Source organism: Cryptomeria japonica, chromosome 8, assembly GCF_030272615.1.
Source record: "Cryptomeria japonica chromosome 8, Sugi_1.0, whole genome shotgun sequence".
NCBI lineage: Eukaryota > Viridiplantae > Streptophyta > Pinopsida > Cupressales > Cupressaceae > Cryptomeria > Cryptomeria japonica.
Window position 1 is genome coordinate 278832112 of NC_081412.1, and position 72089 is coordinate 278904200.

General features: G+C 38.0%; 1 protein-coding gene across 1 annotated transcript; it reads right to left on the reverse strand.

The window, feature by feature from the left end:
- Positions 1-27188: 27188 nt before the first annotated feature.
- LOC131070581 (CASP-like protein 2A3) lies at positions 27189-50391 on the reverse strand. The gene is made up of 3 exons (XM_058006162.2): positions 49580-50391; positions 27895-28012; positions 27189-27726 (listed from the first exon to the last, which is right to left on the reverse strand). Exons 1-3 carry the CDS (start codon positions 49744-49746, stop codon positions 27478-27480), a joined length of 534 nt encoding a protein of 177 aa, XP_057862145.2. The 5' UTR covers positions 49747-50391; the 3' UTR covers positions 27189-27477.
- Between the last annotated feature and the right edge of the window lie 21698 nt (positions 50392-72089).

Here is a 72089-nt window from a genome sequence, read left to right on the forward strand (position 1 = left end):
AAGTTTTCAAATCAATCATATGCCAGTTTGGACTAGAGCTCAACACGAGCAATTGAGAAGACAACAAAAAAAATGGAAGAAGACAATTCAATATTCCAACCATTTGGATACACCGATGTTGATAAAGAAGCAGTCAATAACACCATTAGAGACCTTGAACAAGATTCCAGATTTGACAAACTAATAGAAAAACTCTTGGAAAAACAAAAATAGAAGTATATCCTAATGTTGGCAAATTCAGGAGCAAAATTGCCACAAGGCTTTAACATGGAAAGTTTGAAAAAAGATACGGAAACAAGTCATAATCAAAACACTGATGACCCTAATGATGATGATGTAAACTGAGTGAACCGTGAAGAAACAAGAGGAGATAGAACAAGAAGAGACCATGATGATGCAAGGAACCAAGAAGAAACAAGAAGAGAGCATGGTGACAAAAGAACTTATGAGGATGTAAGGAGAACCTGTGTTGATAGTCCTCTATTGACTCTCACTCAACAAATGCAAACCTTGCAACAAAAAATACAAGATATTTTGAATATAACAAGTTCCAAGAAATATTTATTGGAGGATATTTGTCCATATCCTTTTGACAATAATTTAAACATGATACCAATCCCACAACATCGTGAAACCCCTAAATACGATAAATATGATGGGAAATTTGATCCTGAAGATCACATTAGGGAATTTTTCACTATGCGTATGGAGTTTGCACACATTGAAACTTACCTGATGCGTCTATTTCCTAGAAGCTTAAGTAGAGAATCAATGGAATGGTTCTCAAAATTACCATTTGGTATTAAATCTTTTAAAGAACTTGTGAACAGATTTATCTCACAATACTCCTACAACATACGAAATTAGATAACAATGCTAGACCTATGCAATATCAAACAAAATAATGGTGAACCTTTTATGGTCTTTTTACAGTGATGAAGATGATTGTTTAATGATATCCAAGATATGTACCAGATCAAGAGAAAATGGACATATTCATTGATAAACTTACTAGTGAAATGAGTTATCGTCTCAAATTGCAATGTCCTACTTTTGCGAAAATGATTGAAAATGGACTAAAGATAGAGGATGCAATGGTAAAGAAAGGAGATTTAAAACTCTACAACAATCACAACAATAACAACAATGGTAACAATAACAATGACAAACCTAAATTCTGGTCTAAGAATAGGAATGTTATCAATGGAGGAAATGATGATAACAATGCTACCAAACAACAACCAATCTTTAACTTATCAAGTCAAGTGTCAAACAACAACAATCAAGAGAATAGTAAACCCAAGTATTTCTTCTCCAATCCCCACAGGAAATTCACAAAAATTGGGGAACCATTGGAATCATCTTTGAAGACTCTTCTTGCGAATAAATTGATTACCTTACCAGAAGCAAGAAATTATGAGCCTCAAATCAAATTGATTTGGTAGAATGACAATCATTTTTGCAACTATCATCGACACAAAGGACACCAAACTAATGATTGTCAAAGATTAAAGCACCTCATTCAAGACTTAATTGATAATGGAACTATCACAGTGGATGGTCATAAAATGAATGACTCGCATCTAGCATTCAAAACTCCACTCCCAAACTATAAAAAAGGTGAACACTCTAAACCAAAGAATGACAAGGGAAAAGCTAATGTAAACTACACTTGCACATATGATGATGTGGTAAATGTCATCATTGTCAATAACAAAACACCTTCAGAACCGATCAACGCTATTACTAGAAGCAAAGAAAAGGTTACATTTTCAGGTACAACAAATGAGTCAACATCCACTTTGAGACAGTACAACTTAGTAGAACAATTACAAAAGATACCCGCCCAAATATCAATTTTAGAGCTCCAAAAAGTTTCACCTATGCATAAGGAAATATTGGAAAGAGCTCTATCAGAAAAAACAGTCTCAAAATACCTGGATGTAGATCAATTCCAAAACATGGTGGGACACCTCATAGCCCTCATTGCTTATTCCATTCTAAAAATGATGACGCATCCTTACAACACCCTCACAATGCTCCCCTACATATCAAATTCACCATTCATACAACTCGTTTCAAACGCATATTCATAGATGGTGGAGTCGGCTTGAACATTTGTGCATTAAGTTTGATAAAGGCTTTGGGATATTCAGAAAATGCAATGGATCCAAAGAAGAAAATAACCATCAAGGCTTATGATGAAGAAGAGTGTTATTCTAAAGGGACTGTGGTGTTGCCAATCAAAATAGGACCAGTAGAAAGAGATACATTGTGTCAGGTTCTAGATTTGAACATATCTTATAACATTCTTTTGGAAAGACCGTGGATTCATGACATGCAAGCAGTTCCTTCTACATACCATCAGTTTGTTAATTTTACTCATATTGGACGAGAAATCACTATATCAGTTGACTCCAACCAATATTGCAATAATCTAAAACCAGCAGAAGATGCAAAGGTTCCATATAATAGAGAAGCAGTCTATCCCACCAAGGAAACTCAAGAAATTTTATGGCAGAATTTTGAGAAAAACTCAAATTGAATGATGAAGGAATGGGGAAGTCCACTTTCACCTAAATCATATGGAAAACCTACAAATTCTCAACCACGGATCCCACAGAAATTAGTTGAAATGTTTGATGGAGCATTTGTTAGAGCTATAACACTTTCAGAGGAAACTAAACACAAGGATATTCTTAGTTGGTTGTATAAAGATGAAAATGAAACTATAGCAACAGGTTTTAGAAGTTAGTATTCCCATGGAGCAATATGGTAAAGGTTACAAAATCTGGAAACAAATGGAATATGAAGGAAAAGGACCAATTGGCAAGCATTGGGAAGGTATTTCAAAACCCATTTGTCCTCACACACAATCTAAGGAAGATAAATCGGGACTTGGGTATTCTAAATCAAAGAAAAAGCAGTATAATTATCAACACCCAAAGTGGAGAAAGAAAGCAATTCCTAAAGAAGAATCATGGCAAGAAAGGCTATGTCAAGAAGAAGAAATAATATCCAACAAATAGAAACAAGAAACATATGAGAGACAACAAAAAGAGATTGATATCAAAAGAGAAGAAGAATCTTACAAACAAGTCCAAAGAGTACAAGCAAGAATGGAACTTGATGACAATATTATAGAAATGATAAAAGAACATATGACAAAAATAAAAGAACTATTCTCACCATATGACATTCCTGACAGATATAGTGGTATGATTCTAGACAATGATTCAGAGACGGGTTCAAATGAATATGAAAGGGGTCCAAATTCATTATCTGATGCATCAAGTGAAGAGAATTATGACGAACAAACTACTGTTACAAGTGAAGACACTTTTCATGAAACAGAGAATAGATCAAGAAAGAAGACAAGCAGAAATCAGGATTCAGAGAAAAGAAGCATATGAAAGATAACATAAAAACAAGAATGAGAAGAAGCAAGAAGTGACAACATAGGAAACGCAAATAGTCACTAATCAGTCATCAGAAGATAAACAAAATATCATATCTATATCAAACATTGAGAAAGAAACACCAAGATATGGAAGAACTCTAGAAGAATTGATATAAATTCAAGCAGGAATGACTTTTAGTCCAGAAGAAGTTGAGTTTGAGAGAAGGCGGAAGCTAGCAAATAAAACAACAACAGAATCCTCTACGCCATGTGCACAACTATGTCAACTCCAAGCCACAAATGAATTTGATAAAATTGACCTAGAGGGAACCTGAAGTACCAAAGATGTATGTGTTGATACAATTCATTCGTTTGAGTGACAAACGTCATCTGATGAGTCACTTGAGAATGAATCGCAAAATACCCATCCTGACTTCGTTAGAGCTAATTGGAGAGAACTTGGGAGAGATTATCCTCAAGAGAGTTCTATGTATGACATCAACTATTCAACACCAAATTATGAATATTACGTCATGAACATTGAAATACCCAACAATGACGAAGACTATGACCTACCCATGCTCCATCCAGAACTGATTGATTGGGACAACTTAGAAAACCCTAAATTGGATGTCTTTTCCAATGATCGTGATTTAGTCATATATCTTAATGTCATTGAACCAAGCAAACCTAAGATATCTTTCATTAGTGAATCAAGTATTGCTTCTTGTAGTCAAGAGGGTGCCAAACTGTCTAGTCGCAAAATTGAAATAAAACAAGGAAAAAGACCTAGTGCTGAAAACCATTTCATGGCAACACTAGATCAGTCAAGAGGAAAAATAAATGACATATATGATGGTCAAAACCTCCTTGAGGCACCAAAAGATGGAAGTTTTGACACTCTCCCTGCATATTTTCAGGAGAGATCTGCCATATTCATAGAGCCAATAAAAGCAATAAACATTGGCACACCAAAGGATCCCAAGGTCCTTCATCCTTTTGCATCATTATTAGATGAGGAAAAGAAAGACTACATAGAGTTCTTCAAACAAAGGTAGATAAATTTTGTTTGGTACTATGAAGACATGTCAGGACTTGATCCAAATCTTATCATGCACCATCTCAATGTAGATCCAAAAGTGAAACCAATTAAGAAAAAGCTAAGGAAGATGCATCCACATATCACTCGTTGTCAAAATAGAGCTACAGAAACTATTAGATGTGGGTTTCATAAGACCTGTCGCTTATCCAGAGTGGGTCTCTAGCATTGTGCCAGTGTCAAAACCGGATAAAAGCATAAGATTTTGCACCAACTTCGGAGATTTGAACAAGGCATGTCTCAAAGATGACTTCCCACTTCCTAACATTGATATAATTGTGGATTTATCAGTAGGTCATGAGATGTTCTCCTTAATGTACAGATTCTCGAGGTACAATCAAATAAAAATCGCCCCTCAAGATCAAGAGAAGACACCATTCACTTGTGCATGGGGTACCTACAGTTGGAATGCCATGTCATTTAGGCTTAAAAATGCAGGAGAAACTTATCAAAGAGCCATGACAATAATTTTCCATGACATGATGCACACAATAATGGAATACTATGTAGATAAAATACTTGCAAAATATCATACAAGGAAAGAACACTTGAATATCTTGGGCAATATCTTTGATAGGCTTGAACAATATCAGTTAATATTAAACCCAAAGAAATGTGCATTCGAATTTACCTCTAGAAAAATTCTTGGGTACATTATATCAGTTAGTGGAATCGAAGTAGACCCTAAAAAAGTTAAAGCTATCATGGAGATGGATTCACCTATGAACATAAGCCAGTTGCATTCTCTACAAGGGAGTGATGAACTTATAAGGCACTAAGAGGGGGGTTGAATCAGTGCAAGAAAAACCAATATGAGTCTGATCACCAACTTAAACACTTTAAAACTTATCAAACATAAGAGGAATATCACCACATAAGCTAATGCCCAATAAAAAAATTTCCACATAACACAAGAGATTATACGTGGAAACCCAAAAGGAAAAAACCATAGTGGGGGTTAATACCCACAAGATTCACTATCTGCAGAATAGAAATCTTGACCGGTTAAGGTCTTATAAATATGCCCTGTTAGGAGCAGACCCGGTTAGGAGTCACTTGGTTAAAGGATTTAAATGATAAGTCTTGTTAGGAGCTATGACCTATTAGGATCAACCTCACAAGAGGATTTAACACTCTGATATAGAGCTACCCTATTAGGGGATTTAAAAGTTAAGGCTTGTTAGGACCTACCTGGTTAAGGGATTTTACTGTTGTAAATTGTTAGGGAAATAACAACTCAAATGATCTTCATATAACACCTCTATGTCTGATAAGATCCACTTCAGATCCTCAAAAAATCAAAAACACATCAATACAGAGCTTCACAAAACACTACACAATCAACTTCTCCTTATTCCCTTCGATCTCACACACATACTTATTTATACATATGACAACTTAATACCTCATCACACTTTTTATAAACATTTACATTTAGTCGGCTACAACCTTGGAACAATTTCCTAGGTTCAATTAATCTAGACAAACTTACATCGCACGCTTTACTTATATTGGCCACCGACGTAACAAATTAAAACATGTGTCATTTTACCGATTTAAGAGACTATATCACTGTTGGTTAAGTCTTCATCAAAATGTTTTCTCTGTACATCAAATCTCGCTTGTCCAATTGAATCTGCTAATGCAGTTGTAAACATAGCTTCAAATACTTGTCTCCATCACTGATGTAAAACCACATCATCCAACTTTTCATGAATCACCTATACTGGTTGTTGGAATGCAATTCTTTCTTAATTTACCGGTTGAGATCCTAATTACTGGTTCATTGTTAAATTGTCATCTGTACCGGTTATACCTTACCAGTTGGCTTCGAAGACTTAGATGACCACAAAAACATTGTTTCCATCAATGACAAGAAAAGACTTAGTCATCAAACATGAATCTCAATCTCTTCATCATATTCACCAATTAATCATTTACCGGTTACAAATCACCAATAGTCTTTACCAGTTCAGTCAAATGCCAACAAGGAGATTGCAGTCAATCAAAAGATTCATTTCTCGACTAGCAGATAGATGTCATCCTTTCACTCACCTATTACACAAGAATGTTCCATTCAAAAGGGATCATAAATGTGAGGAAGCTTTCATGTAAATCAAGAAATATCTGGAAAATCCTCCAGTACTGGTATCACCAATCAAAGGGTGACCATTGTTACTTTACATCTCAACAACAAATGTATCACTTGGAGCTCTCTTAGCACAACATGATGAAGAAGGAAAAGAAAGAGCAGTATATTATTGTTGGTCTCAACCGGTGTTGAGAGGGGAGGGGTGAATTAACACTATATCGATTTTACCAGATTTAACCTTAATCAAAGTTTCTACTCAAACTTAACACTTATCAGAATAAGTAGCATTAATAAGAAACATGCACACATAAAATCAATCACACATGAACACCAAGGTTTATCACATGGAAACCCAAATGGGAGAAAATCACAGCGTGAGTAGAAACTCACAAAATCTACACTCTTCTAGAGTACGCTTGGTGAGGAGCCATCCCTGTTAGGAGATTGTAAAGACACTGTCAGGTGCCACCTGTTTAAGGGATTTTCTTCAAGGCCTATTAAAACCTTTACCATGTTAGAGGTAGCCTTGTTAAAGGACATACAATCATCAAATAAGATGTCACCCGATTAAGGGATTTTACAAAGGGACCTGTTAAAGTCCACCCGGTTAAGGGATTTTACTGTTGTAGTTATAAGAAAACAATAGAGATAATGATCTACTATAATAGCTACTCTTAACTTAATCAGATCCAATTGAAGCTCTTTGTTTTGACCACCGGTTACACTTGCTCTACACTCTGCATTCTTTCTCTACTCTTCATACTATCCGATCTCTGCACACTCTCTTCACCACTCTTCTATTCACTTAGCATTTATGCACTCTTCTCACCTTGTTGGATTGCCTCTCTTCTAGATTGCACTTAGCAATTTGACGATCAAACTTTTTGGTTTTCACCAAAACCCTTTATACCATATTTTGCCAACACGTAACTGTTGTTTCCTAAATGAGTTCAAACCTAAAACTCGGTAAATTTGAAATTCAAATCTTCCCGCACTTTCTCTGGGCACTCTCCATCATTCTTGCCAGCAACTCATAAAATTAGCAACTTCTGGGTCATGTTCTGCCTTTTTAATGCGAACCAGAAAATTCGCACAAATCTTGCCTTAACTAGTTGTTAACTGTTGTAGAATTCACTAGCAGTTTGTTTGATGATATCTCACCCTAGCTCACTCACCTTTGGTCATCACATCCAACTTACCGGTCATTGCTTTGAGATTCTCAGAGGATAGCATACTTCAACCTGTATCACCAGTTCACCTATGTAACTCTTCATCTTTTGCCACCGGTCACTGATCATCAAGCATACTGATCACCTGTCTATCTAGAGTGTTTTGGTCATACATAAGACTACTAAACTGCAATCTAAGTCACCTCTTATGACCACATCATCATTTCATAGTTTAAGAAACTAATCTCAACACCTATCGGATGCTTGACTGACAGGTCAACCACTCTATTTATCCTTCAACCGATTAATCTTCGACCAACACACTGCTTAAGTGTGTCAATAATTCATATTAGGGAAGCACTTAATCCTTCATACTATTTGCAATCATGAGTAAACCATTGAGGTTTACCACACCTCCTTGCCTATGAGCTTTGGCTTATTCACCGATAAGTGTTTGTTATCAATGGCAATACTAACTGATGAACTGGTTGTGCCAGTACCATCAGTTATTCCAACAATATCCCCCTTTGGCATTGATGGCAACACTTCAAACTTCTCTTTTAGCAACCAGTTACTTCTACTTATGTTGTACTGATCAGCTGCTTTGTTTGATCTTGAGTAATGATCTTACTCCCCCTTTCACTAGCTTCCATTCATGTCACATCTGACTTCATCTTCCTTAATGTTACATCTGACTTCACTCCCCCTTTGACAACAATGCCAAAGGTGTAGTCTAGACATCCTATTTCACATACTGCAATGCTTTCTCCCCCTAACAGGAGTAGTCCATAATCATCAATCCAAATACATAGAATTTTTCAGGAAAATTGAACCGGATTGATGTTGTTACGATCTTCACTCACCTTAGAACATGCAAGGGAATTACCCCTAGCTTACCTTTGAGATACTCAAAATTATCCTTAGGTAGTGGCTTGGTGAATATGTCTGCAACCTATTCCTTGGTTGGCACATATTCCAGTCTAAGTTCTTTGTCATGCACCTGTTCCCTAAGATAATGGTATTTTATTGCAATATACTTGGTTTTAGAGTGCATTATCGGGTTTTTTGATATTTTGATGGCACTAGTATTGTCACAGTGTATCACCATAGGTTCAGTCACCTTTTCTTAGATACCTTCCAAGATATGCTTAATCCATGCTGCCTGTGTACAATTGATTACAGCAACCACATACTCTGCCTCAGTTGTGGATTGAGACATACAATTTTGTTTCTTTCTTGTCCATGACACAATCCTATCTCCAAGAAAGAATGCACCTCCACTAGTGCTCTTTCTATCATCAATTTTCCTAGCCCAATTTGCATCAGTGAAGACACTTAAGTTGAAATTTCCCTTATGTGGATACTAGAGACCATACTCATCAGTCCCTTTAAGGTATTTGAATATCCTCTTAACCGCCACCATATGAGTCACTTTTGGATTTGCAACAAATCTAGCAACCAAGCTAACTGCTTGTGTTATATCTGGTCTATTGTGCACTGCATACTGATGAATAATGATGAGTAACTAAGGTCTTGACCGGTACTAAGAGGGGGGGTGAATCAGTACACACAAAAACTTCATAAAACTTTATCATATTAAAAACACGGCTAACTGGTTGTCTTCACCACTAAGCATAACCATGGCTATACCAGTTAAGCATAGATACTTCAGACAACATTCCACAGATCTCAAATCTTGATGACTACTTTACCGATATAATCATGCATGATTTGTATCTACAATACCACAACCATTTAACACTGCTTGCATAACTAACTTAATCAAAAACACACAATCATCACATGAAAAAATCACAGCCCATAACACAAAGATTTTTCACATGGAAACCCAAATGGGAAAAACCACAGTGGGGATGAATACCTACAATCTTGTTTTGAACTCTTTTGAAGTCCGCTTTGTTAGGAGCCTAGTCCGGTTAAAAACTTTACAATAAGTTTCTGTTAGGAATCGATCCTGTTAGGGATCACCCAGTTAAGGGATGGCTATCAACTCTGTTAAAGGTTGAAACCCTGTTAAAGGTTACCTCGCTAGAGGATTTAAAGAACTCAATCAAATTGAGTCACCTGGTTAGAGGATTTGCAACAAGCCTGTAAAAGCTACCCGGTCAAGGGATTTTCCTTTTGTTGAAATGGTTAGAAGTCAACAAGTAAAGCTCTAATCTGATAATAGCACTACTTGCTAACGCAAATCCTTTTCAGCTCCTCTCCTCTACAATCACACTCTGCAGATTCCACACTCTGGTTTGGCAAGTATCTCAACATGCAGACACAAACACAACATTTGCCAACAACAAACAATAACAAACATCATCGACCTTATAGACAACAATTAGGTCAGTAGCATAAACCCTAAACCCTAAACATTTTAGGTTTACAAATACAAGTGGTCCAATCCTGACCGTTAAATCCATTACATAGAATGAAACAATCTAAAATAGATCTCAAGATATTCAGCATCGTCCAATCTTCACCGCATCTAGAAAATAGTAATCCATCACGCGCTCTTCATACACCGCTTAGAACATCGCGCATTCCCGAGGTAGGCATTCAATGCATTTGATCTTCACGCGCAAGATCCTCAAGGACATTCTTCATGTGTCCACAACTAACGTGGCATCCCAATCCTTATCCTTATCATTCACAAAACACCATCGGTTGCACCGCATAAGCCAAACCGGAAACCCTAGAACTGAATAGATATTACCAATCAGTAGTTACACTTAGTGAACCCTGACTGCAAACCCCGACACTGGTTCACTCCATCCCGGTTGACCATGACTGCTTCCAATATTCATACTAGTGCATATCGGTTCACCTTCTTAATCATATATTGACATCAATGACAACATACATTGTCAACGCTTCATCATATGCCAACAATCTCCCCCTTTGGCATTGATGGCAATACTCAGTGTATCATTGCTTAGTATCTACACCATGTTTAATAACATATACCGGTTCAAAGATCACAACCACCACCATCTAGATTGGTCAGTGTGCACTTTGCCATATGTCTTCATCATCAGATATCTTCTCTCCAAACAATATATCTTCTCCCCCATACATCATCAGATAGCTTCTCCCCCTTTGATAGCAATGCCAAAGTGGAGGCACAAGATTCCAAGCTCCACTATGCTTCTCCCCCTATGGAGTAGCATCCTTCAACACATCAATCCTATAAGATTTTTCACTATAGTATCTGACTGATGTGGAGCACACAACTTTAGTTTACTTCATGAAGGGGCAGAACCCCTAATTCACCTCTCAAATAGGTAAATGTAGTCTTCGGTAAGGGCTTAGTGAATATGTCTGCTAGCTGCTCCTTACTGGAAACATGTTCTAATATAACCTCTTTATTCTGAACCTTTTCTCTCAATAAATGATACTTTGGCTCAATGTGCTTTGTCCTAGCATGCAATACCAGATTTTTGGAAATATTGATTGCACTAGTATTATCACAGAAAATACTCACTAGTTCAGATATAGGCACTTTGAAGCCATTCAATACATGCTTCATCCAGATTGCCTGAGTGCAATTCATAAATGCTTCCACATACTCTTCTTCAGTCGTAGACAAGGAAATGCAACTCTGCTTCTTTCTCGTCCATGAGACTAGGCTTCCACCAGGGAAGAACGCTCCACCAGTTGTGCTCTTCTGGTCATCCACATTACCTACCCAATCTGCATCAGTAAACACTTTGAGACCAAAGTCGCCATTGTATGGATGCCACAATCCATAATCAACTATCCCTTTTAGGTATCTAAGAATCCTCTTTACCGCTACCAAGTGGGATTCTCTTGGACTCTTCTGAAAACGGTCTACTATGCCCACTGCATGAGCAATATCTGGTCTATTGTGCACCATATAGTGCAACTTACTGATCATTAACCAGTACTCCTTCTCATCCACCAAAGTTGTATCATCCTCCTTTGTCAGTTTGCAGTCGGTCACCATTGGTGTTCCCTCTGGTTTGCTCTTCTCCATGCCAAAGGTATTTAATACCTTTTTGATATACTTGGACTGGGTAATAAAGATACCCTCCTTCATCTGCTGAATCTGTAGACCAATGAAGAACTTTATATCTCCAATCAAAGACATCTCAAACTCTAACTTCATTTCATATGTGAATGCATGGCTCATTTCATCATCTCCTCCGAAGATTATGTCATCTACAAATACTTCACAGATCAAAAGTTGATCACCTTCAGATTTTAGGTAGATGTTGTTGTCCTCACTTGTTCTCTGAAATCCTATCTTCACAAGATGAGAGTGTAACCGTTCATACCATGCCCTTGGTGCTTGTTTCAATCCATACAAGGCCTTGTGTAATCTACACACCATGCTACTATCTTCTGACAAAGCAAACCCATATGGTTGCTCAATATACACTTCTTCTTCTAGGATTCGATTCAAGAATGCAGACTTCACATCCATCTGGTATACCTCAAATCCCTTGAATGTTGCAAATGCAAGTAGCATCCGGACACCTTCCAATCTAGCCACTGGGGCAAAGGTTTCTCCATAGTCTTCTCCCTCTTCCTGAGCATATCCCTCGCATACAAGTCTTGCCTTGTTCCTTACCATTGTTCCTTCTTCATTAAACTTATTCCTGAAGACCCATTTGGTACCTATCACATTCTTGTGTTCCGGTTTGGGTAGCAAGGAACATGTTGCATTCTTTTCTATTTGGTCCAACTCCTCTTCCATTGCCTTTATCCAGTCTTCATCGGTAAGTGCCTCTCTAGTGGTCTTAGGCTCAAATTCTGGAATCATGCAAGAGTTTTCTTTCACCTTTCTCCTTGTGAGTATCCCTACATCTTTATCTCCTATGATCTACTTTGGATCATGATGTAGTTTCACATACCTAGGAATGACTCTAGTTGGTTATGCTTGCTTTTCCTCTTCTTCTTCCACTCCATCTTCTTCTTCACCTGCTGCAGCTTCTAACGATATAGTAATACTGAGGTCTTTCTGGTGTTTTCAACTTGTTTCCTTCTTAACTGGTTCCCAGAAGGCTACACCCGGTTCATCTTCCGCTTGCTTGCTGCAGGTTTCCTCAGGCTCCTCGGGGGATTCATCAACCCTAACATTGATACTCTCAACAATTTTCTGAGTCCTGTTGTTGTAGCATTTGAGAGCTTTGCTTTTAGTGGAATATCCCGAAAATATTCCTTCATCACATTTAGCATCAAACTTGCTCAGATGCTCACCTCTCCTTAAATAGAACTTACTGCCAAACACTTTAAAATAACTCACATTAGGAGTTCTTCCATTCCAGTACTCATAAGGGGTTTTGTCTTTACCTTTCTTAATGAGTACCCGGTTCATGGTATAGACTGCAGTGCTTACCGCTTCTCTCCAAAATGTGTGAGCTACCTTTCCTTGGATCAGCATAGTTCTGGCCGCTTCAACTACAGTCATGTTATTCCTTTCTGCTATGCCATTCTGTTGTGGTTTCCTTGGAGAAGACAACTAACTCTTGATGATGTTCTCTTCATGGTACTTGTTGAATTCATCAGAACTGAATTCACCTCCCTGATCGGTTCTTAGGCATTTTATTCTTCTGTCGCTCTCCTTCTCCACCAATGCTTTGAAGGCTTTGAACTTTCCAAACACCTCAGACTTGTCTTTCAAGAATGTGACCCCATCATTCTTGAGTAGTCATCAGTAAGAATCATGAAATACGATCTCCCTGAATACTTCTAGTTTTCATCGGACCACACAAATCGGTGTGCACTAGATCAAGTAAGTTCTCTGCTGAAAAAAACTTACCTTTGAATGTTGAGGAAGACATCTTCCCAAGTTGACATTGTCTACATAAAGCATTCTCTGGTTTGTTCAACAAAGGCAATCCTCTTACTGCCTTGTTCTTGCTACCCTTTACAGTATTATCAAAATTGATATGACAAAGTCTCCTATGCCATATCCAACTTTCATCAAACTTCGCCATCAGGCACTGACTAATCTTGGCATTAAGCTAAAACAGGTTTCCTTTGGTCTGCTTACCGGTGGCAATAAGTTCACCACTTTTTCCAACTATTCTGCAGACTCCACCTTTGAACTCCAGAATGAGTCCTTTGTCATTCAGTTGAGCAACACTCAAAAGGTTGTGCTTAAGGCCTTCCATCTAGTAGACATCATCTGCACTGTTCTTTCCATTCAGTGAGATGGATCATTTTCCTTTCACCATGCAAGGTGTATTGTTGCCAAATCGAACAACACCTCCATCATATTCTTCCAGAGATAGAAACTTTCTTCGGTCACCGATCATGTGGTGAGAACACCCACTATCAATGATCCACGCATTAGAGTTGTCAATGCGAGAGACAAGGGCTTTCTGATCAGACACCTCTTCCTTTACAGCTACAAACAGTAAGTCCTGATTCTCTTCATCCTTGGATTCTTCATCAGTAACACCTTCATCTACTGCAACAAAACAATTTCTCCTACCTCCTCCTTTATACTTTCTAAACCTTTCTGGTTTATCCTTATTGTCATTGTTAGGACAGTTAACAACTATATGTCCTATCTTATTGTAGGAAAAACATTTTAGAGGAAGCTTACCTCTGTATTTTCCGGTGCCTTTTAGAAGTCTTTTGGCAAGAATAGCTTCAAACTCCATTAGAATCTCCTCATCATCCATATCGTTGCTTGGCCTAGATTCATAACTGGTGCTAACCTCTTTTCCTTTTATGGTTGGTGCGGAGGAAACAGACGCTCTAAAGGATGACTTTGTCTTCTAAACACTACCATCATAGCTATTCAATTCATATGCAGTCAACTTTGCAATGATAGAATCTAGAGATACCTTTGTCTTGTCGATAGATCTTAACTCCTAAATAGCAGCAAAACTGATTGCATAGACATAACAATGATCTCAGAACTTTACTGACAACAGTGGCATCATCAATTGTTCCACCAGTGCTCTTGATATCTCCAACCACAGTCTTGATCCTTATACCATAATGTTGAATGGTCTCACCTTCAACCATCCTCATGTCTTCAAATTTTCCTCTAAGGCTTTCTTCCTTAGCATGCTTGACATGTTCATCACCGCCATAAATGGTTTCCAGTGTGTCCCATACATCCTTAGGATTGTCCTTATCTTGTACATCAATGAACTCAATATCGGACAGGCTACTAATAAGGGCTTCCATGACTTGTCCATTTTCTTGAATCTCTCTTTTCTGATCATCGGTTAGAGTGCCAGTGGGGATTACATAAGCATTCTCAACATAGCTCCAGTGTTGAGCACCCAAACTCTTGATATAAATCTTCATTTTGTCCTTCCATATTTTGAAGTTATCCCTATTGAACTTAGGACCTTCCCTCTCCATCATTAAAGCAGGATCTTTTGCCTCAAGCGGTTAAGCTTATATCATTGAGGACCTAGAGTTGCTCTGATACCAATTGATGAATAATGATGAGTAACTAAGGTCTTGACCGGTACTGAGAGGGGGGTGAATCAGTACACACAAAAACTTCATAAAAATTTATCATATTAAAAACACGTCTGACTAGTTGTCTTCATCACTAAGCATAACCATGGCTATCCCAGTTAAGCACAGATACTTCAGACAGCATTCCATAGATCTCAAATCTTTATGACTACTTTACCAATGTAATCATGCATGAGTTGTATCTACAATACCACAACCATTTAACACTGCTTGCATAACTAAATCAGAAACACACAATCATCACATGAAAAACTCACAACCCATAACACTGAGATTTTTCACGTGGAAACCCAAATGGGAAAAACCACGGTGGGGATGAATACCCATAAGCTTGTTTTGAACTCTTTTGAAGTCCGCTCTGTTAGGAGCCTAGTCCGGTTAAAGACTTTACAATAAGGTTTTGTTAGGAACCGATCCTGTTAGGGATCACCTAGTTAAGGGATGGCTATAAACCCTATTAAAGGTTGAAACCCAGTTAAAGGTTACCTCACTAGAGGATTTAAAGAACTCAATGAACTTGAGTCATCTGGTTAGAGGATTTGCAAAAAGCCTATTAAAGCTACCCGGTCAAGGGATTTTCCTTCTGTTGAAATGGTTAGAAGACAACAGGTAAAGCTCTGATCTGATAATAGCACTACTTGCTAAGGCAAATCCTTTTCAACTCCTCTCTTCTACAATCACACTCTGCAAATTCCACACTCTGGTTTGGCAAGTATCTCAACATGCGGACACAAACACAACATTTGCCAGCAACAAACAATAACAAACATCATCGACCTTATAGACAACAATTAGGTCGGTAGCATAAACCCTAAACCCTAAACATTTTAGGTTTACAAATACAAGCGGTCCAATCCTGACCGTTAAATCCATTACATAGAATTAAACGATCTAAAACAGATCTCAAGACATTCTGCATCATCCAATCTTCACCGCATCTGGAAAACGCTAACCCATCACGCGCTCTTCATACACCGCTCAGAACATGGCGCATTCCCGAGGTAGGCATTCAATGCATTCGATATTGACGTGAAAGATCCTCAAGGAAATTCTTCATGTGCCCACAGCTGACGTGGCATCCCAATCCTTATCCTTATCGTTCACAAAACACCATCGGTTGCACCGCATAAGCCAAACCGAAAACCCTAGAACTAAACAGAGATTACCAATCGGTAGTCACACTTAGTGAACCCTGACTGTGAACCCCAACACCGGTTCACTCCATCTCGATTGACCATGACCACTTCCAATCTTCATACTGGTAGATACCGGTTCACCTTCTTGAGTATATATTGACATCAATGACAACATACATTGTCAACGCTTCATCATATGCCAACACATATTGTAACTTACTGATCATGGATCGGTATAGTGTCTCATTCACTTCATTAGCCTCATCATCTTTGGAAAGCTTGCAACTTGTAACCACTGGAGTTCCAATAGGTTTGGAATCTTCCATTCCAGAGGTCTTCAATATTTCCCTTATATATTTGGTCTAGCTAATGAATATACCATTCTTTAGCTGAGATACTTGCAGACAATGAAGAATTTTATTTCACCGATCGTGGACATTTCAAATTATTTCTTCATTTCTTCTACAAAACCTTTGCTCATTTCATCATCTCCTCCAAATATGATGTCATCTACAAAAATCTCTGCAATCAGATGTTTTCCTTCTTCTCTAGTCTTCAAATACAAGTTATTATTGTCACTAGTTCTCATGAACCCTATACTTATTAGGTATGAATGCAGTCTCTCATACCAAGCTCTTGGTGCTTGTTTTAGCCCATACAGAGCCTTCTTCAACTTATATACCATATCTCTTCCATCTTTTGAAGCAAACCCTTTTTGTTTCTCAATGTACACTTCTTCCTCTAGAACACCATTCAAGAATGTCGATTTGACATCCATTTGGTAGACATTGAATTTCCTGATGCAAACATTCTGACAATTAGCACAATTTTTTGGGAATTATACTTTGATGGCTCCTATACACAGCATGGATCAAGTGTTGGAATCTTGTTCATCACACCTCAAGGTCATACAATTCCAAAATCATATAGACTGTGATTCCCATGCACAAACAACACTGTAGAGTATGAGGCATTGGTCATTGGGATCAAAATGACCATTGAATGGAGCATCAAGGATTTACATGTTTATGGAGATTCACAGCTCATAATCAACCAGATAAATGATAATTATCAAACCAAGGATGGCAATTTGATGCCCTATAAATAGTTAGTTGAAGATTTTAAAGAGCGCTTTGAAGAAATATCATTCACTCAGATCCCAAGAAATGAGAACAAAGCGGTAGATGCAATGGCTACAATAGAATCTCTTTTGCAGAACCAAGAGAATCAACAACGTTACGAATTCCTGGTGGAAGATATCTTGCATCCTACTATTGAATCCCAGAATACCCACATGATTTTCCATATATTTGGAACCAATCAATCCTTATATAGCCAAACTTATCGATACTTAAAGGAGAATATCCTTCCCACAGACCTATCCGGCAATCAGAAAAGAGATTTTATCCATCAATCATCCCGCTATACTATCATTGTTGATACTTTATATAGACGAGATCTAGATAGCACTTTACTGAGGTGTCTCGAATAAGAAGAATCTAAGAAAGTTATCAACGAAGTCCACACAGGTATTTGTGGCACACACTCAAATGGCTTAACGCTGGCTAAGAAACTTATTCGACTGGGTTACTATTGGCCTACTATGGAGAGAGATTCATTTACATATGTCAAGAAATGAAAACAATGTTAGATCTATGGGAATCTCATCCATGCACCAGCACAAGAACTGCATCTTATGGCAGGATCATGGCCATTTTCCCAATGGGGTCTTGACCTAGTTGGTAAGATAAATCATTCATCTTCTAATGGACATAAGTTCATTTTGACTGCTAATGAGTATTTCACTAAATGGATTGAAGCAGTGCCTTTGACAAAGGTGATAGGAAAGCAAATATCATCATTCATCTTGAACTACATAATCGGTCGTTATGGAGTCCCTACGACCATCATCACTGATAATGGGAGGCCATTTAAGAATAAAAACATGAAAGAACTATGTGAGTGATTTCATATCCAACATAGGCTCTCAACACCATATTATCTACAAGGAAATGGTCAAGATGAGGCATCAAATAAAATAATCCTAAAGATCTTGAAGAAAACAATCAATGAAGCTAGTAAAGATTGGCATATTCAGCTAAATCTTTCTCTATGGGCATACTGAAGCAACATTCACACACCAACGAGGGAAACTCCATATTGCCTAGTCTATGGGTCAGAAGAAATATTATAAGCAGAAGTAGAGATACCTTCTCTACGGGTGTCTTTGAAAGGTCTTATCCCGGAAGAAGAACAACAAGTCTCTAGGCTTCAAGAACTTGAACTGATTCGGGAACATCGCCAAAATGCTTCAGATCATTTAAAAGCATACCAACAAAGGATGGCGAGAAGTTACAATTACTGAGTTAAGCCAAGAATTTTTCAAATTGGAGATCTAGTCCTAAGAGAAAATCCACGCAATCAACAAGATCGAGAAAAGAAAGGTAAATTTGAGCCAAACTGGTTGGGTCCCTTTGTCGTGGTAACAGCATATGGTTCAAGAGCATACAGATTATCTACACCAAAAGGTGATTGGTTTGATGAGCCTATCAATACTATGCATCTGAAGAAATTCTATGCTTAAAAAGTACTAGTAGAAAATAACAAAAAAGTGAAAAAGCATAAAAAGCGTAAAAATCAGAAAAGCAGGATAAATCCCTAAAAAAAATAAAAAATACAAAAATAGTGTAAAACAGAGAAAAACAATTTTAAAAAATCAAATATATGTGAAAAATAATGCACTAAATTTAGATAGTGAAAACCTAGTAAACAGGCACTATATGAAAGTGGGTTCTTCCATCTATGAGATTGCTTCGCATGTCTATCCATCCTAGCTTATCCATTTCATCTATCGCATCCATTTCTCTGAACCATTAATAGGAATTATGCATCTTATCAATAGTTATCAATCTTTGACATATTTGGTGTAGTCATTGTCTTGGATTTTATTAGAATCAATCATATTTGCATCATATCCCACCATGGTTTGAATTATCCTTTGTATATCCATCATAAAGTTTATTTCCGCTGGGGGCAAAATCCTAAAATCTTTTATCTAATGGCCTCTTTAATAGCTTTGAAAAATCCAAAAACATTCAAAAACTTAGAAAAAACAAAAACACCTAAGGTTTTGAAATAGACAACAAGGCAACGAATATCAAAACATTTGTAACAACTAGATCATGAAACTCATAATACAAAGATTCAACCAGCAAGTAATGAAGGATTATCAATGATCATTCATCAAGATCATTATATCGGTTAATGACTATGAGAACATATGTGCGACATACATGATTCAATGTTATATCTCGATTTTTGCTAATCATGTACCCTATGCAACTCGATGGTGTCCATGACTAGAGGAGCTATGATGGGGCATGATTATTTTATTTGTTTGCTCTCTTCGGTTTATCTCTTAGTAAGGTATGCACTCGTCCAAGGATTTGATCGGCAAAAGATCATGGAGGACGTTCCGAGTTATACATGAAAAGGGATAATCCTTGTCTCTTCTACAAGAAATAGTCACGTCAACTTGATTCATCATATCAAGTTGCTTGTATTAACTTGCTATATCAAAATCCATGTAAGTACTCAGATCAGCTTGAATCATTATGTCAAGTTGCTTGTATTTTCTTACAACGTTTTAAAATCTCGATGATGAAAGCAAACACTGTTACAAGAAAGCATGTGAGGAATGGCAGTATCATTTAAGTTAGATCATTTTTAGCTCATTATCATTTGAATTATAAGGATTCGTTGTCAGTTACATTATAAGCATTTCATCACATTTCATTTCAGATCAACAGTCGAAATAAAGATTGAGTATATTTGGACAAACAAAAACAATTTAAACTGATCATATTAGGTTGCATTATGTTGGATTCAAATATTTAGGTTCATTTCATCTTTTAAATCATTAGGTTTGCATATCATTCATCATTCATCATTCATCATTCATCATTCATTGCATTAGGAATGCATTAGTTTGAATAGAGTGGCATTTGCATTGATCATATCATTATTAGTTGCATTAGGGTCAGTCATCATTAGTTTCTTTAGAATCATTTATCCATTAGGTTCATTTAATTGCATTTGTGCATTTAGATTCATTAACCATGTTATGCATTGTCATTGTTAGGCATTTACATTTGTCATTTATAAATATCATATTGCATCCAAAATCAAAATCAAATATATCTCAACATTTCATCATCATATGCATGTACATCATGGAATAAAAATAAACATCCATTGCATAAGTCATCATTATAAGCATTTCCATGTAGATCATTGCATTTCATTATGTAAGTTAAGCATCATAGAATCATTTTTATTTGCATATAGATCATGTAAATCATAGAAACATCATCATCATATCATCAAGGCATATAGATCATCATAAAACATAAAGAAAAGAAAAGATCATCAAAGCATCATCCATGTAATCAATGCATATAGATCACCATCATAGTAGCATGCATAATAAATCACGAATCAGAATATCATATAGAGTCCATGTCGACATATCATCATAAACATAAAAAGTCCAAGTATACAATGATATCTCGAACAAATAATCAATAATACAATGTCCCATCAAAATAACTCAAGTCTCAAATCAAGGATGTCCTATGCCACTCCCGCCTAAATCTGTTTGTCTCTATGGAGGTGGACGAGAAGACCCACTAGATGGTCTTGCTCCTCAATCCCTGTCTCTCTAAGGAGGTCCCATAACCCCACCACTGCCGGTATCCATCATAATTGTGGTCGTGTAGCTACTTGCTCTCTGACTCTCTGAGACTAGATCCTCATATAACCATCCCCAATGTGTAGTCTCCTTCCCAGCTCGGAGTAATGCCCTACCAGTGTCGGCTAAAAGTCTACTAGAACCAACCTATTGTATATGATTGAGAGTGTCATGTACATCTCGAGAGTGAGATCCTATACCTATTCTCTGAGATTATCAATATGTGCTCTAAGGTTGTCCATGGTCTCTTGTTGAGGTATATCCTATAGAGGTACATCCTTCATACCCTCCTCATCAACCTCTCTCATGTCTCTCTGCCTGCTAGAGTCTGAACCTGAGTAGATCCACCGACGAATGAGTTGCAGAATCCTCCACCTCATCCCAACCTCCCTATGCTGCTATCACCCCAGGATTTGGATGGATCTGCCCAAAATCAATCCCCCTCCCCCGACCTCTGTCCAATCCACCACCTCTGCCCAATCCAGGACAAGGTAATCCTCTTGCTGCTCCAATCTCTACTTTGCCTACATCCCTCCCAATTCGGCTTGCATCTCTCCCTGCCATAGGAAGTGCCCTCGCTACCCTGCCAACCTGACCAATCTATCCAAAAGGTCCTCCTTGGACTCTAACCATGCCTCCTCTCCGTCCTCGTCTCCCTCCTCAGCCATCACCACCCTCATCCCCCTCATCTCATCCAGCCTCACGAACGGCTCTGAGCTATCATCTCTGTCTACGCCTCCTCACAACAGGATCATCTGAATCTAACTCCTCATCTCTTGAGCTGGGAGGAGGGTTCACATGATTAGTGATGCGAAGGAATGGATGTGTCAAAAGGTATTGTGCATAATTTGTTGTGATCCCCGCATCTACAATATGTGGTCTCAAATCATAAGCAACAATAGGAACAACCAAAAACTCTGGGTATGCTATATCAAATGACAAAGGACCCCAACGACGTGCATACATGGCCACACTAGAAGGCATATGTTGAATAATACCAAACTGTCTCAAAATGCGACCAAATAACTTCCTCTCAATGATAAATGGAGTACGGCCAATCAGATATCTGCTTTGTAAAATCAATGGTAATATATGAGTGTCCTCCAACCAAGGCTAACAATGAATATAAGGTCTCCAAATAATAGTATCCATGGAATCAAGTACCCATCTCCAATACTCGAGCTTACCCAGCTTAGGTTGAGTAATGATACCTCTGTACAAATAGACAAACGGTTGACCATCACCTCTAACTTTGTCATGCACTAGCCGAGTAACAGCAATGTGCTCCCAACACCAGACCTGGAGAAGTGTGCAACCAATAGAGAGACTAGCTTTGCCATCATACACAACTTGATGTAAACAATGATAAAGTTGTGCCAACATGCAAACACCCCATGCATAACGAGTATGGTGTTGCATCATGCTCTGCAGAATGCCTCCCCATCTAAACAACAAAACCTCGCGATCTCCTATCAGGACAGATGAATCCACTAATCAAACCTGTGAGTATCACTAAGAGAGTCTCATAGTGCATAATCATATCCTCCCATCGAATCTCTCTACCATCAATGCTCTGATCTCCAAACACTACCCTGCATGCCTCAGTACCACCTAGATCCTGGTAATCATACTAGACAAGCTCGCCAGTAACAAGGATGTGAAGGATCCTATATACATCCTCGAGCGTCACACTAATCTCACTAGTGGGTATGTCAAATATGTTGTGCTCGCTATGCCATCTCTCAGCTAATGCAGTCAACAGACCCCTATTATGTGTAATATCTAGCATGTATAAGACTCAACTCTGGAACTAAATGGTGCATGGCCGATAATTTCTCCCGACATTGGAGAACATCGAGTTTTTCTTGTTTAATCAAACAAGTTGTGTATCAATCATCTATCTTATCAAATCAACATTTCAAGCAAATCATGTTATCAATCAAATGATTAAAATATCAAGCTCTTTATCAAAGACTAGATCGGTCTCTTTGAGCTCCTATCAACTCATCAATCAACAAACCAATAGCTATCGATCAAAACATCTATCAAAGCAATCAATCAACAATCTATCTATCAAATCAAATCAAATCACTTAAACCATTGATCATCATCAATAATTATCTATCAATCTATCAAATTGACACATCAAAACATCCAATCAAATCATCATAATGAAACATTTTATCAATCAAAAAGTTCAATTTTCAACATAAGCGTTGTCAAATCAATCAAATGTGCTACCCAACAGGTCACAGGTGCTAAACCATATAAATGCGCTAACCCACAATACATTAGCGTGAACATAGCTGGCAAAAGCGAAAATTCAAGTGAATGTGCTAACATAGCAAACAAATGCACGAACTTAACTAGCAAAAGTGCTAACTCGACAAAAGCGCTAACAAACATAACAAAGACGTGAACAAACAGGACACATGCATTGAACTAACGAAAGTGGTAACCTAATCAACGAATGCGCTAAACTACCAAACAAAAGCGAGAAACTAAACCACCAAAATCAGAAAAATTTCAAAATGCCTACAAACATGCGACAAATATGGAAAAGTTGTACGCAAAGCAAAAACTAAGCTCGGGATAGGTCACTCATCGGTGGGTCGTACTCAGCAGGCACTCCAAATTCTTTTTTCTCCAAAAGCTAACAAATTGCAAATGAGGATACAATGGGCCAAGGTTATTTTTATTATTACCTTTTTTTTATATATTTTGAAAGGGTAATTAATTTTTCAAAGTGCGGCAATTTTATTTATTTTTCAAAAATGAATTTAATTGTAGGGGCCTATTTTTAATCAACTCTTTTCAATCAATTATCATGAGATTAATAGCTCAATCAAAATTTTCAAAATTTTACGATCAATCTCCCTGGACACACAATCGGGATTTTCATCGTTAGGGGCATCGTCGAGATTTGATTTAATTTTTGAAACAATGTTGTCTCAACATCATTTCAAAGAGGGGCAAAATGTATACACATAAAATTGGCTATGAGCAATTAAATATAATTATTTATTTAATAATTATTCTTCTATTAAATAGTTAATTTGAAAAGGTTAATTTATTTAATTCATTTGATATTCTTCTATTAATAAATTAAATTAAAAATTTTAATTCATTCATTCATTTATATCCCTTTTTGCTAAACCAACTAATTAAATATCTAATATTTAGTTCTCCTATCTACTATCCTATAGTCTCATCAATTAAATAATTTCTTAATTATTTAATCTCCCTTTTACAACTCATTTCATCTCCACATCATCTCCTTTTTCAACTCATCCATCATGTGGCTAAAGATATTAATATTTTTAAATATTACTACATCATCTTCAACTTCCAAATCATTTTTCAAACAATGTGTACGAACACACATTTCTCAACTTCCATATATTTTTTCCAACCTTCCTACATCTTTGGAGGCAATTGAATTCACTTGTCCTCTTATCCCTAAATCTTCTCCAACTATCATAGATTCTCTCAATCTTCATCCTTAGTCAAGTTGAGCCTTCTGATACTTGGCTACTCCTTTCGCCTTTTCTTTCATCTTGTAGGTGTAGGAATAACATCTTCCACCGTTATCTCTCACATCTCAACCTCTTGCTCATAGCCATCCAAATTGCAAGATTTAATTATGACTATTGATCTCTATCACCTAAGCTTATGCACTCAAAAATCTATAAATAGAGGACTCCTAAGCCATTTTTAAAGCTAATAGCTAATCTTATAGTAGCTAAGAGTCTTAATCTTTGCATCTATTAGTTCATTTGTCTAAACATTTTTAGAGTTTTTGAGCAATTTAGCGTAAATCATTTTCATAGTATAGTTTGCATATCACATCATCTATCAATCCATTCCACACTTGCCATCTTCGAAGCTACCAATGGTTCTCTGAGAACAAATCATGTGCAACCAAGAACAATGGGGTTAGGACACAATGAAACATAATCTATGAAGGTATAATCATTTTATTTACTTTTATTTCATGTTGTTTCATTGGTTGAAGCTTGAGTTCCTATAGCTTTCATATATTTGCATGATGGACTAATGAGTTGCAGGTAAATTTTAAGGTGAAACTTAAGACGATACAAAAAAAATCTAGGAAACAAAACGTTTGTGATGTAATGAGAAGCAGTAAGGATAACATTTATGAAATTTGAGAAGCAAGCAGGAAAGCAATTGTGAAATAATGATAAGCAAGAAGGTGAAGGTAAGACCTCACCAAAGGGAGGTCAAGATTCACACTAAATTTACCAAAATATATATCTACTTAGAGAAGCGAGACTAGTAATTCTGCCTTTAAATATGGAAAAGGTAAAAGGCCTTAGGCCTTTCTAAAGGCTACAATCAAATACAAATAAGCAAGGCAATGAGTAAATGTTCAAATAAGCAAGAGACGTGATTAAGGCAATACGAGAAAGTTGAATAAAATATGCAATGTTCCCAATAAACAATAAGTAATTGAATCAAACATGTTAAATAAATAATCAAACTTGCAAATATAAAAGGGTGGCAAATGAAAAATTACCTATCAATACCGATTTGTTGGCATGTTACCTTCCCCTTGGCTTAAGCACACTTATAGAGATCAATATTTTAGGTGGAATCAAGAATGATAATAGTGTAACTCTAATAGACCTTTGAAAGCATGAATCCTCCATCTCCAAACATTCTCATTGCACCATTCCTTTGATGAAGCTCTTTTACTCTATGATCCTTTAAAACTTCTCTAGGAAAAATTGTTGATTTGCAAGCATATAGCAGAGGATAATTAACTAGTGATGTCAAACAAACCATAACCTAGACAAACATGCGGGCGTCAAATCTTAGGTCACGACTCCATGACAGCAATGGCTCGCAAGAAAATAACAACAATGAATTGTACCAACCATTGGCAATGGCTTAATGCAATTGGGGTTTAGTCAAGTGGATAAAATGTGAAAATTTTATAGGTATCATTTACGAAAGAATAGGAATCAAATAAATTAAGCCCATCCATCTAGTCCAAAACTTATTAAATTACTGTGCCAACAAATTCCTTCACAATATTTGAAAAAAAAAATTGTAAAAAGATCAAGGTGAGCACATTTAACTTATTAAATAAAAAATGTAATTCTATAAATTTATAAAAAAAAAACCAAAAGGTTATTCAATAGACATCCACCAGCAAACATCTGAAAAGAACTACCAAGAAACAAGAATGCTTCAAACATGCAAAATCCTAAACGCACTATATGTTAATGCAATTACAATGAAAACAAAAAATAAGCCATTTGTATGTATTGAAACCACAAAATTCCAGCTGAATTTAAAGGAAAGCTTAATGTACTTTCCAATTGCACTTATTACTGTGTTGGTAGGTTGCCATTAATTTCTGCGTCAAAGAGATTCGCTTGTATAGGCAATAAGAACATGATTCGAAATCAAACAACATGCTCTATAACATTGATGTCAATAGTGTACGCATCACACTCAAAAACATTGAAACCTATCTTGTCCATATCAGGATCTATATTGATTTTATTTCCCTCACATTTAGGCGATCTTATACTACACCTATGCATTGGAGAAATGTTTTGCAATTCTTAAGACACTGGCATGTGTTTCACCAACTACTCTCTGATTTAATCGCTGTCAGCTACTCGTGTAAATACATTTTAAACAATAGTGGGTATCTTGAACAAATCCTTGACTTTTCCCATATAGATCAAATTTAAAGAAAAATCCAGCAGTCTTACTTCAAGAAAGGCCACCCTCATCCAACAAAATACAGCTCATACAATTACTTTCATCGACACTCAGGACTCGTTAGAGGATCCTCATCTCCGCTATCAAATAAGCATGGTACAAAGTGATGCTGCTTCATAACTCAGCAATTGTGCCCTTGTTGGTGGTAACTTTTAGGCAACATATACTTCCTTTGTATGCCGTAACAATATTGTATAAATATCTACTGTGAACACATTCTTATGAGTATAAACTACATTATAAGCAAATGTGAAGCATGCATGTCAAACCAACTTGCTATGGTAATTTGTAACAGGGGGGCAGTGAACCCAATATGATTTTCTTACATTCATAACTCCAAACCAAGTTTCCATGATAATTTGTAACAGGGGGGCAGTGACCCTCATCAAAAGTGGCATGATGCTTACCTCACAAACTTAAATTGAACTACGAATCAGAGAAAACATATAAAAGTTCTCAAAGTGAATCAGTTCAGCATGGAATATTGTTATTTATTGCCTGTTTAGACAATTATGAAAATTTACAAGGTCGAATACCTTTTGCATTCTCTATCTTTACCTGGTTTGGTATTCATTTTACTTCGGGTGTTGACTTACTGGTCTTCCTTGTAAAGACGTGGAGGATCATAATTACTAAAGACCCTGTGGGCTGAAATAAGTGATAGTATAACAAAACATACACAACCCACAAAGCTTAAAATTAGGGAGGCCCCTAATTTGTTGCAAAATCTTCCATAATAAGGACACATTTGGTACCATGTGATCTTCTCATCACCCTTATGTGCCAAGTACAACACTTCTGTGGCTACAGCTCCTGCTACTAATATCAAGTATGCAAATGCCTGAAATGTTTTGAACAGAATGAGACGTACCATATTCATAAACCAACTTCTAGACCCAATAAAAACTGCTCGAGTAGAAACCAAACCATGAGATTTAAAATATAGTCGGAGTTATAAGTGGTTAAAAATACAAATGTAGTAAAAACTGAAAGTTGAATATATACCAACCTGATCAAAAGAAAAAACAAGCCATGCTCTAGATAAGCTGCGAGATTGAGGAACTGCAGAATTAAATGCTGATAACACGGAATAACCAGCACCTATTCCATTTGCATAAGCCAAATACCTTGCATAATGCACACAATATGCCAAATTTTATAACAAGCATGTTATCAGCACCTATTCCATTTGCATAAGCCAAATACCTTGCATAATGCACACAATATGCCAAAATTATAACAAGCATGTTATCATTAGTGTTAATTAAATTCAATCTAATTAGGCAAAATACCTATGATCAAACCCAACTAAAAAATGTGTTTAGTAATGATGCAAGCTCGTAATTTTCAATATTCATTATATTTGTCAAGCTCATAATATTCAGCGGTATACTTCACACAAATCTAGAGATAGTTCAAAGACAATACACCTACAAAAAGAGAATAAACAAATGAAAAACAATCTGTGTACGGAAGCCAAGCTTAGCAGAAAATTTCAACCTGCAACAAAACTTAAAAAGGTTACAGAGGAGTTAAAAATTTAATATGGTAACGGTATCCACTAACTTGAGGATGACCAGAGACTGAGCACACATATCACAAGAATTTTGCAAAACTTGACGTGGACTACCCAATTCTATAGGAGAACCTAACCCATTTATAGTCATAAAACTAAAAGCACTAAAATTATAAAATATCATTTCTGGGGTACTGAGACAAAACTAGATGCATTCAGATCACAGTTGGAATGAAATAACGAATGCACAACTCTGAATCCTGACCACAAACTCAAAATATTGTTTCCATCTGTGTGTCCTCGTTTGCATGACATTGAAGGATCTCAACTAAGCTTGTTATCCTTCTTGCAACAGATTCAGCAGAAACGCAGCTTTGGTCAGGCTTTCACTTGAAACCTCCCTTCCAAATTCCCTATGCACAATATAGCCAAAGACTGTTCCAGTTTAATGGGACAATTAGATCCTGTTGTTATTAGAAATGTCTTGGCTTGTTGAGCTAAATTATTTCTTCCTCAATGTCAATATTGGAATGTTCTTTAAATCAGTTAACGATTCTTGGACTTGTTAAGCTGAACTACAGCTTCCAAAATCATGATGTTTGGAAAGCTCTTTAAATCAATTTAAAAATAGAAGCTATATTAAAGAGGGTTACAATGTAAATTTCAGGATCCTAATGGTATAATCGTTCAAGTACTTATTATTTACCTAGCTGCATTGAAATGGTCAGAGCAAAGTGATCTGTAAACTGAGGAATATTCCACAAGCAGTTCTTCAACTATTTATTGAAGCTACATGCGCACTATCAATGATTCAATCCTTTCACACAGCATAATCTCTGGGAGAATGTTTGAATTGTCCATAATACTAATTGATTGGGATGTCCACTGGAACATGTAAAAACATAAGGAAAACAGAAAAACACCAAAGAGACAAGCATTTACAATTAACAAAACACCAAAATTATCCTGGAGAAACCCTTAATGGGTGAAAACTCCAGTATAGCGAACTTGAAACTCCTCAATTACTAATTCCAGTCGAATACATGTAGATGAATGTCACTGGAGACTACAGATGAGCTCATGGCATACAAAATCTGAGCTCAATATCTATACTCTGCCTGCAACTTCATGGAAAGCCTGTTCTCCAGCTTGGTGTTCTAAGTTCTGAACCAAAATGAAGAAAATCACAAAAATACCAGCCCTTGGACAATATTCTCCCTTTGTTTTATGTTCACGCACTTCAAATGGGTAAATTCCACATGAACAGTCACATGGAAGAGAGAGGTACCATCTGTAGCCAATTACCCTGCCAACCTCTTTGAGACAAAATTACAAAATCGCCACTTCCTGCAGACCAGTTGTTCTGTAATCACCAGGCAAACACCAGGGCAGTTACAAAATTGCCTCCAGCATGAACTGACCAATGCAGAAATTGCCTGAACAATTACAAAACCACCCCTTAACACAACCAGCAGTTTTGACACCCAACTGTTAAATACTCTGATTCTTCATCTTTTCCTCTATTTTTTGACTTCCTTGAGATGCTCTAGATCAATCTTATGTTATCTTTATCATTGAAGACGGATTGCTGCCTTGCAAACTGTCATGGCAGGGTATTGCAAGTGTTCAACATCTTTTAAATGAAAATTATTTGTTGCAGTGAGCAACTGCCTTATTTGAGTTAAGTATCACATATCCCCACTAATATGGATTTTGGTCCCCAAACGCCCAAAAACTCGTGAAAAAATTTATTCCCCACATCCTCAATTGGATACCACATCACCCTACTTGGACAAAATGGGTCCACACCAGGCACAGACCAGAAGACTCAGATGCTTAGGTGTGTCTATGACATACAAAAGGTGTAGCCAAGTGGTCCAAGCCTTGCCTTGGGCCAAAAACTACATTGAAAAAATTATTTTTATGATGCAATCAAACTCTATAAGAATTATTTTCATAAAAGTTTTACAAGTTTCTGAATCTTCATTTGGAATCTACAACCCTCAACATCAACAGAGATCTTCATAAATGTTGATCAGATTGGCCAAATTTTGAATCTGTTGATATTTTTGAAATATTGCCAACCCTCAACACCAATGGCAAGATTCAACCACCAAAAAAACAGAATGAGCAAAGGCAGCAGTGTGCCCGCATATAATTTTTATTGTTTATTGCTATCCATCTACTGTCATAATGTTGCTGCTATAATGATCAAAATATAATAGGTTTCTACAAAAAAAAATCTATGCAACTGTTTTCGTGTAAGTTCCATGGTGTTCCCAAGATGGGGATGCAGGAAACATGAGGACACATTTTTGGATAATTGGGGACGAGGCCTTTATTTAGGGGACAGTAGGGATACGAAAAATAAAAAGTAGGGAAATATAAAAACGGGAAATTTCATATATTCAGATGATAAGGCATTCACCATCTTCATTATGTAACCATGATATGAAACACTGGAGCCGAATTAAGAATTCACGAGTTGACATACAAATCAAAATGAAAAAACAGAAAATATGAAAAACAATATATTCCAATACTCGAGACATTTCTCAATTGGGCATTTTACTAAGTTAGTAGCCATGACTTTCTCTCTTCAAATCTTTTTTAAGTTCTGAATCTTGTTTAAAGCCAAATTACTGATTTGCTACTAGAAGTTAGCAAAATTGAGTCTGGTCCATTCTAGATGCAGATCCTAGTGGCTAGTACAATGCGGGCAGGGGTGTGTTGTGACGTTTTCACACATCTCCTCATTGCAAATGGGGACCCCCTTGTTTTTGCCTTAGTCACTTTGCTTTAGGGTTTTGTCAGTTTGGCAGTGTTTTGGTTTCCAAGCTCTTGAAAGTGAAGTGTGCTAGGCCAAGGGTAATCTCTGATTGGAAATATAAGTCCAAAATCCTTGGGTAGGCGGTCTTTAAAGGTGAGGAAATGTAATTCCAGATAAGGAAATTCACAAGACAAAGAAAGTTGTTGGATGCAAGAAAAGTTGTCAAATGCAAAAAATGTTGCAAATGTCGTCAAGGAAGGTTGTAAAGAAAAGTGAAATGAAGAAAATGCTAGTATGGAAAATGAGGAAAAATTTCCAAATAATGTGATACTCGGGCAAGGAAAATTCAAGGGAAAATTCATAAGTTCAAAGATGAAATTTCAAGGGAGAAATCATGGAAAAGTGACAAAATCCAATTCCTTTACTTGGTAATTTTCCTTCACTTGGTAATTATCCTTTATTTGGTAATTTTCCACTCAAGATTTCCATTCCAAGATAAAGATTTCCTTTCCAAGGCATCAAAATTTCTTCAACATGGTGACTTTCCACTTAATATTTCCACTCCTAGGTAAGAATGTGCTCACAAGGGAAAATTTCCTCTTAGCATCTCAAGTGCACTCAAGATTCCCATTCCAAATCATGTAAATTTCCCCTCCCAATTGGAAATGTGCTCTAAAATCCTTTTCCTACATAAGGAAGCGCTCAAAATTTCCTCTCCTAGTTTAATTTGTGCCCCAACTTGAAAATTTCTTGACAACATGGGAAGCGCACTCTAGACAAGAACGCTAAGTGTGGGAGCTATTCCACTAGGTAAGTGCAATCCCACCCATCTCATTTCCTAGGAGGCGAGGAAATGCACTCTAGAGAAGAGGAATTTCTTCTCACCATTGAATTTTCGCCCAAGGTGTGTGGTGAGTCAGTTAAGTTCTAAGGAGGAGGGCACTATCCACCTATATGGTGGAAACCCGCCCACATCATTTCCAAGGGGGTGAGGAAATGCGCTCAAGCAACATTTCTTTATCCCTTCTAATTTGCACCCAAGGGGTATGCTTAAGCAACAATTGAAAAAAGAGTGTCAAATCAGCCTTATGAGGGTAAAAAGAAAACAATTTAAAATGCAAAGCATATGAACTAGGTTGGCCTAGTTGAAGGAATGTTAAATTAAAACATGGGAGTGCTATAAAGGAGAGGTGAAGACCTCATTTCAAATCGTCAATTACAAATCACTCAAAGCAAATTAAGGAGCAGACTTCTAAAGCCAATTGGGAGCAGACATTGAGGGCGACTTTCATCAGATTTTAGGAGCGTTTTTTATCAGAGTGAATTAATTAAGACCTGCAACAAACTTTGGGAGACATTGGAAGCAATTTATACCAGCAGATTTAGTGTGAGTTGCAAACCTTGTGAAGCGAATTTCATCAACCTCCATCAACATGCAAGGCGAGTTTCCAGGTCAGACTTGAGGAAGGGCGAATTTTCCAGCCAATAAGGAATTAAAACATCTTGATTTGGAGGGAATTCCATCCATAATTCAATCAGATTTCAGACCTGCATTATCATCGTACAAGTAAGATTTGAACATTGAAAGAGGGAGTAGGTGCACTTGAGAAGAGTAAAAGCGAATTGAAAGCCACCTAAGAGCAGATTTGGAGTAAAACATTCAAAATCAGAATTCAAATCTGATCTCCATACATTTTCAGATATTTCAATAAGGAGGTGGACAATTTTATAAGTCTGATTGACAATTATTATGAGAAATCCTTCTATATGTGCAAGAATTTGTTAAAACTTTCATGATTTTAGCATTAATCCTTGCATTTTACTCGTGATACTTTAAAATTGATTTAGCATCTTTTCATCCTTGTATCTTAAGGCATTTTATTTTCAGGTAAATGTCAGGTTCTAAAGCTGGAAGCACCCCAGGACAAGCACAAATGAAGAGTGACTTCAAAGGAGTGCTCCACGAGTCAAAGATTGTCCACGAGTCACTCTTCATTTTAGCATTACTCCTTCCATTTTACTCGTAATACTTTTAAATTGATTTAGCATTGATTTAGCATCTTTTCATCCTTGTATCAGAAGGCGTTTTATTTTTCAGGTAAATGTCGGGTTCTTAAGCTGGAAGCACCTCAAAACAAGCACAAATGAAGAGTGACTTCAAAGGAGTGCTCCACGAGTCAAAGATTGTCTCAAGATGCATCAATATGGAGGATTTCAAAAGGCAAATATATGGATATGAAGGACACAATCCCTCAAGGATGGCTAGGAGGATGACTCGGAATGGAATCGTGCAAGCTGCTCATTTCCCTCCCTCAATACAATGCACGGAGTTGATTGTAGAATGTGCTAAGCCCTATGATCCCGAGCAAAGGAGAATTGTAGCTCCTGATGGCAAAGTGTTAGCATATCTTACTGAGGAGGCAATTGTGGAGGCATTTGGTATTCCCACCTACAATTCCACAACCTATAAAACAAAGGAGAAAGCAATAAGATTGTACAATGTTGGAGCTGAAACTTGTGCCAAGATCATCAATAGCACTTGGTTGGAGAAACCAAGAACTCGTCACACCAAGTTGCCCAAAAAACTTCTTAGGTCAGACTTCAAGCAAGAGTATGGAGACCTTGTCACATTATTGAATAGATTTATGGGATGCCCTCAAGCATCTACCTTCGAGACATGGATGTTTTATTACATTGAAGAGATATCAACCAAAGTTGAGATAATCGATTGGGCCAAGTTGATAAGTGACAATTTAGATGAACAATTGAAGAATTTGGAGCATTCTTGATCATTCTATATGAGTCCATATGTTGTCTACATGTTGGCAAGAAATTGTCGATACAAAGGATTGATATACAAGGAGGGGATTAGTGGGAAATGGTGAAGGACAAGTCAAAGTATATGAGTGCTACCCTCAATTGCACTTGCACAATATTTCTCATTTCAAAAGGGTCAATGATGCCTTCTCAATGCATATTGTTAGAACACTACAAGGGGGTCTTCATAAGAGATTGTCACATGAGGCTATGAATTTGGTGAAGAAGTATGGCTCGTGGTATATTCAATTTCCTAATTCACCTATATAAGATTGCAAGGATTATAATCTTATCCCTATCAACTTCCAAGATATCCAACCCATAAGATGGTATTGTTAGAGGTAACAAGGCAATTGTCCGCATATGATAGGACTCAAAAGAAGAAGGGCAAGGCCGAGGTAACCTTCCCAATCATAATGGGAAATTCAATGAAGCATGTCCATCAATGCGAGCAGCAAAGCAATCAAATGAGGAATTACAATTCTACAACCTTGTGACTCATACATCAAGAGGAAACTTTGATCCCTTTCATAATATTGGGATAGTTGGTGGAAGGAAATATAAGCACAAGGTACATCCTGAGGATCATTGGGTAAATGCAGTTGATGATTTGAAATCAGGAGGAAAATGTGTTCCAGGTTATTAGTGGAGATGATTAGAGCTTCCTACATACTTCCAGTTCCGAATCAGGTTGAGGATGATGGAAATCAAATTCAACGTTATTTTGAAGAAGAAAAAGATAAGCCTCTTCCTGCACTTAATTGGACTGATCAAGAGGTAACAAATCTTGATGTGTTGATGGGACCCGTTTTGGCGAATACAAAGAGATGGATAAGTCAACAAGTTAACAAGTTGAAAGAGCAAGATGTTCAACGATCCTCCAATGATGAAATGATTGAAAAATCACAAGAGGTCAAAAGAAGATAGAGATGGATAGCAAGATAAAAATCATGAGAAATGGAAGAATGTTGTTGAGAATTCACAATCAAGAAAGACAAAAAAGCAAGAAGTTCCAAGTGAATAACCAAGACAAAAAAGATATAAGTCAAGAACAACTCAATCATCAACCAGTGCTTCTTTGGTAAAGGAAGTTGATCTTTTCACTGGCAAGAATGGAACATCTATTGCAGAGAATGTACTGCAAAGAGAGGTTGAATTCACTCCAAGTGTGCAGGATAGACGAAGTGTAAATGAATCCTTGGAGTCTATTCAACAAAAGGATCAAGAAAGGAGTTCTTCTCAAGCCGTGAAAGTTACTCTTGACAATCAACTGAAGGATCAAGAAGTAGTGCCAATCGAAGAAATTCTTGGAAATTCAAACATGGGATTTTCGAATGAAGATTTCAATGAGTATATGATATCAGCTTTGCAAGGAGTTCAAGAACAAGAGGAATTAGATAAAGAAGAACAAACAAATCATGATGATTGAGGGGGAGTGGATGAACAAGAAATCTATAACAGAAAGTGATTCAACAGATGAATTGGAGAAATTTCGAAGCCAGATAGGTAAGACTATGGAAAAGAAGAAAGCAAAGAAATACTCCAAGATCATATAGGAAGGTTCTAGGTCTCACAAAATCCAGATTGCAGTTCCGAGGATTGCTAAGGCAAAGGAAGGTATCATTCTAAAAGGAATATGATGATACAACGTTTGATTTGGGACCAACCAAAAAGGAACAAGAAATTTAGGAAATGCAAGGTTTTGTAATGACCATTAGGGAAAGATTGAAAAAAGAGGAAGAAAAGAAGAAACAGTTGTAGGCAAAAAAAAAAACAATTGAGAAACTACATACAACTTTTGATAAATCTTGTCAAGCAAGCTGAAGGAATATTTGTACCTCCTGCAACACTTCCAAAAGAATCAATTGATGACTTGGAAGGAATGAGGTCAACGGCTCAGGCAACAAAGGGACGGATTGGAAGTGTTTCAGATAGGGTGAGTGGATACATGGAAGAATTGGTTTAGGTGTTGTTGGCAATATGTTGGATTTGGTTAAGTGTTGTCATTGATGTCAACATTATATCCCAATTGGATATGGTTCTGTTATCCCGGTTAGACTTGGTGTTTGTCTTGGTTTTGGCTGTGATTTTGATCCAGTATGATCAGATCCTTGGATTCGGTTTTGGATGGTTATTTAGAATGGTTATATGCTTGTCATATTCAATTGGTTCATGATTTGGTGCTCCGGAAGCTATCGCTTATGTTCTGTTGACGTGTCTAGAATCGCATTGCTGCAAACTCCATATGGCCAACGCAGAATAGAATAAACCAGCTGAGTATCCTATCCTCTCTTGAGATAAGGAAGTCCCTAATGCTATTTTCTACATTTGATCAAAGGGGACAACCTCAAGGTTTCGTTTGTCAGGTCTTGACTGCAGGATTACTCAGTGGTTTGATGTGTTTATGCTGGAAACACAAGGGGGACTTACGGTGAGATAGGCGATTGATAGATGAGTTCCCTGGGATCTTTATGATCTTTCTTATCAAATGATTTCAGTTGAGTTGATACTGTTTTCAACGGGATTGCGGATTCTCTTGATAAAAAAAGGGGAAAAGGAGGGAAGGATAGGGAGAGAGAGATACATGAAATATAAATTTCAACTAAGATAGCAGATTCGGTAAACAGACGGACACCTCCAAATAACTAGACTAAGCATCACCAGCTACTTAAGCACAATATTTGCATAAATCTAGTGCAATCTTCAAAGGAAAATAGGATTTTCATGTTACCAACTACACATTAGAACTTTTACATTCATAGTGAGTATTCAATAACCGAACTAAGCATATAAAAGGTTCAGATTAACCATGCAGAGAGAAAGGCAATCAGCCATTCCCTAATGGTGTGAACTGCGAGGATTTTGTCGGATGTTTGTTTGAAAATGCTATATAAAGGAAATAAACATAACTGAAAAAATTCCTAAATTAATGAAGAAGGAGACCATGCACTCACAAGGAAATTTGGAAACAGTCTTAACTTTGCATTAAATCCTGTAAATTTCGCCAAAGCTTTTGCAACAATTCAAGAACTTACAAAATGAGGGAAAACCAATCCCTTAAATAGGCTTCAAAAATGGATGAATGGCCAAGATCTAATCTAAACAAGTGGCCCAGATTCATCCATAAAACATGGCTGCCCATACCCATAAATGGGAGGCAAATATCAACAACCACCCCAAAATGAGCAATAACTACCCAAAAAGGATAATTAAAACTCATCCAAAATTATCCAAAAAGGTGCATTCATAAAGTTTTACATTTTAGTTGACTTGAAAGTCAAATATGACCCTTTTGGCCAAAAGTGCACTTTTCAAAATTTTAAAAAGGAAAAAAGTGCATTTTTAGGAAAGCACTTTTTCTTTTCCAGTTTCAAATCCTTTTATCAAAAATTGACTTTCTTCATGCAAATATTCCCGCCAGAGATCTCGACCTGCTGAATGTTCCTCACGAACATACTCTTGGAATCCGATACATAATTGGAAAAGCAAACTGAATGGAGGCATAGGAGGATGGCGAATTTTATATTGCATGCCCTCGAGGTATTGGTCTACCTGCTTCAGACCATCTTGCCAACTGGAACGATTACGCTCAAAGCACAACATGTCCGAGTGGAATTGACCGGCAAAGCCTAGGTCCTTAGTGGAATAAGTGATCTTATTTGTTCCCAATCTTTCCTCCCAGTCTGGCGGTATCCCTTCATCGGATTGGTCATTTACCCATCCTAAAACCATTGATCGAAGGATTATCTTGCTAAGTTCCTGCATGGTTTTTAGAATTACCTCGCATGCATTGTGTTCTCTATCAATGATTTCCTTCGCATCATTCTTCATGTTGATAGTCCAATACCATTCTTTGAAAATGTCGATACCATGAGGGTGCAGGATGTCGAAGAGTGTAGGGATCTGTGCCTGGGTCCAAAAAAGAGCGTTCATGAGGGGAAGAGTAGTGGCAGCCACTTCCTGGATGTGGAGGGATTCCCTCTTTACCTCTAATAACTTAACCAAAGTGGTTTCTCGGTGGCGAGCCATTCCCTTCACTTCCTCAAGGATTCGTTCTCCCCTTTTTCTAATGCCTTGTATCCATTCCTTGACGACCCTCGCGGTGTCTCGTACTCCTTCAAATTTTGTTGTGGTCCTCTGTGCCAATGCTGTCAGGGGAATGTGGGATTCGGAGGCATTGTGTAATGGTCTCAAGAGTTGATCGATGTATCCTTCGACCTTTTCAGCACGAGCCCGATACATATCCTTCTCAGTTGTTATCTCTTCGAGTTGCCTGAGTATGTTCTGCACTGAATCCTTGAATTCTTCTTTTTGTTGCTCCTTAGTGGCTCGTCCAATGGGGATAGTCATGATGCTATAATTTGTCAGTGTGATCTGATATGTTGGCTTGTCTACAGGAGGGGTGGCAATGTGGAGAGTACGGTTCCTTTGCTCATCTTTAGTCATTCTGGAATATGCCTTGGGCTTTTTCTTCCCCTTAGCTTTGGCTTGGTCTATGCATGAGAATATGTCCTCGAGGTCGATAGGTGGTTTGGTGGCGGCCTTGCGCTGGGCTCTGGCAATTAACCATTCTTGAGATACTGCCTGGGCTGATGATATGGTTAAGTCTACATTCTGTTCTTTGATGTTTTCAGCCGACTCATCACAGATTCGCAGCTGTTTTGTTACCGGAGGGGTGGAGGAGGTGCCAAGTTCCTTACTTGCAGCTAAACTTTCTCCCATTTAACTGAACAATTGTCTGGCGCCTTCGTGTAATGGTTGCTCTTCAGTCCTTTCGAGCTCGCAGGTCTCCTCTGCCCTTTGCTCTCCTTCAATGGTAGAGTCATCTTTGGTTGTATTATGGAGCAGCAATTCATGGCGGCTCTGTTGGGTGGGTTCATGCACTTCGATCCCTTTAATGGATGGAATCTCTCCTTCCTCTATTTGGTTACCCGGTTGGGTTGATTCAATGGCCCTTAGCTCAGCTTCTAGCATGTCGGGTGCGAGAGGATCATCAGTTCCAAACGCATCAATGTCACTTTGAGAAGGCGGAGCAGGTATATAAACTAATTCTACTACATCGTCGGATGAACTGGGGTCCTTTGACAATGAAGTGACCTCTAGTCTTCTTATAGGAATCTTTTCCCTTCTTGTTCTCTTGGACGTTCGAGTCCCTCTACAAGCCTTAGCCTTCTTTCTCTTCTCAGGTTTTTCAATTTCTTCTCAGTGTGCACTAGACGTTCCTTCATCTTCAGAAGACTGAGAATCGAGGCTGCCCATTAGGTGGTAAGTGAACTGGACTCCCTCATGAATTAGCCTCTCAATCTGCTGATGTAACCATTGGTCTGTAAATCTTGCTAGGGCTGTCATGACTGCCTCAAAATCAGTGATCGGGTCCTGGGACCAATCAATGCCTGGCAAAAGATGCCTTACTGCCTCAAATTCCCGGACTTGGAGGCAATTCCCTGAATTTGTGAATTGATCTAGGACCCGACGGTATTCAAAGAGTCGCATTTGCTGCACACTCAGCCTAGAATATTCACGCCTTCAGACTTCACAGTCATCAGAGCAATTTTTTCAATAGTCTTCAACTGATTCCTTTGCTCTATACCGCCTACTATAGGCTCTCTTTGCCAGATTGCCGTGATTGAAATATTTTCTCGTAAAATGCTCTTGTAGGCCATAAGAGGCCAGCACTGCGAGGGCGGGGGTCTTTAGATGGACATCCTGGTTGCCTATAATCATGGGGAACGTGAATCCAGCCTGCTTGCTCTCTCTGAGTAAGATGTCAGTCGAACGTGACTGCCTTGCGACCTCCATGAGAACTATTTTGTCGGTTGGGTACCGTGGAAGTCGGAGAGGGGCACCATCAAAGCCCCGCTATTCGGATATAGGAGAACCTTGGGAACTGGATGAACCAGGCCCCGTATCTCTATACTAGAATAGCAGCTTGCTCTGAGAGCCTTATCACTGAATCTGAACTGCTGAATGTAATATTAATTAAATTGATGGCAATAATAACATAGAAATGAAGAAGCAATTTAGAGACAATTTCACATAATATCACTATTTTAACACAATATATATTTACATCTCTGTCAATGAACCCAAGGATGAATGAGGCAATCAAATTCAATTTGCACAATTTGTTATCATATTGTAAGGGAATAATGGCAGATAATGATTAATACAAATTAATACTAACAGGGAGCATTAATGACAATATAACATAATGGGATTTGTGACAACTATGATTATCATAATAAATTAAATAAAGAATATAATTGGAATAACATAAATGGTTCATTAAATATGAGGGACCCTCTCTCAAGTATACCACTCCGTAGTGGATGCCTAACCCCTACCACATGGAGCCAAGGGGGATGTAGCATCTGTTCTTGGGCTTAAGAGAGGAGGTGGTTGAGATAAGGGGGAACAGCAATAGGACACCTCATTGGGCACGCCACTCCATGATGGATGCTTAACACCTGCCACATGGAGCCAAGAGGGATGTAGCATCTGCTCTTGGGCCTAGGATGGAGGATCTCTTGGACACTCTATCCAACCAGCCTACCCTAGTGCACTAAGAAATTGGATACTAAAGAATGGCAACTAACCTACAATCTGATTTTATCTAACAAATATGATACTAATGGTAATTAATACATTAAAAAATTATATCACTCAATCTAATTCATTAGCATATGTTTCAGTTTATAAGTATTACTTCATATATGTTCTCTAATTTTGTGTTGCAGGAAAACAGTATACAAAGGTACTCCCATATACTTAATTACCTATTTTAGATTTGGGCAAATTTAGGCTAATTTAAAGTATAACTAATTAGGGGACATTACAGGTGTCCCCCAGTCCCCAATATGGGGACACCCTAAAAAAGGTTAGGGTACATGCCCTTGGATTTCCTTGGCTTTATTTATATTATATATTTATTTTATATTTCTATTCATTAATTTAAAATAATAAATACATTTATAAAATCATACTAAATTATTACTATTATTATATATTTATTAAATTATAAAATTATAAATTATGTGCTTGACTTAATCTATTTATCTAGTTATTATGGTGTGTGTGTATATATATATGATGTCGGTTTTACTATAATGATAAAATATATTTAATTGAGAAGACACTTGTTTCAAGAAGGTTTTATGATTTATTATATTTATATCTATATACTTGTTTTTATGTATATTAATATAATATATTTGATTGTATTTATATCAATTAATTAATTAATTATTATTTATAAAATCATTATCGGAATTTGATTCACTCCTATGCCAAGCAAGACACTCTACCTTCACTTCAAAGCTCTCAACTCCACCTCAAGCCTCCATCCAAGCCCACCTTTGACAATTACTGTAGCATGATGTGAAGGCACCCAATCAATACAAATCTTTCACCTCTTTTTTATTAATCCAATATGCCAAGAGCTTCACAACCCCAAGGCATAGAATGATGGTTCAACCGATATTCTCAAAAATATGGATTGGGATATGTTCAAACCTGTTTCAAGTGATCTCTAAAATTACATGCATAAGAACACCACTCCCAATTTCATTAGACCTATTGGAATAAGTTCAAAGGATGAGAAGAGATGTCGTGTACCTTTCTCATCAAACCCCAATAATAGAAGTCGGTCGTAGGGTCTCCTCCTTTATCAATGCTAGTGATTGGAGATTTCCTCTAGGATGGGTTGGATCTTCATTAGCTTCAGTTTTATTTTAGATATATCTATACAGTTATTTCAATTAATTTTATATATTTTTTAATATTATAATGTTATATGTTCATATGTCCCGTACTTGAACCAACAAGTTAGCTCAAAAGGTTTCAAATTTGTAGAATTATGGGCTGCTATAAGAATGTTGTATGCATACCAAATTCTCATCCCATGATTTTGGTTTCGATTCACCAATTCTATTTATCATTTGTTTGGAGATGAAAAGCAGTTGAACACTTAAATCGGGCATCCATCTTTTCCCACAATACACAACAAAATTTCCCCAAGAATATAGAATCGTGATCTGAAACAAATTCTTCCCAGGAAACCAAAATGAACACAAAATATTGAAAAACAATTCAACTATGTCACTGCCCGAGGGCATTTTCTTGCACAGAATGAGCAATAACATTCTGCTAAAACTGTCCACCACCACACAGATAATCATGCCCTCTACAAATCATGAGAGAACCACAAAGCCCATGGAGGTCCTCTTCTGTGGCCAAGAGGGTGCTAGCAAAGTTGGAAAACTCAAACTCGCCACAAACTCGGCAACCCAAAATTTGGACTTGGACTCGGACTCGAACTCAACACGGACTTGTGAAAGGACTCACCAAAAAAAAACCGTAGTTTTACAAAAAAACAAAAAGAAATTAATGCATTTAGAGAACATAAGAGCCATAATTGAAACATTACACGTCATAATAGTCATATGATCTCCAAACACTTAATATTTGAAATTTCATCATTCATACTCATAGTTTCAAACTTTAAAATGTATAATATCAGCATAAGTTTATAAGTGCTTACAAAATTAAATATAATGATATGTCCAAATGTGAAAAACAACAATGAACAAACTAAAGAGAAGACTACATCTTCCTCTTTCCAACTCTAGTGAAAACCAAGGGAGAGATAGAACTAGAGGGTCTAGTTCTAGGAGTCGAATGTGGCTTCTCCAGCTCACCAAACTGAGGTTGAGTGTACCACCACTTGCTAGGGTCTAAGGGTGAGAGAGAGAGGGGTAGAGAGATAGGTCTAGATCTTAAGAGAGAGAGGAGAGAGTGAGATAGAGAGTGGTAGAGAAAGGGGATAGAGGAAGAGTGATAGGGAGATAGATAGGTCTAAAATTCGAGGCAGATAAAGTGAGTGAGAAAGAGAGAGCAAGAAAATGCTAATAGGAGCCTATTGATTACTGAAATTTGACTGTCTCAAAATTTAAAAGATCTTCTAAAACCTAGAATTTGCATTATAACTCCTAGAGATCTGAAACCACTCTCAAACATCTTGCCACATTATACATGAAATATAACTTAAAGTATAAGAAAGGAAAAAGACATATTGAAATGTGACTTCTTATACTTAAATGTTATATTTTATGTATATATTCTGATGAAGAGAATGAGACTGACATGAAAAAAAAAATTAGATAATTTTTTGACATGTTTCCTCTCCTTCAAACCCTACAAACCTGTTTTCAGCAAGTAAGAATGCCAAATGAGTGAAAATGAAAAAAAAAACATTTTAAAACGTGATTGGGCATGCTTGCAAGGCGACGCGAGTCTCTAGGTCGAACTCGTGAGTCCCGACTTAGGACTCGCGCGAGTCCTTCTAAAAAAATCACGAGTCTTTGCTAAGACTCGCTAGGACTCGGCTCGCAAATCCTTGGCAAGTCGACTTGGCCTGCCAATGAACTCGCGAGTCTGTGGCGAGTCCGGCAAGTCTTCCATCTATGGGTGCTAGTAATGGTTGGTACTTTTAGTTGTATGGTTTACTAACACTACATAATTTGCACCCCCAAATAAACCTAAAGACATCTACTTGCATATATGGCCAACATATACAACTTTGAACATAAGCCAATACATATCAGTTTGCTTGTATTTCTTGTTTCTTATGTCCTTGCAACATAGAGGACATGATTGATTTTGTACTTGTATTGTTGCAAACTCTAGACAAGATTGTAGTTAGTGAACAAGATGGTGGTATACACTCATAAATTGAGTCAATAAATGAAAATGATGTCTGATCAAATATGCCATACTTTTGTATGTCCAGATGCAAAGCTTAGATATCTCTTTGGGAATTGTTAAAACGGAACTAAATGGTCTTTTGAGGATCATTAATGATTTGTACCTTAGCTACTCATTTCTTACTTTCTTCGTTTAAACTTTACCTTCAGGTCATTTGTAGACTTATTGGCATTGTAATTGTAGTTCTCTTTTGGTAATTACTTGTTGGCATTATAGATATATCTAAGGGCATGCAACTTGTTTTGTATTGGAAATAGAAGTCCAAAGATAAGTGGGTTTACAATTTGTACTTGGCAACTTTAAGAGGAACTGTGTATCACTGCAAACTATGGCCTAAATACGTATATCATTCCTACACAGATCTTTGTTAAAATTTGCAGACCATGGTAAGCAGATTTTGCACTCAGAGATTAACCCTCACTACAAAGTAGCTTAAAACAAACCTTTCCAATTAAAACAGTAGTTCTTCATGAGAGTTATTTGTGTCTCATTTTATGCTACATTTTATGCCATTTTCATATACGTTCATATCCATTTCTATATTCCATTTTCATAGCATTCTACCATTTACATTGCATATGATTAAATATATATAAAAGGTATTTAATATAGTTTTGAGATTAAATTATGAAAATTAATTATTGATTGTCTTTATTAACGGCATTGTTATTTTACACCTTGGAAAATATATCTTGTAGCAGACTTCCTGTCATTTTCTATACAGGAACCTTCATGCCACTCAAATCCTTCTTCCATCATTGCCACAATAGACTACTATTGTCATGATCATTGTGGTATCTGCGTTTCTACTTCTGCCACGTATGCTTGATTGGATTCCTTCTTCCACAACAGCAGACAGATTTGTTTAAATTGTTGTAACCATCAGTTCATTCAATGGATGCAATATTTGGTTACTTTATTGTCTTTATAATAGTTGTTCTCCACCTGCGAAATTCCTTCTCCAGTTCACCAAACAACTTCTCTCAATGGTGATTGGTAGTAAGGATCAAATTGAGGAGAAATACCTATGATAGAAAGGCACTTGCGAGCTATGTACAGAGAACCAAAATTCTGTCCTTTCCTATTTCCAACTGCGGGTGTAACAAAATCATTTTTATTGTATGGTTAGAAACTAAGGTTTCACGTGAGCCAATAATATTTAGTTGGTTGGTTGTAGGCTGAAAAAATCATCTATATTTGTATGTATATGTTACCCTAAGTCACCAGGTTCGAATTCGAATTCGAAGTTCGACAACTTTGAAATTCGAATGAAGTTCGATGAGGGAAAAATTCGAAATGTATAAAATTCGAATTAAGTTCGCCATATGTATAAATATGCCAGATATATTCTATAAAACAACCAATCTTTCATATGGGGGATGGTTCCATATGAATTGCTAATAAGGTTTATTGTAAGTAACATCTTTATCTCATCTTATGAGAATAACAGAATCACCAAATACTGGAATACCTCACTGATTGGGTAATCAATTATCATCTTCAGCATTTTTTTTCTCATCCTAATTGAGGGTTCTAACAGACATAAATATCCTAAAGAAAGAACAGGTTAATGGGTTTTAATCAAAGAAAAGAAGATGTGTTTAAAAAATATTAACAGAAGAAGGCCAAAAATTTATTAAAAAAAAAAAAAAAAAAAAAAATATTTTTTTTTTTTTTTGAAGTTCGGCGAATTTTAACGAATTTTTTTTTTTTTTTGAAGTTCGGCGAATTTCGAACTTCAAGGATGAAATTCGGCCGAACCTGGTGACTTAGATGTTACCTATTGGAGCTGTATAAATATCAGCCCCAGGATAGACTTTGGGTACGCAGATTTTGTGAAAGCAGATTGATATATGTAAACTGCGGTATCGAGACTGTAATATTAGCAGCTTTTCCATGATTATAGCAGCATAAGAAAGCCATTTCGTTCTATCACCTAGAGGACTAGGAAGGGCCCACTTCTTGGGACGTCTGGTGACTGCTGTTAATTTAGAGTGTGTTTATTTTTGGTCTTTCTCATTATTTGCAAGTGTGGTTTGTGATTTAGTTAAATTCCGTAATTGTTATAAGTTGCTGCAATTCTTGTCACCAGGAAGTGACAATTCCTGTCGCTGAAGTTATTTTGCTTTGTTGCAAGATTATTTCTGCAAGTTGCATTTCATCCCCCCTCATCTCGCGACTTTCACCCCTTTGTGGCATATAGTCCTGACACCTTTTACAAGCCTACGGTCCCTGGATTGACATTTAGACCAAGCTGAACATAGTTTATTTTGTACCCCAGTGTTGGCCTATTAGTTCCAGGTACCCTAATGTATAAACACATATTACTAAAACTATGAACAGCAAATACACAATCTGAACCCCAAATAACTGCATCTATCTTCTATTAAAACTGAAAAGAGTTACCCTGCATTAGCTCAACACTCAAATATGCTCTATATTTTTCATTCGTGTGCCCTAGGTCTATATGATCAAACAAAAGAACTCTAGGGTTTATAGTGAAAATCCCCATCTCAATGGAGTTCCTAGGCTAGGAGAAGAAAAACCATGACCTAAGAAAACTAAAGCAGAAAAGCATCTAGCTCTAAAATAAGATAGCAGGCAATTCACGGGATTTAGAATCCAAACTAAATATGAAAAGTGAGCTTTGTCGAGCTAAAAGATAGAAGAATTGCACCCAACCAAAAATAGGAAACACAAAAGCAAAAACCTGAATGTTGCACTGAATTTGGGGAGTGTGTCTTGTGGAAGGAGAACGGCTGCCAAGCAACAAATACAAAAAACTAAAACAATCTTTGCAAGGAAGGTGTTTTCTGTCAGACCTTGTCTCTCCCTCAATATCTCAAATTTCCCTTTTGTTAGGGGCTTTGTGAAAATATCTATAGCCTGAATTTGAAGAGTGTGTCCTGTGGAAGGAGAACGGCTGCCAAGCAACAAGTACAAAAAACTAACACTCACTCTGCAAGGAAGGTGTTTTCTGTCAGACCTCGTCTCTCCCTCAATATCTTAAACTTCCCTTTTATTAGGGGCTTTGTCAAAATACTATAACCTACAAATCCAAGGGAACATACTTTACAAACCACTACTCCCTTTTGAACTCTCTTTGAGGAAATAGTACTAAATTTTTGTATGCTTGGAGTGATCGCGAAACATTGGATTCTCAGAGAGCTTGATGCAACTCTGATTGCCATAGTACACAATAGTTGGCTCCTCAACTTGCGAAGCCAAATAGCTACATGACTAGCAAAAGAAGCTGCCATGTACTCAATCTCAACTAAGCTCAATGCCGCTACTGCCTACTTCCTGTCGAACCAAGATATCATACCTAACCTTAAGTTGAAACAGAACCTTCAAGTGCTCTTCCTAGCACTACAATCACTTGCCTAGTCTATATCCACAAAGCCATGCAAGATCTACTCTTTATCTCCAACATGCCTTAACTCAAATTTAATTGTGTCTTTCAAGTATTGGAACACTTGCTTTGCAGCAGTCTAGCAAATCTGCCTTGTCTCAACCATGAACTAGCTCAAATATCAAATAAAGTATTCACCAAATACATGAGGAAAACTATCAACTGCCTATACACGAAAGGATCCACCAGATTTGAATCTGAATCTACCGCCAACTTCAAATTTGGAACCATTGGAGTAGTAAGCAGCTTACAAGCCATGATCTAAAATGTCTTAAAAATCTTTACCATATAGTTCCCTTGACTACTAAGGATGGCCTCACTTGTAACATACCACTCCTCAACACCTAGAAAATAGTGCATAAGGTCAATGTTCTTCATATCAAAATCAGAAGCCAACTCCTCACTTGTAACAATGAGCTTCTCAATATTACCTATAACAATCAAGTCATCTCCATACAAGAGCAAAAATAACAGAACAAATTTATCAAAAATATAGTAAAGGTTAAGATCTAGAACAATTTTGGTGAAGCCCAACTTCGACGAGTACTCATCAATTTGTAGGTGCTAAGGGTGTGGTGCTTGCTTCAGCCGCTATAGGGCCTTCTGAGAAATGAGATGACTTGGCATTACTGAGAAATTTTATTAACATTAAATTGGTCTTATGCTAATGTATGTAATCCCATTGTATGGAAATCGCATGATTCAGTTAACAACATTGTCCTTCAGATTGGATTATATGAAAGAAACTAAGACTGTGGCTTAATGGTATAACCAAGGAGCTTTTCGTTTAGATGCATGATTTGGTTACAAAAAAGTAACTCACTGTTAAGAATAAAATTTTCAGACCAGACACATTTGTCTGATTTGACTTGGATTTTTCATTGCTATAAAATTTTGCCAAATTTTATGTTTCCAATTTTTTTTAACCTCCAGACCAAATCAAATTCTTCAAACCTGGTAACTACGGAGAGCCTGCAGCCAAAAATAGATAAGTATATGACATCCATCTACCTTAACATTGAACTAATGAGGTACAATGACTTCATAACCAAAAATATGTACATGTCTAGAGGCCATACTATAACCCTGTATTTGATTTTGTTTATCTGTGTTATATAACTGTAATATAAAATGATTCATGCTTCTGATACGACGCTCATAATACTTAATTAAGAAATCAATGGAAAATGAGGGGAGGAATTCAGACCATAACATTTGATTTATGATTTATAAATTAATGGAGATGGGCCTGAAATGAATAAGTTCCTGATTGGATCCATCACTTATTGATAATATCATATGATGCTCAAAGTACCTTAGACCTCATTATACGGGTGTTGTTGAGTGAAGTTGCTACCCAAGTGGCAAACCCACTCAAAAGAAATCCTGATCTCTTAAGACAATTATCAAGATTAGTAAAACTTACCAAACAACTTGTCAAAGACTGAAAACCTAGCAATTAGAGAACTCTAAGAAACAGATATCTCAGTATCCATGATAGTTGGATATAACTTTAATCTTTAAAAATCAACTTAGAATTTGTGTAATTTTGCAATCCCCACTGTATTTATACATCAAATGATCCCACGGTCAAACAGTCAATGACAATTTTACATTTCATCCCTACAAAAGTGGTAAATAAACCGCTTCATGTTTCAGAATAGCTGGCAATCCCTTAATAATATTGAACCCAAACAGTATATGGACTATGTATAGGGAACTAATCAAACTGCAATTACAGATACTGAGACGCTACCTCTGCGACTGCGACTGCCTAGAAGCTACAGAACAAAGATCTGGGTGCATTTAAGCAAAATTAAAATTAATTAGGGATGATATATTTCAAAGCTTAATCACGTTTTGAAAATTTAACTAGAACACAACTTTTAGCTGTTAGAAAATAGCCCGTTTACTCAGACTGATATGCTTTTATCAGGCTTGTAGAGCTTAAACTGTGGCAAACGAGGAAGAGTTTTGTCAGAATTAACATTTATTTTCTGGAATAAAATATTTTAAAGTCCTTTAGAAAAAAAAACACAGCATTTTCTCAATAAATTTCACTTGATCTAGGAAACAAAGAACATGGTCTTCCAGCCAAAATGTAACATTGGAAGAAAACAACTGAGGAAAATAAGAGTCGCAATTTTAGACAAATTTTAAACCACAAATAATTTTAGCAGCTAGAAATCAAAGATGCTGCATATATAGAAGTGTTTATCCTGAATTTGATTTTGAACATAAAAAAGCGGATAATATTTGGCCAACTGCACCCGAAACACCGAATTCAACTATGAATGCAAAGAACTGGACCGCATTTGGGCAACTGTACCCTGGACATTACTGAACCACATATATGAAAGAGAATAGATATTATAATTATATTGGGATGACGATGAAAATAGTAGTTTAAAGCTTACTTAAAAGCGGCAATGTGGTTGTACTTAAGGGCTCCATAATCGTTAATCTCCTTGCTCTTGATCATCAAAACCAGAGCTGCAATGCAAAGAGGAAGCGCCGCAATCCGCAGCCCCCTTTCCACCCATTTCTCTCCCTCGCTAATTTCACAGTCATCTTCTCCACCCATTTACAAAACGAATTTGAAATTTAATTCCAGAGAGATCAGTAACGTTTGCGAAGGAAGATTGAGAGAGCTGGAAAAAACTGTTCATTGTTGTGGTAGAAGCAGTGTAGGTTAAGATTAAATACATGGCCGTTGATAGCATTTAATGGTTTCCAAGAATTGCTGTGAGAAAATTCTCAAAGGTCGGTGAGAATGAATGGAGCGGAAAAAGTAGGTAATCCAGCGTGAGATTTTTATTCCAAGCACACGTAAGTCACAGAAGCAGCGAATAACCAAATCTATACGGCATGCAAACTCTAAATTTTCTTATTGAGAGGTACGGCTCAGTAATGTTGCAGATCTCTCTGGTACAGTAGGCGCCACACCCTGCGGCGGAAATAATTCCACGTATATGCTGTGGCCTCCATTGGTGGCAACTAGGCTCCTATATTAATGCAGCAGTCATTGGTCCACCACCACCACACTCTTTTAAATCACCGACTGATAAGTAGGTAAAATTTAAACAAGAATGTCATGATCATGGGCCTGGTTTTTTATTCAGTTTAGCAGTCTTTCTTCAAATTTTTAAAGAATAATTTGGTTGATGGATCATGCCTTGGGGGAAGGTGCTGTCCATAGGTCAATAGAATGTACTGTGTATTTTCAGTGCATTCTATGGTCTCATAGCCAGACCTTGAGGAGAGGGGAGGTTGTTATATGAAATAGCATAAGATTTTGTTTTCAAGAAATGTGAAATAGATCTTTACATGTTTACAATTAAGGTTTGGAGGTGTGACTCATCATGCAACTCATATGTTAGCACGTTTAAACTAAAGTATCTTAAAAATAACTTTGTAAAATCTGGTCAAATTATCCCTCTTATTCATCTAGTCTTTCTATTATGATAATTAAGATAATTAATAATTAGTTATCAATTATTCTTCTATCTTTGAGCCAACTCTCCAAGGTGAATTAATTTAAATAATGTACTTATTTGACTATACCACGTGGCCCTTCATTTATTAAATTAAATGAATCCCCATATTTATTTTATTGAATTCATTTATCCCCTTTTTCCTCCACATGGAATTAAAACCAATTTTAAATTACTCCCCCTTTCTCCCTTCAAATGTCCAATCCTCCTACTCTCCCACTTCATCCTAATCACCTTTCTAAACTACTCAACTAGGGTTGTAGTTATTCTGGCTCCAAAACGGCATGCCTCCATATGATGTCGAAGGCATACCATTCAAATACAGCAGGTCCATGAGAGCGACGTTCCTAGGACCCACAGATGACATGGAATTCCTCGCGGCTGCGATGATGTGGATGATGTTGTCGTTTTGCGTTTGACGAAAAAGCTTGCTCGTGGTTAACACTTTCCCGACCGTTGTCACCGCGATGTGACGGTTACATCGGGCAAGGCGGTTAACAGACTGTCGGCCAAGCGTTTTACATTTTCGGTGACCGCCAATTTCAATTTTGCCACGTGGCAATTTTTTTTGGCTAACTCGCTTTATTGCGTCGACGAGTCGACTAACATGACTAACATCGGACGGCGGTCACGTGGTATGGGCACAGTTTTCAATTCATTTTTTTTTAATTTTGAATGAAAACTCGATTTCGCGAAAATTGAAAATATATTTCGTCCGGTAGCTGCATGCAGAACGCAGTGGTGGAGGCGAAACAAAATATTCGACCATGGAAATTCAAGCTGTAAATTCATGTGCCCGGTTGAATCACTGAGCGAAGGAGCTGCGCTTCAATTGTAGTTATAGGTATGCATTCTTAAAATATGTGTGGCTTCGAAGGGGAGGAGAAAAGCCGACCGCATGCATAACCCAAGTTTTCTGGGTATATTGTTAGTCGTATTGTTATCGCCTGTTAACACGCGAGTTTTTTTTCATGTGCAGGGAGGAGGTATCGAAGCGTACAGGGGGTGGTACGATTGAAGATTGTTGTGTAGGGTTATGGCGGCATCGGTAAATTCAAACCCTAACAGATAAAGATAGTTTTATGATTCCTTCGTCAACCCAGTGTTTGAAATTTTTATATCATTTTTGTATCGCAGAGGTGGTTGTGAGTGTGCCCTCAGGAGGTGTGAAGAGGACAACGATTTGGGTGGAGGCTTAGGTGGCTGCAGTAATTTGAAACCCTAAGACATTCAATAATTTCTTTTTTATTTCCTGTGTCATTTTGTGTTTTGTCTGTGTAAATTAGGCATCATTTTGCAGCATGGTCGTGTCGGGATAGCAAGGTTTCCTGTTTGATTGTTGACGGCTGATTTTTGGGATTTTGTTGAAAACCGTCAGGGTTTGCATTGTTTGTTTACGGTTTGGTGTGTGTTAGTGTGTGTGTGTGTGTCTATATATATATATATATATATATATATATATATATATATATATTTCAGTATGAAGCAATACACACACACACACACACACAAACATGTCCTCTACAATATAGAGGAAAACAACAAAATAAAACATAGATAAAAGAAACTATGGAAATATTATGCTCTGTTTCCATTATTCTCAGGTGCTCATTAGATAAAATAAAGAAAACCTATAGTATCATAAATCCCCCTTCAACAATGAGCCAGAATAGACGGAGGCTGCTTCAACAAGGAGCCCTTGAACGATAATGTTTTTGTTCGCACATTAGTCTTACTTTTTCCACATTAGGCAAATAAAAAAGGTGTCATGTTTGCTATCATCAAACAAACAACAAATCAACTCCTAAACAAGAGCAGGTCACACACAGTCAAGGAATGGTTGCATCAACCAGTCAACAACCTAATTTTGAGGAGTCTATTTGCATCAAAAGGCAAACCATAACATGTAAACGAGGTCAAGACCAAGTAAAAGAAGCTCAATTTGAAACAAAACATTTTACCTCACTTTGTCTTTCATGTGGCTATTAGGTGTCTGCCACTTGTATTTGCATATATATATTTATTCTCGGACATGTATGTTGATGCATGTCATTGGCACGATATGTCCTTTTTGGAGCCAGAACATGTATGTCGATTCATGTCATTGTTACTATCTCATTTTAAAGCTAGAATAGACATGTCTGACACAAGTTGGAAGCACCTAATCACACTCGAAAGGTGCAGAATAAACATATATGCATATATATGTGGGAGGCTATCTGTATTGTGGCTCGACAGTGGACGTATCATACCAACAACATGCATCGACATATATTCCCAAGACATGCATACCATGCCAACTTCTCATGGTGCTCCGCCCCATGGTATGTGATGTGGAGTTGTTGTTGAGTTCTCGGTTTCAGTCCTCGGCGCCCACGCAAAATTATGTGGAAATGTCGAAGGATGGTTGCGGCGTGCTTCGTGGTTACTGTCGGTTTATTGTGCATAACATGCACATTAAAAGCTTGTGAATGAAGGAATCGCATTTGGAGGGCATCCTGGCAGGAAGAAGAGGCCGTGGGCTGCAAAAACTTGGTACTTTTGTCAGAGAAAACACTAGCACGAAACTCAAGTTACTCTCGCAGTGGGACACCTCTATTGTGGCTGCAAAAAACAAAATGGGGGGACTAACACCCCATGTTTGTGGCAGGTTTTTAATCGTAGGTTTTGCATTTGATGGTTGCTTTTGTCTAACACAACGCTATTAGTCTGTATGATTTTTCTATTTTAGAACCAGAAGAGACACAACCTCTCGGACCAATGTTCATGTACGAGTTGTGATTTGATGCAGCTAACAGCGGTAAAGCCAAAGGCTAACACGCGATGCAATTTAACATAGGAGATAGAGTTAGTCAATAACAAGGCTTGAGAATAGACAAATGGTACTGCGTGTTAGTGACATGTTATCCAATTGCATCCATTGAATGTAAAAATAGTGTTAGTCGTATTGTTATCGCCTGTTAACACGCGGGTTATTTTTCATGTGCAGGGAGGAGGTATCGTAACGTTGATTTTGAGTCTAAGTTGCGTGTTAGTCAGACCATAGCGTTGATTTCGAGTCGGAATAGAGGTGTTTGTCCTTGAGCGCACAATAATAGTACGAAAATAGGTGGTTGATATAGACAACTCTTGTACAGCTCTGGTACTATGGCAAGTTGACATATATAATTTAGGTGATATAAATTAGTTAGTGGTAGTTTATATTGGATGTTAAACTGCAATTTCATATATGAACATGTAGGTTCCTTTTATGTCTTTTGAAATGCATGTACTTCCCAATGTAGACTACCAGTAACATTAGTTATCCATGCAGGTTGTTGATTTTCAAGGACTATTGAGTAGTCCCCCGGCAAACGTCCAGACGTTCCCAGGTTGTTACTCTGTCTCCCTTGTTTAATACTACTTGCACTGTAATGTCCCCTTATTAATAATCTTTGGGCTTGTGCAACTTTTTGAAAGGCGCTTGTTATATATATATATATATATATATATATATATATATATATATATATATATATATATATATATATATATATATATATAATCTTTGGGCTTGTGCAACTTTTTGAAAGGCGCTTGTTATATATATATATATAGTTTGTTGTATATAATTTTTTTTATGCGGTACAAATGTATGTATAAATTTCAGTTATTGATCATGTAATATTAGTGTCCTTACTTTTACTGAATTTGATAATAATGAAAATGAACAATGCAATTGGCTGATGTGTTTTATTATATGCTATAGATGCACCATATTAGACAATAAGATATAATTTTCAAACCTGAACGCAGTATGATTGTTATTTATGGATCTTCGAGTCATGAAACCAGTGTTGAATATATGAACCACAAATCCTGATTCTTGCGAACTATGTGTTATAAATTTGTATATATTCTGTTGATTTGCATGAGAGTGTTAATGTTCATCGTAGTGTATTTGTATTTCTAGATTATTGATGTTCGTGATGTTTGAGAAGTACACGTGTTTGATGATCCAACTCCAATCTGAAATGTGATTTGGGCTTCTATTTGAGGTGTCGCAGGTTGGCATGACGAACTCCTCACGTGTCTATCCTTTAGAGTGTTTTATTCTTTTTTCTTTTTGTAACTTAAGAGTACATTTTTAATAAATAGTACTATTCCCATGTCAACAAAGAGATGGAAGCTTTAGAATAGACACTCGTTTCAAAAGACTTGTGTCTTTCGAAAAATGAATTGGAGGTCTCTGTACCCATTAATTATCGTCAAAGACTTTGTTAATGGTAATGAATCGATGTTTATTCTCTGACATAGATTGACCATCTTAATTGTTGCACACTTGTTTTACAGCATCGATTTTGCAATTAGCAGCTGCGATTGACTAACCTGTCGGTAACACGTTGTAGGAAAGGTCCATTTTGGAGCCGGAATAGACACAGTTGATCCGTTAAGCGTGTTTTGCATCCTTCTTTATCAATCCTTAAGAAAGTCTAGTTTTTGTGTTGTATTTTGGATGGGGAGAACACAGGAAGCCTTTTTAACAGCGTTGGTGATGGATCATAGTCATTATTTCATTGCAATTGCAACCAAATATGTTCTAGAGCGGAATGTCATGGATAGTTTATGGCTAAACTGTTAGCTGGGTTGTACATAACACAGCGACATGCTGACTTTGTATGGGAATGTGGGCATAATCGGTCGTGTGTTGGTTGTGTCATTTGTAGTGAATGTGTGGTGTTATTGATAGTGTGACGAATATGAATTGCATTTTTTTTATGTTTCAATTCAATCATGTCAATTGCGTTGCAAAAAAGGTTGGGGGAAAATGTTGATCTTGATTATGGGTTGCTGGAGCTAAAGGTAGATGATCTCCTGAGAGTTGGTCGCGTTCGCTTCCCAGTGACACGTGACATCGGCCTGCCTGTGAGCTAAGTAGTTTTAATGGATTATGTAACATGTAGTATTGCTTGGTGTTGTAACTGTTTAATGCTTGTGACTGGAGAGCTAAATTGTATACCCAGGAGAGAGATGGGATCTCATATGCGGGAAGAGTTCGGTATTCGTATCTGAAAGATTTAGGAGTTGGGCTTTCACATTTGGGAGTAGTTGAGGATTCGAATCCGAAAGAGTCGGGAGTTGGGCTTTCAGATGCGCGACCAGTTGGAGATTCAAATCTTAAAGTTTTAGGAGTCGGGCTTTCATATCCAGGACTAGTTGAGGATTCAAATCTGAAAGGGTCAGGAGTTGGGCTTTCAGATGCACGACAAGTTGGGGATTCAATTCTGAAAGATTCAGGAGTTGGACTTTCACATCCACAAGTAGTTGAGGATTCAAATCTGAAAGACTCGGGAGTTGGGCTTTCAGATGCACAACAAGTTGGGGATTCAAATCTGAAAGATTCGGGAGTTGGACTTTCACATCCACGAGTAGTTGAGGATTCAAATCTGAAAGACTCAGGAGTTGGGCTTTCAGATGCGGGACTAGTTGGGGATCCAAATCCGAAAGAGTCAGGGGATGGGCCTTCAGGTCAGGGACTAGTTGGGGATTCAAATCTGAATGAGTCACCAGTTGGATCTCCAATTTTGAACCCATTGTCAAGTCGGCTTCTTAGCGACTGCACAACCACACTGGTAATTATTTCTCATTGCATTATATATTTTTTCCATCATTGGATGGCATGGTTGGTGGAAGTTGGGATTTATAAGTGGAAATGTAGATATATACACGGGCATAAAATGGATCGATGATGTGTGTTATTTTATTGAACAACATTATGATAGTGGTTGTGCTGGTGAGGAAGATGAGGCCAGTGGAAGTGTAGATGAGGCTGATTATATTGATGCTCGAGGCGGTGAGAGTGAAAAAGGGGACGTTTGTAGCGAGCACGAGGTGAGCATAGAGCAGGAGGCTGAACGACAACATGATTCTGTCAGCGGTTGTGAACAGGAACAAGGAGGGGCGAGTAACAAGGAGGTCCACTATTAGTCATTATATGTTGAATTATCTTTATAATGCTTGATTAGTGCAAAATTGAATGTGACTCTTTGTCTCTATTGGTTGTGTGCAGCAACAGGCCGATCACAAAAGAGAACATATTAATGGCAGGTTGCACTACTTTTGTCTCTTCTGTTATTGTTCCAAAAATGGAGGTCGTCGATTTTGGGATCTGGGGAGGCTTAATATGCATAGAGCCACAGAACATCAACTACCATTTTTGGGGACTGCACGATGCAGTCGTCAACAGTGTGGAAGTGGAAAGTGCAGTGCCGATCATAGGAAGAAATTGCCATTGGAGTTGAAAAAGAGGGAGTCTAATATTGAATACCAAATGGGCGTACAACGCAGTATGCAAAAAAAACGTGTCACTGACTGGGTCTGTATGAAATATGGCAAGAAAACACGTGATGAGCTTCCTACCGAAGGGAAGGAAGAGATAAAGGAAGCAATGCGAGTGTACGACAACAGTCCGGTTAGGGAGGTGAGAAGGAAGAAGGTTTTAGAGTTACTGTAAAGAAAGAATATTGCAACAGAGGTAATTTTATTGCAACAAAGGTAATTTTTTAGTGATCGTATTTTTTTACAGTTTACTAAATTCCTTTAAACATGTGAAGAATGACTTATTGAGGTATCCTATCCTGGTGCCCATATTTTAAGTGACAGTGCAGGCCATGGCGAGGAGGTTCTGTCATCAAAGGCTAATCGCGAAACAAACGTGCCAGTGAATGAGGCTGCATCTGTTTCATTGGGGAAGCAAAAAAAGAGGAATGCTGCGAAAAAATCAAGGCGGGCTTCAGGTCATCAAACAAAAGAGGGTGCACCTGTTTTGTTAGGGAAGCAAAAAAAGAAGAATGTTGTAGAAAAAAGAAGGCGGACTTCACATCCTCAAACAAACGTGCCAGCCAATGAGCCTGCATGTGATTCGTCGAGGAAGCAAGAAAAGAAGAATGCCGCAGAAAAAACAAGTCTGACTTCAGATGACGCGACACGTTTGTCATCGAAGGTGACTGTTTGTTGGCTTGTCCATATGTGTGTTTTCATTGCATGGTATGCTTTGCACTGCACTGTGTAGTATGTTGACTATTTCATCCATGTCATTGTAGGATGATGGGGTCCGTGGAGGGAGCATGGACTGTCCCGTGGTATTGGATGACACAGAATGCAGTGTGCGAAAAAAATTAAGTCGAAAACCTCGGGCATCTGTTATGTATAAGTCCATTTCGTCAAAGAAGCTGAAGGAGATGTCGAATGAAAAATTGGGTGCATGCAGTGTCGAGAAGATTGCGGAGCAGTCTCCTGACTTGGGCCAGATGATGGACGATACGAGCAAAGAATAGTCAATGCAGTTGCCTGATGACACCGTGTGTACTTGTAGTGTTCCCGAAAAACCAAGTCCAAAATCTCGGACATTTGTTAGGAGGAAGAAGGTGAAGGAGACGACAATTGAAAAACTGAGTGCATGCAGTGGCGAGACGATTGCATAGCACTCTCCTCAACTAGGGCAGAGGTTGGAGGATAGCTGCAAAGATGAATAGGTAATGCGGTGCCATTGTGCATGACATGTAGTGCTATATCATGACATGGTGTGTTATACTATACAATAACTCTTTTTTTATGCAATTGGTCGTGGTATTGGACGAGAAACTTCAGAAGTCTATGTCGAGGGAGAAACTGGAGGAGATGGTGAATGGAAATTTGAGTGCATGCAGTGGTGAGAAGATTGCAGAGGAGTCCACTCAATTGGCCCAGACATTGGAGGATAAGAGCAGAGATGAACAGGTATTGTGCTCTTCTTTTGGAAAACAGGCAATGAGGGGCAGTGTTATACTGGAGCATTTTTTATGATGTTGTGGTTTGTGTCCATTATCTGTGTTCCTATTTTTGCCTTAGTCGTGTAAAATTCATCGACCTTGGTCTAGTACTGTTCGTAGGCGCATGGGTTTAATGTGTACTTACACTCCTATATAATGTGTCACGTTTTGCAGCATAATCCGATAGAAACAAGCATTGAGAAAGAGTATGGGGGAAATGATGATGGATGTACAAATGCAGACCGTGACCGCGATGGGGGCAACGCACCGGGAGAGACAGCTACTCCGGTATTGTTGTACTGCATTGGCATGAATTCATTTGACTATGTTTGATCGAGATGTATAAAGAATTTTATTTAAGCGACCGTGTCCACTCGTTACTGATGCAGGCAACCATGGAAGACAAAGAAGAGTGAGCCAATGAAGATGCTCATGCTATTGCTGTTGGAGTTGAAGTCCACCTACTTCTAGATGGGGCAGTGGTTGGGGAAGGCATTGTTGATGGCTTGGGGAAGAGTGTAATGTGTCATACTATTCCACTCCCACGACATTGTGCTAAAGTTTGCATCGTCAAAGTCTTTGATGCAAATGCCCAGCTACCTTTCCCAGGTCCTTTCACCGATGTCTTGTCGGATTCCCTAAACTCGTGGGCGGTGTGGCCCATTGAAGACCTGGTCTATTCCCCACTCTTGGTAAGTTTCGAAGATGACAAGATCCCTTCCTTCGTCTTCTCGTTCCATCCTTTACCTTATTTCAATGGAATGAAATAGGCAGCACTCGTATGATGTCGTTTGTATGTGGCAAGATAAAGTTGGCGAAACTGTCCAGCCACAAAAAGAGGATGTTAAACGCGGCCCTGTGATCAGACGGGTAAGTCGCAGGCTGCGATCACTTGGCATCACCCCTCTCGAGTTGCATAAGAATGAGAAGAAGCGTAAAGCATTTTATGGTGCCGTCAACTCCATTGCGAAATCCAGACAGCGGAGGCGATAATATTCTTTGATCATAGTTGTTATTTCTCTTTCCAAATATTTAGAGCGAGATATTGTGGTGGAATTTCAGTTTTCATAGACTTTATTCAGATGGGATTTGGAGATGTTATATTGACATGGCTTTTACCTTAGCATAGTTTAAACCCTTTGAATTATTGTTTGTCTTAGATGAATTGTACATTATTATTCAACCTTTCCTGCTATTTTAAGCACCTTTCCTGTTATTTTAAGCAAAATAACTGTAAAGGCTTGATTTCTTTGACTCTTTCATGGTGATCCTGCACCATCAACTACTGTTTAATAACTTCACAAATCTTTCTTTGGAGTGCAACATTTTTAATAATGATAGTGGATGGTACAATAAAGTCGATGATAGTCATTTATTGTTCAAGTTTTGTTTAAGGTCTCTTATATGTTGAATATGCATAGGTTTTGTTATTGCGTACCAATTGGGTCCCTGCAACTCTTTTACATATACAGATGAAGCAAAATGTTTGATTGAAATTGTGAACCACGTGCTCTTTCCACTGTAGCTTACGACAGTTGAATATACCATTGTTATTGTTTGTTTATGAACACTAAATCTGAAATGAATTAACAACAAAACAAAAAACAAAAAAAACTATTAAAATACACCAGATTTCCATTATAGTTTCATGGCATATGTGTAATAAGTTGGATGCAGGACGAGGATTGCTAACTGGTGGAGTTATCTTCCCAAAACATGGATTCCCAATTCGTAGGTAACCTGGCACCCAAGTGCCCAGTTTAGTGAACATGTCAACTTTACCGAACATGTTAACTTTTTGTATCGTGCATAATGGTATTCATTCCAAAAAATGCAACAGATAGCAGTTCCTTTCTTGTTGGCATAAACTATTGTTTCCTACATTTTTTATGTTGTCTTGCCCACCTGTCTACAGATACTTCTTTTTGGCATTGTTTGTAGGGATGGCAATGGCAAGACCACGGACAGGAAAAAGAAAGGGTGTGGAAACATCTGTTCCGCAGAACGGAACGCCTGCTACGAATTCAAAGGCGAATGGAACGGTCGATGTTCTCACCTCCGACGGCGGTTTAGGGAAGTCTGAAAGACAACCACCACTGCCCTTTGTAGACTGGAACGATGGGATGGACACAATGAAGTTTGATGCCATGCAAGTAGAACTGCTAACGCAGAAGGTCAAAATTGCCCATGCTGAAAATGAAAGGCTGAAGGGGATTGTTTCTGATCTTGAATGGAGACTCATTGAAGTGAAAAGGAGATGCACCGAACTCAATAAGAAATGCACTGAACTCAATAAGAAATGCATGGAACTTAATAACAAGGTCATGGACTTGGACGATAAGAATACGGACCTTGAGCTAGAAGTGCATGGTTTGCAGATGGCGAATGAGAGACAGGAGGTAGTTCGTGATGCGTGTGCTAAAAACAACAAAATCATAAGTGAGCAGATGTAGGGGATGCTAGATGTTTGTGCGCAACGCGCTTAGTACTGGAAACAGAGGTATGCGGAGGTGTTTGCCTCTGTAACCGATGAAGATGATGGGAATGATGTGCCTCCCCTTACTCCGACCACTGGGGGAAACAAAAGTCATTTAAATACTCAACCTCTACCTCTATAACAGGCTTGCACTGTTACGAAAGTTTTCCTCTTCAATAAAACATCGGCAGTGGTGCAAACTTTTTGTAATCAGACATATTCTTTCATTTAGGAAGACACTTTGCATGCTTCATGAATGGTTATTTTCAATAAACTTGATTGACTAAAGTTTTTCTTTCTGGTTCTTTTCTTTGGGAGCCCTTCTTGAACCAGCTGTAAAAATATATTAAGTGGCCTTGGCACCTTGTTAAAAATAAATAAAAAAAATAAAATGTGATTGACTTCACTTAAACATCAATGGTTAATGATTGGTTTTTTGTACACTTTTTCATGCTTTCTGAATGGTTCTGTGTGGCTTTTGTAGATGTCTTCTATGATGAATGGTTTTCGCACTTCTCTTAATAAGTTAATATGACTTCCCAATCAGTGTTCGCAAACCAAGGCGGGTGAACCTATACCTGAAACCTAAGTTTAGGTTAAAAGTTTTTTTTATAGTGGATTTAAAAGAACCACTAATTGTATGATGGCAATTTTTTCTTATAGACTGAAAAACTGCATATTTATAAATGATGGATAAACTGAATCACAAGTACATAAGATACAAGTACATGGGTAAGATCAATGACTATTATTCTTCGTAAATATTAAATTTAGATCAATGAGTATTAACTATTAAAGCTTCACGACACGAAAGGTTTGTAACTATTAATCTTGCTTGCAGTCTTTGCTTGTCTTCATAACTTTGGATTGACTAACACACGTGTTAGTCGTGCGTTTTACACCATTGATTTTGCAGTTAACAGTTGTGATTGACTAACCTGTCACTAACACACGGTACGACAGGTCTGTTTTGGAGCTAGAATAGCCACGACCAAAACTGAACTTTCGTACAGCATGTTAGCGGCAGGTTAGTCAGTCGCAGCTGTTAATTGCAAAATCGACGGTGCAAAACGCACGCCTAACACGCGTGTTAGTTAATCCATACTGTCATTTTCGAGCCAGAATAGACACGTCCCAAAATGAAAAATTCCGCCAGCTAGTACTAGAAGCGCAACCATTAGTTTCGCGTGTTAGTGAAAGGTTAGTCAATCAAAACCCTAAATGTCGCGTGTTTGTGCAAAGTTAGTCATTTGCAGCCGTAAGTTTCGCCTGTTACTGACAGCTTAGTCAATCGCAACAATAAGTTTCGCGTGTTTGTGACATGTTAGTCAATCGCAGTCGTTAGTTTCGCGTGTTTGTGACATGTTAGTCAATCGTAGCCATTAGTTTCGCGTGTTTGTGACAGGTTAGTCAATCGCAGCTGTTAGTATCGATGACGTGTTAGGTCTAGTTCGTCGTTTCGCATGGCAAAAGGAAAAAAGTCTGCCACCCACTATTCGAATCGCAACCGTTAGTGAACTGCAACCGTTAGTTTCGTGTTTCTGTGATAGGTTAGTCAACCGCAGCCGTTAGTTTCGCGTTTGTGTGATAGGTTAGTCAATCGCAGGCATTAGTTTTACGTTGTTGTAATAGGTTAGTCAATCTCAGCTATTAGTGTCGCGTGTTAGTTCGAGGTTAGTCAATCGCGACCGTATTTGCAAAATCGACGGTGTAAAACAGGCGACTAACTTTTTGGAGCCAGAATAGACGCGTCTTGTTTAGAGAAAGGATTATATTTATTACATTTAAATTAACATATGGAGTGTACATTGCTTTGTAGACAGATAAAGTGCATAGAGACAAACATATAAATAGTAAACATAACTGAGACAAACATATAGATCGTAAACATAATCGAGACAAACATATAGATTGTAAACATAACCGAGACAAACATATAAATGGTAAACATTTGAGACCGACGACGTTCAAATATCGACTATGTAACCATAGAAATTAACTGTTTTATAAATAATAACATAGTCATACAGGAGCACTTATACAATTTTAATTAGAGGACCTCCTCTGCAATGGGAATCTACTTTGTATCCTCAGAAACCTCCCTGCTGACCGTGGACTACCATAACCCATGAAAATGGGGGTGTAGTCCATAATAACCAGGTTCCATGGAAAGAATGTCGTGACGTCCTTGATACTGTCATCGGAGTATGGCACCAGGGACCGTCCACGTCTCCAATGGGGTCTGTTAGCACAGATGATGTGAATCTGAGGGAGAGTAACTGGCCAATATGCAAGGGCGAAATACACCGGCCATAGTCGCCTATACAAAGCGACCGTCAACGAAGTCGACAATCTGGCGAAGGAGATCACGTGTTCTATGTGGACTGTGTACATATTGTCTTCTGTATAGTGTCTTCCCATTCGAATGGTCCACTCAGCGGCCCGTCTGGGAGTTATTGCTCAGATAATATCTGAAACAATGATATCCGGGAGGCGCTGAAATAAGGCAGACTCCTCGTCGTTCTCTGCCAACCTCTCGAGCAGTCTGCAAATACATACGATAAGAGTGTTAGTAATATAACTATAACATTCAAGAAATGTAAGAGTATCAAGCACTCAAAAAATGCAAGACATAATCACACCATAAGAGTATTAATTATTTAACTAGAGCATTCAATAATTTGAAGACATAAAAGCGCAATACTGAAAATTAAGTTGCATAAAACTTGCGCCTGTCGCCCGACGTGTATGTGAATGCCATTTAGTGATAAAACAGGGCGAAAAAACAATGGACCTGCATACAAAGATACATTATAAAAGATGGTTAGGGACAGTTATAGTAAATAGTACAACGCAACTACAATAAACAAAGTTGTTCCATATTACGCAACAGGTTGAATGAAGAATGGCTAAACATCAAGGGACATCAAGCACATATATGACATAGTTACAAACATAAAGCTTGATTTGAACAAATAATACCAAAATTAGTATCAGTGAGGATCACTGTGTGATCCCTCTCCACGTAAAAGATCATCAAAAGCCAATCGTCGACGAGGACTCCTATGGCCAAGTGTTGAGGGGGTGTCGAACACTGTCACACATAAGCGTGTATCAATTTCACCGACTACAAGACACAATGACTAAATAAATGCGTGCAACATTCATATGTTTAGAAACCACTTATAGGTGACACTAGAGTGCCAACCTGTATCAGAGACAACCGATGCAGTGGCAAGGACATGCGGTTCCCGTGCTTGGTCCAATTGCCTCTTTCCCCTCCTCCTCCTAGAAGTCTCAAAGGGAAACTCAAAGGTTAGAGGCTGCTGCACATCATGACAGATCTCACTCGTACTACTATGCCTATGTTGCCGCCGATTGCGACGACGGACTCGACTTGCACTGAACCAAGGCCGCATACATTCGGTGGTTGTATTGGCTGGATCGGTAGATGGTCTAAAATCAAATGACATGGCACCGACATTTTGGAGATCAGCCATGAACCTATCCAGACAGCCTACAAATGCCATTAGTTTATCGCCTAAAGCCGACATTGTTTGCGATAATATGTTTAACTTTTTGTTCGCTTCATTCTACATTACGGTGTCCACATCCTCTAAATTTGTATGTGCATTAGAAATGGTATCGACGACAGGTTCAGGTGTTGGGTTTTCATTAGTATTAGCAGATGTTGGAGTCGACATACGAATAGGATCTGTATGAAATAAGATCTTAGGGTGAAGTACACATCTTTTAAGTTAGCAAAAATCAACATTCACGAACATCCACTTACCTAGAACACGTGAATCATGGAATGAATTGTTCATCATTGCAACAACCTTCGACGCATGCTTGCACATGTTTCCTCGCAAAATCCATGGACATTCACAGATGTAGAAGTGATCCCCAAATTTCCTAACCACATACCAGTTGCACGAGGACTGACTTTTCACCCAGTACCATCCAGGAGTAGTGTCGTCTGGAACACAATCGGCATCAGGAATTGCCTTTGCCCTCTCCATACTAGTTTGCAAATGTGTCAACCTGTAGTTTTTCATAAATCCAAAATGCTACAATCCTCACTTATGCTGGTAGAATGGTTCCACTTTATACACAAGTATAAAATATAGATTGTCCATCCTCCTCGAGCATGCCTTTTTATCATCTCTTAGGTGCAGTGACTTCAATTTACCATGGTATGATTCGATGGCATTATTTGTGTCCTGGTTAGCATGAGCGAAATTCCTAAAGTTTTTTGCCCACATAGCTGGCCAAAAAAACAAACAAAATTGAAATAAAGAAATTAAAAATAGGAGTAGGATGTCAACTACCAAACGACAACCAAAACGGGTAACAAGTCATAAAGCCACCAATCGAATGTAATGTTGAACTCACCGATACGGCCTTCTCCTTGACACCACGTGCTGTATAAGTACTCTAGAAAATGTGGCTGATCACTAAATTTGACAAAGAAAGTGTGCAGCTCCTCCACAGTGCTCTCTTCACTTTCATGCATTGCCATCATTATCGCCCCTAGACGATGAAAAATGTCCATTGCTCTTTCCTTCGTTGCATACTTGTATACATTCTTCAACCATGCTCGACGCATGTGCCAAATACAAAGTATGACACGACATTCAAAAACAGTCCTGTTATGAATAAAACGTTTAATTGGGCTGAGCCGAGAGCGTGGTCATTTAAAATAAAACGTAAAGCAGCGTATCATACTGTTTGATTTCATGTAGACAAAATATTGCTCTTGCACTTACTCTATGGCTTGAATCTCTTCACTCGCATCATTCGTGATAAATGCATTGATCCTCCAATCAGGCCTCTTTTCCTTTCCTCATCTCCGCAACTCTATCAACCACACCTGGATATCCTCGATCTTGTTCCTTGATGTTATAGCCTATGCAATAGGCACCCCTGATTGCTGCTCGTCGAAGACGAGACACGAATACAATTGATATTGTTTTAAACAACAAACAGGAAGATCATGACCATCCACATATCAAATGGGCTGCATGAAAATAGGTTAAGTTCGAAGAGACATACCCCGTATTTGTTTGTTGCGAATGTCGAATCCATTGAGATGATTGAGTCATGCGAGAATCATACCATCATGTCAAGCATCCAAGCCATTTGTATTCCCATAATGAAAGGTCTGTCGACACCTTATGGCTGCTGGAAAAAAAAGAAATTTGCCTCATCCTATTTTTTCCATTCTAAGATGCTAGTGGCATCATGCACATGCTTTCGTGACCGAATAGAATGGACCCTCGTCGCCACGTTGATAACATCCTTGCGTGTCATGAATGAATCTCTCTTCTTCAACATGTCATGAAAAACGGGATCATCAAGATGTTTGTCCACAATAGCATCAACGCTCACATCCATCAACAACAACCTCTCTATATATGCTTTGCATTCATCGGAAAGGTTTGGTGCAAATTGAGAGCGCAGCTCATTGCTGGTATCATCGACGCCATGACAAGCTTCACCATTCTTGTCTACATGCAACGGTTGCTTGAATATCAAGATGGCCACATCTGCCCTACCATATAACACCTTAACAATGAAGTGGCATGTACAACCTCTTTTTTTCTGATATGTCCGCGCGCGCTTCTTATTCGACGACTTCTTCCTATTGTCTTTTAGTCCATATGAACACCAATACCTTCAAAAAATAACTCTCCTATTATCAACAACAATCGTTATGTCATTAAACATAGACAAAGAATATGAAAGAATGTGTCTACGAACCAACTGTACATCTTTGTTGTATGTGTGTTGTGCAGAGCACTATCGTGCTCAGTGTGCCGCTTTCGGAGGAATTGGGTTTCAACACCTTCGCGCAACGATTCCCCTCTCATGAATGCATCCAATCTACCTAGGGGAATTGCTGCACATAGGTATGACGTTGAATCATTTTCGACACAAATTGGCATCCACTGAATATCCCTTGAACAGAAATGACGCAAACCTTCACCACCATCTTGAACTTCCAATACCATAATGTCCTACCATTTCCAATGTTTTCCCATTCTTGTCCTGCACATATCAGAGAAAGAAAGAGATATCGTAAACAGTAAACAACCACAGTGATTATATCTTCAGTGTGATACTGTTTTGAGATATTGGTTGATGTCAAATGTGTTTGCCATGATATTGGTCGCTTCACACATATGACCAAATCTACTTTACCGTTAGATCTTCATCCTGCCCATCCTGTTAGCACATATTTTTACAAAATATTTTTGTGCTATATGTGGACACTTTTAGTTTCATCATAAGAGCATTTAGTGGTGGATTGTATGTACAAGTGATATGTTGCAGTATCTTCATGAAAAAGCATCACTTCGGCTTATTGAAGGGAAAGTTGAGTGATATGTTGAGTGTTTGATGGGTCTAATTTGGAGCTACAGTAGCCGAGGCCATTTGAAATATGCCTCCAATTCACTTGACCTTTGTTCATACTCATTGGTTTAAATCTGAAGGCGGGCCCATCAGAGAAAAAGACCATATCGGGATAGTGCAAAAAATAGTTAGATCGATTCCCGATGACATGGAGAATCGGAAGGTAGAACCATCGGTATTACCTAAATCAATAAATCAAACTCGGAAGCATAAAGCATAAAAGTGCATCGGAGACTCATCGGGACTTCGAGAGGAATAGAAAAATGCTATTCCAACCTCCGATGAAGATAAAAGCACCTGCGGGGATATCGGTGTAAACTATACAAATAAAGTAAACATGCATTAGGACTCATCGGGATATCGGAAGAAGAAATTTTATGCTATGCCGAGTCCTGATAGGTCTATTAAGGTGGATGTAGACTTGCTAGGAGTTCTTCGGGGTGATTTATGCCGATAACGCGGGGGACTTACTCACAATGCGGACTGGTATATTGAGATCATCGGGGCATTGGAGGGACATAAATTGAACTATGCCAATACCCGATGGGACATATCCGACTATGTTTCAGCTATCGGGAGGGGTCGGACATGGCTATTCTAGCTCCAAAACGGACGAGTCTATTCTGGCTCCAAAACGACAGTATGGATTGACTAACACGTGTGTTAGTAGCACGTTTTACACCGTCGATTTTGCAATAAATGGTTGCGATTGACTAACACATCGCTATCACGCTGTACTAATGAGCCAGAATAGGGAATAGCTTTAGTCCTCGAAAACAGACATGTCGTACAGCGTGTTAGTGAGAGGTTAGTCAATCGCAACCGTTAACTACAAAAAAATTTGCAGTTAAAAATATTTTTCCCATTATTGGCTAAGTCTGCAAAAAAATTTGAGTCTGGTGTGTTCTTGTTGCTCCAAGACAGATTTAAGTCCAAATGGGTTTAGGGTTTAGGTTTTAAAATCACTTTAGTAACTGATAAAACCCTCTGGTTTCTATTCCCGCGTTACTTTATTCACTTAAGTAATGGGTCTTGGGGTCGTGAGAAGTGTCCCCCCTTGTCATTTGCCTAGGCGGTCGTTCAATAATCGTAAAAATTCTTTGCCTTATCTCTTTTTCCTTCAAATGTTGTCAGGCCCAGTAAGTGTCGTGCATCTCTTAGATGGATCTATGACTTTCACCATTTCGTTAGGTGAAGTTGCGAGTGCTTTAAGATTTGCGAAATAGCAAAAGGAAAAAACATGTTCAATGGTGCGCATTTGGTTTGGTTTAAAGAAGCTTCATCTCGTTCAAGATCTAATGGCTGGCATTGATTCGCAGCCAAAACCAACAAGCAAATTACTTTTCACGAAATGGCAAAATGACTCGACCTTCCAGGTGGCGATAAAGGAAATGGATCACATTGATTTTTTAGCAAGTAAAGAGGTGATACATAATGGACCAAACGCCAGATGGATAGAGCTGAGTCAGAGGGCCCACGTCTGCCGAACCTTAATAGGTTGCTAAGCATCGAGCAGGTCAGATATAATCTAACGGTCCACGTGTGTTCGCGAAGGTAAAGTGCTCGTGTTTTAAAACCTGCAAAATGGCGAAAGGTTTTTGGGGCCCGAAGAACAGATAAAGCATGAAGTTTAAAAGGGGTTCAACTCCATTTTGATCCAAGGGCTCACGTTGTTTCGTGGTTGCGAGTTCCATCTGATCAGACGGCTGGTGTGATTTCATTTGGCGAAATTGCTCACATGTCATGCTTTGCGAAATGGCGAAAGAGCGAAAAGAATGTGTCGTGACCCGTTGGAGCGAAAATTTCAAATTCTTTCATGAATTCAATTCTGAAGGGACGACCGAAGCATGCGGTATCAATGTCACAGTTAAGAGCCCTACTACCGTATATGATTCCGCATCAATTCAATGAAGGCATTATTCTGAAGAGTAGTTAAAGAGCAAAATTTTCTTCAAGCAAAAACAGGTTTTCTTGTACTCCCACTTCGCAATTACTTGACAAAGTGTTTCAATTGAGGTTTTGATTTATTGTTGAATAGTTGGGGTAGTAATTAGATTACTCACATAGTTATATAAGATGGCACCTAAAAGAGAATTCTCAGGAAAGGTTAACTACTAAGAAAGGGCTATCTGTGATGATTTCCTTGAACAGTTGACAATGTCAACTAATGCGGCAGCTAAGGCAAAGGAACTAGTGCCAAGAGCTCCTTGCTTGAAAATTGGAGAGGGATTATATGATAACGGTAACTGGTTGAGAGACCCACAGGTTGGGTTGTCTGGGTTAGGGTTATTCAAAGTTGGATTTGGCATGAGAAATTCCTCAGCCCCAATGAACAACATTTGGGAGTTAGATGTGGGAAAATTGGTAGTTCCAGGAGTATTCATGGATGTAGACCTCCTGACTCAAATTGCACATAATTATGACCCGATTACAAAGAGTATTAAGGACATAAATGGAAAAACCCTCATCGAGATTAATGATGAGGAGTTCAGAAATGCATTCGGCCTTAGTGAAGTATCCAATTATTTGGAACCCATCAACTTCAAATCATTGGCTCGGGTCTACAATGCACAGAGGAATCACCTTAGAAATGGGCCTCTTAAAGAGTTTTTTGTTAAGATAGGTGGATTAATTGTTGTAGGACCCAATACTATGGAGCCTTTCTCCTTGAATCTGTTCACCCTTAGAGCTAAGGGATTATATTAGTCACTCTGCCAAATTCTCGGAGAAGATGCTGAACCAAATATGCCAACTCATTATATGTTAATGATTGCTCAGATTTTGAATCCTTCTCTGGCAGTGACATTTGATTATGCCCCTTATATCACTGATGCTATCCATGAAGGATTGATAGGAATAAAGAATGGGAAAGTGGATAGGCCCTTTGGATGGTATTCCTTCCTCATGCACCTATTTCTTTTCAAGGGTGGTGATTACTTTGCAGATGGGATGGATCTTGTAAAAGAGAAGGATGGAGAAAAGATGCCAGTTCAATTATGGACTACAGTGTTGTCATGGGATAGAGAAGATGCTAGCTTCTAAAAGTTTGATAAGTGTTTTGCATCTAAGATTAGGACTCTCATCTATTTAGAGAATCCAAGAGTCCCCAAGGTTCTTTTGGAATTTATTAGGCCAAAAGAATTTGTTGAGGATATAAAAATTGTCCACAATTGGGGTGATATCTACTTATACCCTGTCTCCACAATGTTCAGAGTATATGGTTTCAAAGGAACCCCATTTTTGTTGCCCTGTCAGGTCCCTCTCAAGGTGGGAATTGTAGAAGTCCTCAGACAGATTGGTAGTGTGCAAGAGGCGGAGCTGACAGGCAGAGGTAAAGGGACCATTTTCCCTACAGTTACCGTAGCCCACCAATTTGTAATAACTAAAGGAGGTTGGAAATGCTTTGAGGATTTTCTTCGACCTTATCACTTATCAGCTGCAGTATCCAGGTGTGCCGATCCTGAAGATTTCTTCAACGACATGTTCAGAAAGAGGGCCGTATGCAGAGGTAGACCCCATCAATTCCAGTTTCCTGAAGGCCTCATTAGGAATGAGTTTGATCTAGATGAGCAAGAGCTGAGGAAGGAAAAGTGGGTGGCTTATAAAAAAGCCTTAGACTTTGTACACCAATTTGATACCAGCTATGACCCATTGTCTAGCTTCCACCCTTTTGAGGAGAAAATAAAGTTCTTAATTCTTTGTTTTGAGGATGTGATGCAAACTTTGAAAGAAAAGAGGGAGGTTGTAATTAAAAACAACCTTGAGAAAACAAGATTGGTTCTAAGTAGGTCTACATATGCCAGAGCAATCCCTCCTAGTGACTACATGTTGCATAAGAAGTCCAATTACAGTGTGTTAATGCCTACAACAGGGGAGCCCTCTACCTCAAAAGGGAAGAGGAAGATACAGGATGTCATTGACATTCAAGATAGCCCAAAGAAACAAAGAGTGGGAAAAAAAATACAATCTAATGAACCTTTGTATTCCCCATCTCAATCCCCTATTCATATAGGAGATGAACAAGTTGTAGCTGAGCAATTGCTACAATTAGGCAGTCTTGGAGAGATAGCTTACACTTATGATGAAGTGTAAGAGGGAATGCCAGAAGAGCCCCTCACAACTGAGATGAACATTACTATTAATGAATTCAAAGGCCAGGAGTGGGATCCTGAGATCAAACAAGCCAGTGAAGACTTCTTGGCTGATAATAATTTTGTCATATCAGAAGCTTTCATGCAATTTGTGTGGAAGCAAAACATTGACAAATATAGTGCAAGGTGTGAAAAGAGAAAAGGTGAGCAGCCCCACAAAGATCCAGTTGTGGTTGAGGAGGAAATAAAGCAAGAAATGATTGATGAGTTTAAGACCATCACTCCTGAGCAAGGAAGAGACATGGTGGCACATGCTAGGGTACTCATTCTTCCCGAGTGGGACATAGCAGATGCCTTGGTATTGGAGGCAATAAGAAAATAGACCAAACCTATGGAGGGAGTCACTTTCAACAAAGACAATGCTGCATTGGTCATGTGGTCTCTTAAGAGAGATGAAAAAAAGAGAAATAAAGACACCCCAGGGTCAAGTTACCTTGGTGGAATGATAGTAAAAAGAGTGCAGAACACTGGGGTAGTGGAAGCTGCTAGCACTATGCTAGAGACTGCAAAGTTTAATGTTGCAGTAGCAGAACGAGAGGCAAAAGAAAAGGCAGATCTCCAAGCTAAGCTAGAGATAGATTTAAAAGCTTATAACAACG

Excerpts from the sequence above, each read along its gene's own strand:
- LOC131070581 (XM_058006162.2), bottom strand. The coding sequence starts at position 49,746 with ATGGGTGGAGAAGATGACTGTGAAATTAGCGAGGGAGAGAAATGGGTG. Across the intron at positions 28,013-49,579 it reads AACCACATTGCCGCTTTTAA|GTATTTGGCTTATGCAAATG; the intron begins GTAAGCTTTAAA and ends GCATTATGCAAG. Across the intron at positions 27,727-27,894 it reads TTGTTTTTTCTTTTGATCAG|GCATTTGCATACTTGATATT; the intron begins GTTGGTATATAT and ends AAAACATTTCAG.